Source organism: Mytilus galloprovincialis, chromosome 9 (assembly GCF_965363235.1).
Source record: "Mytilus galloprovincialis chromosome 9, xbMytGall1.hap1.1, whole genome shotgun sequence".
Classification (NCBI taxonomy): domain Eukaryota; kingdom Metazoa; phylum Mollusca; class Bivalvia; order Mytilida; family Mytilidae; genus Mytilus; species Mytilus galloprovincialis.
In genome coordinates, this window is record NC_134846.1 from 62,189,396 (window position 1) to 62,261,484 (window position 72,089).

Below are 72,089 nucleotides of genomic sequence, written 5' to 3' on the forward strand. Positions count from 1 at the left end.
GAAATATTTGTCACTGACAACCAAAAATCGATAATTCAAAATAGGTTCTTTACATACAAATTTCAAAGAAACTCAGGATTCAGCTGGCTCGGGCAAAGTAGCCCTTATAGATGTATTTTGGTATGTTTAATAGATAAAGGAAGATGTGGTATGCGTGCCAATGAGACACTCGACATCCAAATAACAATTTATATAAGTAAACCATTATAGGTTAAGGTAAGGCCTTCAACACGGAGCGTTGGCTCACACCGAACAGCAAGCTATAAAGTGCCCCAAAAATTACTAGTGTTAATCATTCAAACGGGAAAACCAACGGTCTTATCTATATCAAAACGAGAAACACGTATGAACTACATCAACAGAAGACAACCATTGTACATCAGATTAACTTCATTTTAGCGAAACACCTCTTCTTCAATTGATTCGGTTCTTATATATACTTCACTTTCAAATATTCAGTTTTCAGTGTTCTGTAGGTGAATGCTTTACTTGAAATTCAGCATTTTACAATGTACTGGTTTTTCGAGAGCAACATTGGTGTTTGGCCAAAAATGGAAAAATCCATCATGCAGCTGACAGCGTGGCACTCTCTTTACATGTCCCATTCTGATTGGACGTACCTGTGTTATTTTACTTTGATTAAAGTTGATTATCGTTCAAAAACTTAAAAATGCATAAATAACAATTACGGAAAAATGATATCTCTTGATACCAAAAAAAAAAAACCCTTTTCTTTTATGTGCTATTTAAAAACAGAGGTTGATTTAGAGCCCCCAATGGAGCTACGTATATGATAAATGCATAAACTTTTTACAAGCATCAGTCCAAACGTTATCTAAGGGAGTGCCCATTAAACTCCAAAAGTTATTTTATTGAAGTAAAAAAATCGCGCAAAGCTCTTAAAATTTAATTTATGAAGTTTTTTTTATCGCTATTGATCAAACTATTTGGTTCAAAATTTAACACTTTAAGGTATGGGGGGAATCTGGATTCAGATGATATTTGTTTTGTCCTCTGCTTGCACAGATTTTTCCCCTATCAAACTGGGGTTCAAAATATTTTTATGTACCATTATTGAAGCCCCTCGTAAATGTATCCAAGTAAAATAAAATTAAAAAAAAAGTGTCACCTTAGTGACAATATTTATATATCAGATTCCCAAATAAGATTACCATTTATCGCTAAAATAAAATATTCAAAATATTTTTTTAATTTTCAAAATGCCGACGCCTACAAGTGGATAGATGGGGGCATAATGTACAGCGGCAACTTTTACATTAATATGAAGCCTGGAAATAATGTGTATGGTATACGTTTATGATAAATATGATGAATGTGTTCAGCTTTTACAAAACCAGAACGATAAGTTGTATGTTAACGTTTCTTTTTTTTTTAAATTTTTTACCTTTTTAATTTAATTTGGTTTTATTGGCTTTTTTTAAACTTAATTTGATTCGAGTGTCTTTGATTAGTCTTTTGTAGACGAAACGCGCGTCAGGCGCAAATAAAAAAATTACACCCGGGCAACTATCTATGAAGAGTTTATGTAGAAACCTTATAAAAATTTCCTGACTCCAGGCTACCGATAATTGATTTTACTCTTAATTTCGGCGTAATAAGATAGCGAAAACCTCCCACATTCCAGATACCACAACTCTCATTGGGACACCATGAATTCAGATTTCCTACCGTACAAATACTTTAAACTGAAATTATTGATACAAGGCAATATACGATCGTCATGCAAACGATAAAAAAATGAAAACAAAACGTTAAAAGTTACGACCGAAGCGCTTTTCTGGATCAGCTAAATATCTAAGGCCTACAATTTATAGCTGACTATGCGGTATGGGATTTGTTCATTGTTGAAGGCCGTACGGTGACCTATAGTTGTTAATGTCTGTGGCATGTTGGCCTTTTGTGGATAGTTGTCTCATTGGCAATCATACCACATCTTCTTTTTTATAATTAATAAAGAAAGGAAATTGTTGCTGATTAAAACGTTAAAGATGATCATTAAAGATTTATTCATCTACCGACATGATTGCAGAAAGTAAGAAATAGTAGAGAAAAAAAGAAAAAGTTGAAATCAAATAAGATAATACAACGTGTATTGAACCATTTTATTGCTTAAAGTCCAGCAGAAAACACATATATACTCAGCCTAACCATACTATTTGACCTACTGCGAGTTAATCAGTTTTTACTGTTACTCCTAAAATATGGGTGCTGGGTAAATCATCATGTAAAATGGTCAGTATCAGAGCCGTGTGTCTTGGTTCAAAATGAATTCTCTTCTTTTGAGAAATATTTATTTTGTCATCCTATTTTTCACCTCATAGAACTGTCCGTACCTGTGGTTTTATTCTATACATTAACTTTTATGTATCAGCATGTTTTCATTTCATTCTGTTTCGTTTCGTTTCACTTTTATTTCGTTTCCCAGTTTACAGGTACCCCTCTTTTTGCCCCTTTTCTATTTTTGATATTTTAATCAAAAGTTTAAAAAACCAAACATTCAAAAAGTGAAAAAATCAAAATTGCACGTTAGGTTTAGTATTTTAAAAGTTTGATCAAATTTCTAAACTATTAAATTTAAAAACGATATTTAGAATTTTAATATTTTAATAATTTGGTTAAAATTTCAAAATTTCAAAACTTTTACACAATTTGAAATTTTGATATTTTAAAACTTTGATCAAAATTCCAAAAATCTAAAATTTCAAAACTTTTTAAAACTTTGAATTGATAAGTGTTACACGGACCAGTATCATCATTTCTTTACTTTCAGCATTGTCCAAAATACTATTCATATCTATGTATTGAAGAAAACATTTATTGATCGAATATTTTGCTTCATAAAAGGGCCGGTATGTTCCTTTTTGAGTGTATTAACTATTTACTTTTCAACGCCATCACCCATTTTTTTTGGTTTAAATTAGCACTATTTACGGTATTCGGAAAATCAGGAATCATGCAAAACATTAATTTGTCATCTGCTTGACAATAACATTTTTTTTCTCAAAAAAATTTGAGATCAAAATATCTTTTTAGGAGAAAACCATACCCCCCCCCCCCCCTTTTTGAAGTTAAATGTCTAATCCCTTAGTGATGCTAACGTAAATATTTTGTTCAATACAAAGACAGGAAATAAGTCGGTGAGCCAAAAAGTTCAAGTCTATTAATTGAAAGTTAAAGTGCCCATGAACTCACTGATCATGCACGAGTGATTCTATTCATAAAAAGTGTCCGTGAAACAACTAAAAAGAGTCCGTGTATCATTTAAAAAGAGTCTGTGTAACACCCGTTAATGTACTGTTTTTCTATAGCTCTGCGGGGGACAAAGTCGTACAATCCAGATTATAGCTCAATAAGAACAAAGACATTTTGTACTGAGAGAAATCGAGAATGTTTGATTCCAAGCCTTAATACATGTTGTGTAGTCCTCTCAACGAGAGTAATCATGTGGGTAATCACATGTGATGTGTTTCCTTATTACACATTGTTTACGATTAAATTAATCATGTAGTAACCACACTTCACACTAATAAATAATCGAGTAAATAATAATTTCCGGAAAGTAGAAATTTAAGTTATATACAGTTAGACATGGTAGAAACATTGTTTTTGTTTATTTTGACGATAGTGATCACCAGCGCAAGAAACGACAATAAAGGTAGTTATCATATTTGTTAATACATATCTGTGTACCTTCAGTAGTATTTTTTCCAATTTGTCATTTCAATTTGAAAACCGCGAGATTATAATGGTGTATATATGTTTATATATTTACATTGTGTTACGCGGGGCTTGCTATATATATATGTCACTATACGGTATGGGTGTTGCTCGTTGTTGAAAGCTGTATAGATAGGTGTTACATTGGTAAGCATACGACATCTTCTTTTTTGTATTATATTTTAAACGTTGATTGATACTTTTACATACATGCTTAGTATTTTTTGTATTGCCGAATCATTTAATTCAACATATAAATTGTTTCAGTTAAATATTATTATATTGATTAAGCAGTCAACGCACAATTGTAAATGTGCCGATGCGGCGAAAAGCAATCAGATATGAATGAAAAAATGGAGGTGTGGAGTTTACGTCAATGAAACAGCAGCTTACACATTAACCTTAGTTACACGTTGAGGATATGTATGTAAACTATGTACGCGTGTGCATTCAAGGAGTGCGAACTTTGAACACGTCAAGTTTATCAAGTGAATTTTCAACATATAGGGAAGAAAAAGTCGATTGCACTTTGCTATTTCAAAAATATTAATTTTATATTTCACACGATATATATTTTTCGAAGTATCTATATCTATACGTTTAAAAAGTCTACAATTCAACAAATGATATATAGATATGAAAAAAAAATAAAATACAAAATTACACAAATATCTCGGATAACAACCGCCAAGAATGCGTATTTAGAACTATTTGTGCATCTTCAAAATAAAGCATCACATCTAGTACCGCATGATTTCAACTACCACCTTTTGTGCCAACGTTTTCAACTTTTGTATCCAAAATCTTTCTTGAGTGTCTGTCTCCTCTCTGAACCACGAGCTAGTGTTCCGGTCAAATATAATAATAATAGTCCGTCAATGTTGTGTTAGATATAATTTCTCTAAAAAAAATTACAAGAACATTTCACATAATGTATGTTTTGAGCAATTCGTAGGACATGGAAAATAATTGTTTAAGTATTAAGATAAAAGTTGAAATAAGACGATAAGGTAACATTCAGCTTGTAATTCAACTTGGTGGTATAAAAAAAACTAAAAATATGGGATATGGAAAAAATAAGGCAAACAAAGAAATTAAAAGACAGAGTTGAAAAAATATATTCTTACGAAAATACTACATTTAGAAAATGAGGTCGTAAATAGTGATTTAACGTGTCAACTCGAGAGCGGACGTCCCTGCTTCACTTTCATTTCCCTACGAGTCATTATCTATTGTAAGAATTTTAAAATAGTCAATTCTGATAAATGCATGTATATTTTAACGTTACTTCCGGGATTTCATGTTTCCGTTTCCGTACTGTTCTTCCCACTCTCTCCCAGCCATTTACTTTTATTAAACTTGACAATTGAGATTACATCATTCAATTTATAACTATAATATATGTTTTTACTATAAAGTACGAATATATACACAAATATATGTTCATGGTTAAATTAAGAATGGAAATGAGGATTATGTCATAGAGAAAACAACACGACCAAAGTTACTTGTCAGGGGCATTTTCAGAAAGTTTAAGCTACTGGTTACGTGCATTTTCAACAGAGCAATCTAATTTGATATTTTCTGAAAACTATGTACATATAGAAAAAAAAAAACGCACGGTCAGAAACAAGTTGCCGTGATTTGATGTTTAAACCTAGAACTATGTGATGAATTTATCGACATTATTAAATCCATTATTGATAATATTGACATTAACGGTATCAATTTTTCTGCACCATATGCGCATTTCGACAAATAATGTCTCTTCAGTGATGCTTGTGGCCAAAATATGTAAAATCCAAAGCTTATATAAAAGATGTAGAGCTATAATCCAAAAGTTCCAAAAAGTATAGCCAAATCCGAGAAAGAAGTCAGAGCTTTGCATGAGGGAGATACATTCTTTAATTTATAATAATTTTTAACATTTTGTAACAGGAAAAAAAAAATTGACATGCTTTTTACAATACTTATTAATTATAGTTGTACAATGTGGACTTTTAAATCTTGCTTATTATATCTGGATGGTCGAGAAAAAAATGCGTTCCTTTTAATATTCGTCACTTTTAAACAATTTTTTTGTATAAAATATTAAATTAAGCAGAATTCCGATTATCGCTGATAACATAGAAGTGTCTCTGGATTGAAGTCATACAACTCTGTTGTTTTAGCATAAAACTGTTTTCGAAGACAGGAATGCTCTTATATTTTGAATCTTTCTACTTGCAATAAATTCCGTGAAATTTTTGGCAAGAATGTGAATGTCTTTATGCAAAAAAAAATATCACTTTTGAATATAAGTCACTTATGTAATTCAAATTGTACTTATCCGAAATTTTAATGCAAGGAACGTGCCAAATTTTGAGACATCTATTTAAAAGGATTGTTGTTTATGACACCAGTTATCCTCAGAAGGTTATGTCTTTTAGTTCATTTTGTTTTTTTACCTGGTTTCTATCATATATAGGCTTATTATATCTTACAAATGTTATAGTGAGATCTATGAATATAGTTTACATTGGCCCAATTACCGATTTTGTAGTCAGCAAATTAAAACATTACGAAATTTGTATTCTTTTCAAAGTTTTTTTTTTGTATGTATCAATACACATCCACGTTCATTTTCTATAAAGAGATTACTATATCTATGTATTACATAATACTTATTTATTTAAAGGTTAATTCCTACTGCCTGTCGATACTTTTATTTTTGGCATTGCACAAGTCATGTCTTCTTTGACTGTCCGAAGTATGTCCAGTGCACGATGTTTTGTCGATATTGTCAACATCGCAGTGTCAAAGGAGTAGGTCCGGTAAGGGCCGCTTTTGGCCTCGAATTTCAAGTTCATCTAACGAAAGATTTTGAACACTTTTTAAACACTTAAGTGTCTATTTCAATTGATTCAATAGGTTTTTGGGGGAAATTTGAACTAATTTAGTCATTAAAAACGCTCCAACTCGAGCTTAAATATGAAAAATCCATCAAATATGCCAAAAAACGTCACTTTTCAGATGGTTTTTGTCAAAAAGGAAAGTGGCCGCATCCGTGTTCATCCTCAACCTTTATATATGTTATGTATTATCACCAAATAAAACTTACATTTCAATATTATGAATGAACATGAATGCGGCCACTTTCATTTAAGACGGAAACGGTCTAAAAAACTAAAATGCTAAAATTGTGAAGATTTAAGTAATTTAGCATGACTTAATGATGCTAGTAACCGATATATGTACATTGTATTGTCAAGAACAGCCCATATTTATGTAGCAGAAGCATTCTACTTTCCAGTAAATATCTAAAAGATTACATTTAGACAATTTTGTAAAACTGCTATATTTTGGGGCCAAAAAGGGGTCTTACTGAACCTTCTCCTTTATGATGTTATTGTGTTTACATTGTATCCTATCTATATGTTCTATACCTTCGTGTTCGCACCGTTCTACTTCACATCGTATACACCATGATGTTGACAATATCGTGTCAACATCGTAAAAATGTTGTATAATATAGAGCCTATACCTTTCTGTTTACATCGTTCACAACGTATACATTGTGATGTTGACAATATCGTGTCAACATAGTGTTTATATTGTATGCAGAGTCTATACCTTTCTGATTACATTGAATACATCGCAATGTTAACAATATCATGTTACATCGTTCACAACGTATACATTGTGATGTTGACAATATCGTTGAATACATCGCAATGTTAACAATATCATGTTTACATCGTATGTTCTACCTTTCTGTGTACATCGTTAACATCGTATACATCGTGATGTTGACATTATTGTGTTCGCATCGTCAACATCGTATAAATGTTGTGAACACAGCCTTTAACTTTGTGTTTCAGCGTTAACATTGTATGCATCGTGATGTTGAAAATATCGTGTCAACATCGTGTTTATGTTTTATTTAAAGTCTTTACCTTTCTGTTAACATCGTTCACATTATATTCATCGCAATTTTAACACAATCGTGTAAACATCGTGTTTATGTTGTATATCAACCTTCTACCTTTCTGTTTACATCGTTAACATCGTATACATAGTGATGTTGACAATATCGTGTTTACATCGTTAACATCGTCAACATCGTATAAATGTTGTGAACATAGTCTTTACCTTTATGCGTACATCGTTCACATCGTATGCATTGTGCTATGATGTTGACAATATCGTGTCAATAAGCATTATGTTTTATGTTTTATTCAAAGTCTTTACCTTTCTGTTTACGTCGTGCATATTGTATACATCACATTTTAAACAATGTTGTATATCAACTCTGTACCTTTCTGTTAATATCGTTATCATCGTATACATCGTGATATTGACAGTATTGTGTTTTTGTTTTTGTGTAATTATCTTTCGCTATTATTTTAAACAACAACAACAAAATATGATTTTATAACTCTAACTTGACACAAATAAAGGCAACAGTAGTATACCGCTGTTCAAACTCATAAATCCATGGACAAAAACAAAATCGGGGTAACAAACTAAAACTGAGGGAAACGCATAAATATAAGAGAACAACGACACAACACTACAATGTAACACACACAGAAACGGACCAAGCATGAGACAAAATCCCACGAGAATAACAAATATAACATCAAAACCAAATACATGAATTTGGGATAGACAAGTACCGTGACACGTCTTATCGCAAAATAGTGTTTTGAACATTGTTAATATAGCAATGTAACCAATGCAAACAAGATATCATTTCAACATTGTAAACATCGCCATGTTAACCATGTCAACGATGTAAACAATATATAAGAGTTCAAACAATGTAAACAATGTTGACACGACATCGTTTTAATATTGTGTACATCTTGATGTGAACGATGTTAACGCGGTATCTTTTCAACATTGTATACATCGCGCGATGTTAACACTGTCAACGATGTAAACAATATATAAGAGTTCAAACGATGTAAACAACGTTGACACGACATCGTGTTAACATTGAAAACATCACGATGTGAACGAGGTTAACGATGTCAACGATGTTAACAATATATAAGAGTTCAAACAATGTAAATAATGTTGACACGACATCGTTTTAATATTATGAACATCTTGATGTGAAAGATGTTAACACGACATCTTTTCAACATTGTATACATCGCGCGATGTTAACACTGTAAACGATGTAAACAATATATAAGAGTTCAAAAGATGTAAACAATGTTGACACGACATCATGTTAACATTGTAAACATCGCGATGTGAACGAGGTTAACGATGTCAACGATGTAAACAATATATAAGATTTCAAACGATGTAAAAGATGTTGACACGACATCGTGTTAACATTGTAAACATCACGATGTGAACTATGTTAACACTATCTTTTCAACATTGTATACAGCGCGATGTTAATGATGCCAACGATGTAAACAATATATTAGAGTTCAAACAATGTAAAAGATTTTGACACGACATCGTGTTAACATTGTAAACATCGCGATGTGAATGATGTTAACACGATATCTTTTCAACATTGTATAAAGCGCGATGTTAACGATGTAAACACATTTAAAGGTTCAAACAATGTAAATGATATTGACACGATATCGTGTTAACATTGTAGATATCGCGATGTTGACAATATTGAATAAACATTGTTCACTGGACATGAAGATACTAAATACTAAACCCCTGAGATAGGTTTTATTTGAGTTCTGTCTCTGGTGCAGGATTTTTTTTATAAGTTGTTTTTTAGCTTTCAGTAACTGCCGACTACTCTAAAACCGTTCCTTCGTTTGAATTCGACCTGTTGATACAATTTGTAATTCTTTTTGGTAATTTGATGTCGAATTATTAAGCGTTATATCTCGTCTTTCTTTCGTTAATATATACCAGCTTTGATTAGTGTTTGGTATGAATTTTCACTTCTGTTCTCGTACTATGAACACCAAAATCGTTTATTTTATAAAAAATATTCCCGATCTCCATTACTGTATATCTGACAACAAAATTATTTTCATGTACCTGTGTACATTATTTTATTTAAAGGCATTTCGTCAAAGGTTATGATTGTCTTTATGATATTGTAATACATATCACCATTTATTTTATTGATTTTGAATTTGCATTGTGTCATAGTTCAAATTTATTCGTTCAGTGTATGTTCAATTGTTTGTGTTAATATGTCGTTTGATCAAGTTAAGCCATTTCAATGAATATTTTATAGTGTGTCTTTCTTTGTTGTGATTTTACACTATTGTTGAAGGTAAGGGTGAAGGTTGCTACATATTAAAACGTTTAAACACACTACATTTGTTTGCAGCTGTCAGAAACCTGATGTTCAGTGGTTGTCGTTTTTTTATGTGGTTAAAAAGTGTTTCTCGTTTCTCGTTTTTTTTCTAGATTAGACCGTTGGTTTTCCTGTTTGAATAGTTTTTACATTGGTCATTTTTGGGGCCCTTTATAGCTTGCTGTTTGGTGAGTTTAAAGACCTATAAAGGTTTACTTTTTCAAATTGTGACTTCCGATGGAGATTTGTCTCATTGGCACTCATACCACATCTCCTTGATTGATGCAATATACTAACCATTATATTTCTTAACATTACGGCAACCAGTTTAATCTGGTGGATAACATTATTATAATACCAGTACTTACATTTGATACAGTTACATGCACTTACCAATAGATTAAAAGCAACGTGCCATTATTGCAGATTTTAACTCATGTCGTAATGCTAAGTGACTTTAGGTCATTTGAAAGGTAACATTAATCAATCAACCAAAACACTTGAAAAAACCAAGAGGCTTTAAAACAATGTTTCGTTTGCATATTCCTTTGAATATTCATATGTACCAAACAGCGAAGTTGAGGGTCAGGCTATAGCGTGCTTGTCCAGCTCGACATTCCGTCGTCACATTGATCTTGCCAGAATAGCGCCCATGTTTTTATGATCCGCTTCAAAGAGGGTTTACAATCGGCAAAACATCGGATTAGTTTGATAATCGGAAAAACCTGAACCTTTTCGAGTGGAACATTTGTAAAACATATCCATTATTATTTTTTTCCCAGGATATCGCCTTCGATCGTTAGCGGATCCTCTTCAAATTCATTATTTTGGAGGAAGATTTCCATTCAACGAATCCTTGGATGAGTTTGCTATTTGAAAGACAAAAAATCGGGAGGGACACTTTTCAAATTAACCCAAAAGCAACTCATAAAGCCAGGATAACATTTTCTTTAACGCGATTCTCCTCAAATTTGAATAAAGGTTCCCATTCATCAATTGTTTGTATAAGTTTGATAATCAGTATTGTTTTGGAGATCGGGCTTTTAAGACCTTGTTGATAAATATTCAGTATCAACTTCACAAATAATTAATACAAGATGGTCTTGAAGTATATATTCTGGATTCTGACGTTGTTAATCATCTTAATAACGCGTTATAGTATTCTTCTATTTGTCATTATTATATTACGTCCACTGTTTAGTCTGTCTTTTTGGTGATATCCATTTGACGTAGCTGTGTACTTATACATCCCGTCATCGAGTTGTTGTTCTATGATCATTTTTGCATTCTTGTCTTTCATTCTTTTCTAATGTGCTTTGTGTATATGCCTTTTTTTTTATTTTTCTTTGATACATATTACGTGGCTATGTACTTATGCATCCCGTTGACATTGTGTTATTAGAATATTGTAAATTTTAGTATTCTTGTCTTTCATATTTGTTAATGTGCTTTGTCTATATGCCTTTTTGTGCTTCTTTGTTACATATTTGATTGTTTTTATAGTGATTAGGATTATAACACAATTTTGACTGTTGTATCCCTATTTTTGATATTTTTACCTATCATGTTTGTGTTTTGTTCACACATTGTGTCGATTTAAAGGAATTTGATGCGACTATCATACAAGTAAGAGGTTTCGCTAGCTCTAAAACCAGGTTAAATCCAGCATTTTCTAAACAAGAAAATGCCTGTACCAAGTCAAGCATATGACAATTGTTATCCATTCGTTAAATGTGTTTGAGCACTTGAATTTTTCCATTTGAATAGGGACTTTCCGTTTTGAATTTTCCTCGGAGTTTTGTATTTTTGTGATTTTTACATTTTATTGTTATTATTTGGAGAAGTCGTGTTTTTGTCACAACTTTTCTGTTAACGGAAAATCATTGCCAGTAGGTTAATATACGTTTTGTGCAGGGTAAATTATGTAAGATTTCCTACTGAAGGATTCATATGTTGTAAAGAAAATATATTCAAAATGAATTATTACTTTTTCAGTATTTATTGAAGATGATGTGTACATTTCCAATTCTTCTACAACCCATAATAATATCCCAACTAACTGCAACCTGTTTGGAAACGATTTTGTAGCAGATTATCCAGTTCACGAGCTTATCATAAACACCACAGAGACTGGAACCTTTTGGGTTGGTGCCAGTATAGGATTCGAACGAAATATCAATCCTTTAGGTGCGTTTATCTATTATTCAATAATAATATATGGACACCAGCTTCGTTCTAGGTGTATCAACCACTCTGTTTCCTATTCGGTAGTGAAAACTGTAATAAATCGACATTTTACAGACTACAACTCAGTCATACGCGATGACGTTTCACTTTTATGAATGGTGTATACCGTAGAAACGAAGTCGATGACTCTTTTAGTATTTCACATCATTAAAACAGAATTATGTAGTTTATAAGAAGAATCTTTGGATTTGAATTGCAGATTTGATGATTTTAATTTAAGACAAATTTAGATAATGTTTTTCGTCAATTTAATGTGCTGTCTATACAAGAGGGGCGAAAGATACCAGAGGACAGTCGAACTCATAGATCGAAAATAAACTGTCAACGCCTTGGCTAAAAAAGACAAAGACAAACAGAAAAAATATAGTACACAAGACACAAAATAGAAAACTAAAGATTATTAGCAACACGAACCCCACCAAAAAACGTGGGGTGATCTCCGGAGGGTAAGAAGATCCTGCTCCACATGTGGCATCCCTCGTGTTATGAAAGGTCACCTATTTAGAAAGAATTCAATCAGTATTATTTCAGTCAATTAAAAGATACATAATATTTGAAAAAAAAAGTAAAATCACAAAAATACTGAACTCAGAGGAAAATCAATTCGGAAAGTACATAATCACATGGCAAAATCAAATAACAAAACGCATCAAAAACGAATGGACAAGAACTGTCATATTCCTGACTTGGTACAGGCATTTTCAAATGTAGAAAATGGTGGATTGAACCTGGTTTTATAGCTAGCTAAACCTCTCACTTGTATGACAGTCGCATCAAATTCCATTATATAGTCACCGATGCGTGAACAAAACAAACAGACATAATAGGTAAAAATGTCAAAAATAGGGGTACAGCAGTCAACATTGTGTTATCATCTTAATCACTATAAAAACAACAAATGTAACGAAAGACATGTATAAGAACCGAAACAATTGAAGAGCTTTATTACTGAAAAAGACCTAATAAATTAGCCAAATCTATCTAAGGTCCCGAGAGAGTTTAATCCTAAGTTTCTTGATAATTCTTAATTTATAAATATATACAATTTTAGAACGGTTTGTCATAAATCTTATACCGAAGTACCGACTCCTGTTCTGATGATACATTCGGAACAGTAGGACACGTCTTCATGGATTTCACGAGAGCCCATTTCACATTTAAATTTATGTTAGAGTAAGTTAAATATTAAGATTGAATAATTATGTTAAAATGATGTTTAATTTATATTAAGCATTGATTAATTGTTTCTCTGATTTTAAAGGAGTTCGTACTGTGTGCTTGAACGACCACAATGGAAGTTTAGAGGAATGTAATAGTCATTGTAATGGTCAGAAATATTTCAGCTACAATGTGAGTATTTGTACGTTTGTAAAATATTTCATTGGTTAAATTAAAAAAATAGAATTTGTCAATAGCGAATCATTGAAAAGAAATTTAAATTCACATCAAATGTTGACTTCTTCAACCTTAGATTTGGACGTAAAACATAAGTTGTAAATCACTTTAAGTTATTTGTATATTTGCCTTTCAGACATTCGTTTCTACGAGAGGCCCTTTAAAATTTTAAACCTCAAATTACTCTAGGAGAGAAAACTGTACAACTAAAAGAATTGAAATTTAGTCTTATATAACGTCAAAATGAGGTTCAAAAATTGCATTGAAAGACAATTTGGGTTTAAAAAATTCTATAATAGTTTGGTTAATGTACCTAATTATTCTGAATCTTTTGGTATAATTTTAGGTAAAAACTGTTATAAATGGGACTTAGGTTGCTAACACACACAGTTGATGTATTTTGGTTTTGAAATTAGTCACTGTGAATTTTTCGATAAATTGCAGATCCATCAGATCCGTTATAAAAACATAAAATAGTCTGAGTTTGTATAAAAAAAGAAACTGAATATTTTTAAAATATTCTTTGAGAGAATAATATCATCTAGTATTATTATTTTTGACTTATTACTATATTATACAATCGTGTATTTGAAATTGATAAACAATGTAAATACCCTCCATAGAATTGAAAACGTACAAAAATCATTAGTATATATCTATAACAAGTTATATGTATTTGTGTAAGTTGTTCAAGATAACGAATAGTATGTTTTAAATCTAGCCTGTATATATACTGCAAATTGACTTACAGGAACACTATTGTAGCTGTTTGAACGAAAATCATGTAGACATTGGGCTTTCAAAGACAAAAACATGCAAACACCCCAAGAATGGTCTATGTTATGAAGACAACTGCGTGGTGTATGAAAGAGGTGAGTTCAACTATATGTCCGATATACACTTGTGATAATAACATGTGTGATTATTAACTAATAAGTAACCTCAATTTGAATTACAACTTTTACGTGTAGAATTTGGTTATATATATACTGTCTATTACATATAATTGGATTACCGTTGTAGTTTCTAAATTATGTTCCATAACACGACATTTTCCCTTCCAACACACATATGTTGCTACGTTTTTATTATGCTCCAAACTCTAGTTGCGTAAAACATTACGTTTAATTGACTGCGTAGCATTCACATTGTCATTGTACATCTTCACTACATCTTTTTTGACAAATTATGAAAAAAAAGCTATTGTAGCATATCCCAAGTGTTCTAAGCCTTTCAACAAATAATACTTCTGAAGAAAAATACTGATTTACATGTATAAACAAGGTATTTTAAAGAAATTTTTCAACCAATGGTATCTCCAAACCAGTAGTCAATACTTCTCTTAAACTTTCAATACCATTGAAATATTCATTTTTCTGTCAATCTACTTTTAATAAAAAGTTAAATTTTTCGAAACGCTAAGTGTTTTTCTTCAACGACATAGACATAGTCGCACAACCTTTCGGAATTTTAAGTATTTCATATTTAATTTGGCCTGCCAAACGTTTTGATTCGAGCGACACCAAGTTTTTAATTTTACTGCTTTACCACCGTCACTGGTAAGGGGGTTGTTGAGGTGAAACAAACATGATTATTCTCACCGTATTCTTCATGTACCGTTCTTACCCAGGAACATGCAATGCAATGGATGTCGTTTGTTGCTGTCTGTCATATTTATTTTTCGTTTATTGTTTTATATTTTGTCATAAATCAGACCGTTGGTTTCTTGATTCATTTTATCAGGACCTTTTATGAAAAATAAAGATGACTGATAATTTTAGCTTCTTTTTTTTTACCTATTTATTAAATCAATAAAAATGACAGCAATACACCAAACCACCAAACACCCTGGCATTTTGTAGGATCAATATATAAATGAGATAGCTGTAGAGCGTTATGAACATCAAAGTTGATTTAAAATAGTTATAAACATTTTTAAATGTGAGACCATGTGCCTTATGTTTTGTGGGTCAGCAAAAGAAATTTCCTTCAAACCGATAAGATTGATAGTAAAATTTTTCCTATAAAATAAGTGCTGGCCCATCCACTATACATGATTAAAAAAAGTTCTCGCCCATCCAAATATTTCCACAAAAAATGTGATTGCCCCGTCCCATTTTGCACCATATTATAAATATTGAACGGTCCCTCAATGACTCGTTTTTTTTCTTCTTACTTTACAATTTGGTCAAATTCGTTTAATCTTGAGCATTTGCTTTATAAATGAATGTTTTTCATTGGATAATAAAACATTTTTTTCTATTTTTTTTATTTTGTGAAAATTTTAATTCAAACTTGTGTGTCGTTTCTTTTGTTGACTACTATATATCACAAGTTTATGTAGAGCCATTTGTTTTACTTATATTGTCAAAATCTTTAGAAAAAAAGTATTACAAAAGTACCAAACTCCAAGGTAAATTCAAAAAGGGATAACTTACATGTAGGATACGATGCCGACTATAAATGTTTGCAAAGAACCTTATTTCGACAGAATTTCAGTGTGTAAAATTGAGAAGGTTCGTTCCAAAAAAAGATGTATCTATAATGAGATTTCCTCACGAGCCTAAAATAGATCTAAAGTTTCAGAAAGGAAAAATATATTACGTGAAATGTTGCTACGCTCGCCTTCCTAAAATAAATTGCGCATATGATTGATCGTGTTATATTCTCTACGAGTAATGGATCTGAAATGACAAAAACATAATTATCCAATTTGTATGATGTTTTTCATCATTTATAAATTATTCCAGTATGTACTAGCATGTAATTATTCACTGCATATATGAAGTATTAAGGTTTGTTCATTTCCTATTAAGACTTTGGGGACTATGTGTTGTCGAACTTACCTATCATGCCAATTTTAGTACCATTGCTTTGCAACCTGTCGTAGATAGTATGTTTTTTTTAGACGAAAAGACTGTAAGTTACGCTTTTCATCTTTCAATAAAGTTAAAGACTTTAGATGTTTAATAACATAGAAATGCTAGATATATCGTTTAACAAAATAACAAAAAGTCTTGTATCCAAAGATGATTAATTATTTCATACGAAATAAATTGGAAATAACATTTTATTTTCGACAATTTTCGAAATTTGTACCATATCGTAGATTTATTTGCAAAAAAGTAAAGTAACAAAAGTACTGAACTCCGAGGAAAATTAAAAACAGAAAGTCCCTAATAAAATGGCAAAATCAAATGCTCAAACACATAAAAAATGATAACAATTGTCTTATTCCTGACTTGGTACAGGCGTTTTCTTATGTAGAAAACGGTGGATTAATCCTAGTTTTAAAGCTACTTAAACCTCTTACTTTTTTTTAACTTTATTACAGATGTTGTAAACGAAGATTATTTGTGTGATGTATACTATTTTGAATCAACCATCAAAGAATGGATATTCACAACTAGAAATTGTTCTGTGAAGTTAAACTTTATTTGCGATGGAGGTAAGACTATCTATAATATGTGTAACATGATCTGCTTACCCTTCCGGAGCACCTAAGAGAACCCCAGTTTTTGATGGGTTTCGTGTTGCTTAGTCTGTATTTGTTCTATGCTGTGTTTTGTGTACTATTATTTTTCTTTTCTTTTCTTTTTAGCCATGTCATTGTCAATTTATTTTCGATTTTTGAGTTTGAATGTTCCTCTGGTATCTTTTGAGCCTCTTTTTGAAGCTATGCTCATAAAACAACACGATAAGAAAAAATATAAGAAATCAATGTATCATATTTTTTTTATTGATATCAGTCTTAGAAATAAAACAGAAATGTCGATTTGAATGCGCTACAGTCAATGTGCCAGTATAAAATGTACGCCCAAGCAATCTTGTGAAATACCAAACTATCTCGATATGTGTATTTTAATATATGATGTGCTTTTACAATTTGGTGTGAATTTTACTCTATTTGGTAATATGTCAAGGAACAGAATCATATGATGTGCCTTTTATATTATGCAATCACATTTTTATGGTGTTCATTTAACATTGCATGACTTCCATTTGATATAACATGATTTAAATTTGACATTAAATGATGTTCATTTGACATTTCATGATCTCCACTAAATATATATGTATAATTTGTTTTCAGTTGTCAGGATTTTATAATACCACTACAATCACCACCTGACTATGTGTTTTTTGTGTACACATTGAATAGTATGGTCTATCTATTTTATTCATATTTCCATATATACAAATGAATCAAACAAAATAAATGGAAAAATCTCCCTACACTTTTACTGACAACTTTCACACTGTCATTGAACCATTACCATTAGTATAAAACCATGGCTATACATAAGGAAAATACAAATATCAAATGCTCGCTAAATTTCAACAAAATGAATCAATAAAATATGATTTAACTATGACAATATAGCCTTCTTTGATACATTTGTAAAGCATTACAAAAACATATCAAATTGACTCAACCTTAACGAAGAGAAGAACTACAGGCTCTAATAAGTCTGTGTCGCTTACCTACATCTTCGACAACAGACCCTTTTTGAATTAAACATCTTCGTAAAATGATAATATTTATTTTTCAGTTATGTTGACGTATTTGTAGATTTTGTTCTAATGATTATTTTTGCTTTTTAAAATTTATATCTATCTATTATATATAAGTTTCGAGAAAATAAACGAAAAAGTACAAATCACAATTTAAAGCAATTTCTTTTATAACGAATTGATTGACAATGGTTTTGGGCATGTTGACTAATATATTTATATTATATATAGAAGTCAATAAAAAGGGCTAACCAGCACACGATGAATACGCCTTGAAAAGTGCTTCGGATTACAATTTCCTAATGACAGCAGTGCTCATGGTCAACTATAAGAATTTAATTTGCTGCATAATTCTTGCGATGACCTTCATATTTTCCCAACACGCGCAATATGGGAACGGAAGTGACGATGCCCTTAAACGCACGAATGATGTTCACTTAAACCACAAAAGTTTTTGACGGATATGCATCGAACTCTAAAGTTATTGATTGATCTTGTTAAACACTGCTCGTCAACAACTCGAATTTAGGTTTCATTTATACAAGTCCACAGCTGGTTTTACCTTTCGGTAAATTGGAGAATATAAGTGTTTTCCTAGCATGTCAGTCATCCATTGTTTATTATTCAAACTAAGCATATAACATAAAAATTGAATGCAATTGTACACAGCAAGTATACATTACTTTGACAAGAATTTACCAGAGGTAATCTCAGAAAGTCTAAAATAGTTTAAAAAGCAGTCACCTTAATAATTTGGAAACACTATTGGATTTGTAGGATTTCAGCAGGTTTTGTTTTACCTTTTATCTCTACTGTCAAATTTGTAAAAATAAGCTGATTACTTTTTTGTATGTGTTTATGAATAACAAATATGTGATCATAATATAAATGAATAATTGGATACCTAATAAAACCATTGCTTATTATTTCAGGTAAATCAAACACTTCATTGTGTCAATATATATAATAGGTTGATATTTTTTTCTAATTTTCAGATAACCCTTCATCCAATGCAATGAACACTTCGTGGCTTGTAGCAGAGCAAACATGTTCAAAAAAGAACAAACACTTGTTAAAGAAAACAAAAATACTTGGAAATGAATTCAAAGATGGAACCAAGTATTGGGTATCTTTTTTTCGTCGAAAAAAGATTTCTTGGGGAATAGGTAACTGTAGATTATCATAAGAACAAAAATAAAATATATGAAGCATTTATACATTACTACTTTAAATATAAAAGAAGAACTATACATTTTTAACTATCAGCTTGATGATACAATATGTAAATCAATGATAAGTTCGGTCCTGCCAATGAAAAATTAAATGTTCTATTGTGCTGACGATAACATTTATATTTCTAGTTTATCGTTCGATCATAAGTGAATCTGTGAATCTATTTTTTTTTTATTTGAAGAAAACTTTAATCTTTTAAAAGTTAGATAGATTGTCAATTGCAGATTGAACGTAAAAGATATTTCCGATCGCATACACTTACTTGTGTAAAATTATTTGATACTTTTTAGAGTGGTACTATGTGATAACAGATTGCATTTTATTGAGTCTGCTAAATGAAAGAGTAACAAAATCAACAATTGCAAATATGAGATATGACTTATTTTAGAACAATCAAAGGATATTTTCTGACGCAAACCAAATGCATTTAACAAAATAGCAAAATTGTTTTCAATTACCTTGAAATTTATAAGAAAAACAATATATGGAAAAGTCGAGAATATACATTTTGACAGACCAAAAGAAAATCTTTTAAAATCGAGTATGATCTGAAAACCCTTCGTTGCAACTTTATAAAAAAAAAAACTACTTTGAAACAACTGGGTTAGTTGTTACTGAAAATGACCTTTGTAATCTTATGAAGCAGCAGTCTACCTAAGGTGTTCATGGATCCTCTGCTCCTTAAATCGTTAATAAGTAAAAATGATTAGATTGAATGACAACATTTATCTTTTACCAAAAATTTGAAACTGCGTTGCTCTTAACTGACAAATCTATTAAAGCAATATTTGAGTTTTGGCTGCTGTAATAAAGATTTAAATAAATAAAATTACAGCACCAAAGTAGTTCGACAAAACAAGTGCTACTTTTATCAAAGGAGATTCGTATACCGAATTGCACACTACAATGACAGGTGTAAATACCATATGACATAAGACATTTAAAAGATAAGACATTTAAAAAATATGACACTTATATATTATATATAAAATGAACAGGATGTGGGTAAACGTTTTTAAAACCTGAACCGTAAACCTTTTAATTTAGATAAGTGGGATAATAAAACGTAAATAGAATTCAAACAACACAATTCCGTACAAGAAATATCTAGAAAGTTAAACGTTGTCAACATAACCTTGTTAAAACATTTCTTACACAAAACCACTAAATGTTTTTTTTCAAATATTGTGTGCATGTAAGTCTGGTTTATAATGCATTCAAAATTTTGATCTGTCATCAAATATTACTGACATTATGTAGGATAACATATTTTTTAGATAAGGGATTGCAGTGTTTCGGTATTATCTCTAAAACTAAATCAGTTAGAGAACAACTGATACGAGCAATATAATAATCACCGACATCCTTTGCACGTTAACATGAATTTTTTAAAAAATAATGTCAAATAAATTTCTTTATTGCAGGTGGCGACAAAGATGTTTGTGCTGCCATTACCATTTTTCCGAACGGATCAGTATCACTCGTATCCCGGTTTTGTACAGACCAATTGGCTACATTGTGTCACATACATAAACTCCACAGAGATCATCAGAATACAACAGCGAATGACGGTAATCTTTTAAATTCAATTTAATGTTAAACAAGGTTAAAGGACGTTTCGTCTCCGATGCTATCACCAGCCTAGTAGTCAATAATGTGGTTATTTTTATAAATTTCCTGTTAGTAAAACTTTGAATTTTTCGAAAAACTAAGGATTTTCTTATCCAAGGCATATATTACCTTAGCCGTATTTGGCAAAACTTTTTGGAATATTGGATCCTCAATGCTCTTTAACTTTGTACTTGTTTGGCCTTATAAATATTTTGATATGAGCGTCACTAATGAGTCTTATATAGACGAAACGCGCGTCTGGCGTACTAAATTATAATCCTGGTACCTTTGATAACAATTAATGCATATCTTAGCTCGGAGGAAGTTAGAAAGGAACACAATAGTTCAATGGAAAGGTAAAATCGATCAAAGTGCAAACTCATCACTGGTACATTTAAAAACAAATGTGTCATTAATAATGCAGTAAGACACGAACAAATGGGACTTTCCAAAGTAAACATGTGAAATCCTGTAAAAAATAGTGCAAGGACTGAAACGACAACTAAACAGATAGCTATTTATGGAATTTACCAAGTGAAAGCATAAATCAAATCAATATATGTATGCAACAATTATGAAAAAAACCGACTGCTACCTTTAACTTTTCGAATGAAGATAAAGGCTCAAACTAGTCATACAGTTTAATATATTGTATAGGCCGGTGTACTGTGGTCTTAAAAAGATGGTAATGCATTATTTGCTATTTATTGCAGATTCTTCGCCATTAGGCTTAATAGTTGGCTGTTGTGTTGGTGTTTTAGCTGTAATTGCCATGGTTATATTTTTTATCATTTTTAAACGCAGAAAGTAAGTAAGATACAGAAAACCAGAATATTTGCTAATATAACCCCCAACTTTTTACATACCTTTGATTGACATTTAACGATATCGAAAGGACATTTTGTGTGAATGATTTATTTATTTGAACAATTTGTTTATAAGTGCCATATATAATTCAACAAAAATATATATAAAAAACATTTAAAAATGAGTCACTTAAAATGTCAGCAATCATGGGTTGATGTCTTTTTCACTGCCTCAGACATGTATCTCTTGCTCTATTCATACAATCATCATTATGCTTATTTTTATAACGTTTAAATAGATGTTTATCAATTTAAGCTTATAACCATGTAACTACTTAACAATATTTGTCTTTGATAGATAGTAATTCTGTAAGTAAATTTAACAATATAAGTAGAAGGGTTGAAATCTAATATAATTTGAATGCTCTAACTAAAAACGCTTTATCTGGTTGTGCTAATTTTTTAATAGTTTTCATGAGATAAAATTCTTTGATGTTATCATGCTCATGTCTAAATTGTGCTATAACATCTTCTATTGAATGTGCTCTTAGCTTGTTATATCGACACACCATTGATTTACTCTGTAACTAAATACTGTTTGTGTCTTTATCAAGTCAGTAGTTTTAGTCAAGTAGTTGTCGTTAGTTACTGTATGTCATATTTGGTTTTCGTTTATTGTTTATAAAACACGTCTTTGGTTTTCTCATTTAAATGATTTTGTCATGTAGGGCTTTTTATATCTTACTGTACGATTAAGGATTTGCGAATTGTTGAAAGCAGTTCCGTAATCGAATGATGCATACATTTAATTATTTTTTTCTGTGGTGGATAGTTTTTCAGTGGATATTACAACATTTTTCTTTCCCCCTCTGTCTTTTGACTATTTGGCGTAATAAAACAGAAATGTGAATCTTGAAAATTCTACTATTTGCAATATAATTGGGGTTAACTTTATGCTTATTGAGTTGTAGTATTACTCAATCAGCAATACAAGCGCTATTATATATCTTTAAGTGTATTTTCTTTCAGGTGCACATAGGGAATTTATCAGATAAATTAACATACCAAAACATTTCATTTCCAACAACTGTCATATTTCTGACTTGGTACAGGTATTTTCTAATGTAGAAAATGGGGTTTTAAACCTGGTTTTATAGCTAACTTAACTTCTCACTTGTATGAAAGTCGCATTCCATTCCATTATATTGACAACGATGTGTGTACAAAACAAACAAACATAATAGGTATATTAACAGAGAATTTCCTCACGCTGTTTGGAAGCTACCAAAATGTATCCATGTTTGATGTGTATGCGCCCAAGTATTTTTTAGTTCACTTGTATGTGCTACTTTATTCATTTTAGTGTATTTCTTTGGAATTGTTATTCAAATAGTTAGTCATATGTTACTCAAATACTTTACTGCAAAGTCACAAAATGTAGTTATAATATGTCCAATTTTTTTCCTGAATGGTTGCTATTTGAGATGTCTAGCAAATTTTGAGATTTTTGTGAGATTGTTTGGTAGATTTATAAATGATTTGGTCAAATTACCCCGCAGCTATATTCGTGAGTTCACAGCGGAAGCATGATCGACACATATCGGTCTGTTACTTGGGGTAGGCGAGAATGTTTTACTTCTTTTTGTAGGTCTATTTGGGACTTTGCAATAGCAATAAAAAGCGTAGTTATTTTACTTTTGTTTTGTTTTTTTCGTTTCGTTCGTAGTGACTTTGGTTTTATCAATTTACACACAAAACCTTTTAATTTCTATCACATTCTTTGGTTTGTTCGTAACGGATGAAAAACGAAATCCGATTATGATCTTAAGTTGCATGGCGTTTAAATTTTCTGGTTTTAGTTTTGAAAACTATTTGCTACATGAAAACTCTCAAATGACTTTTAGCACAGTCAATCAATGAATCTTTGTATCAACATTACGGTAGTGATAACAAATGTATCATATTTGCACTAATTTGGATACTTCTAATTTTTGATACATGTAAATATCTGCAAATTATTGTACTTACGAATAGAAATCCTCATCAAAGATACCAGGCTTATCATTTTGTACGCCGAACGCGGGAATTATCAGTGACTTCAATGTCCAAAAAGTGTTAAAATGAAGGAAGATATAAAAGTAGCTATATAGTGTATACTGAAGTGTCTTGAGATCCATCGATTACATGATATGTGAATAAAAACAATTTGAAAATAGTTAGACGAGGTTTGTCGACAGGGTAAGAGAAAAGGGATAATGGGATGAATTGAACACACTAAGAAGAAATTATCATTAAACATAAATAGTGCGTTTAAAACAATTAAGAACAGAAAGGGAGTTTTGCTAAGAGTAATCTCTATTTCTTCAAGTTTCAGTGAATGACTCAGGAAATGAACATAATTTATATCAATATACATTAGTTATATCTTGATTTATTGTGTGTATAATCAGCTATTTGTAAGTCGTTTTTTTACTCTTTACTATTATTTTTTCAGTGTGAAAAAAAGAAAATTGAGGTACCTTGAATCAGTTATTAAAGACCACGACACTGAATACACTGAATATGATAATCCTATGGAGGATAATTCAGACCATATGTATAAAAGTACTGATGTCACAAAACCTAGCTACTCTGACTATTCGTTAGCTGTAACATACAGCGATCCTATCAACAGTGTATTACCTAAAAATATCAAATCTATACCAGAAACAGAATATGAAAGTATAGCAATGACCCCACCAAAGACAAAACAAATTTATCCTGTAGAAAATCCATATCAAAGCCCTTATTCATAATCAGATTTTCAATTTGATGGATTTGATGTTACCTACATTTTCTTGGCATTTGTTTATATTTTGAAATTTACATTGTGTATGCTTTTTATTGGTCTCGACAAAGCTATTATAGTCTATAGCACTTTGTTTAATTGTTAATAATAATGTTCAATTAAATTATGCAGTGTGTTTAATAACTACTGCCTCATTTTCAATAGGTACTATGTCATCTTTTATGCCGCTTCCGAAACATCACAATCATTCTATTAAAAAGCAAACACATTTTCCCAGCAAACATGAACTGTCCAATCCTTTTATTATAAATTCCCTAAAGAATCTAAAATTCTGTTTTAGAAAGATGAAACGTTATAACAAAAGTCTAGTTTAAATTAAAAAAAACCCGTCTGTTTTTTTAGCATACCTGTTTTGTTTAGTTGAAGTCAAATGATAATCTTAAACTGCAGCCTAAACAAGAAAGGACACATTACTCAAGCTGGATACAGTTCTGAATTTGGATTGTGATTAAATAGTTGCCACAGCAAAGGTTTCTGACACAGAACAAATATGGTTTAATGAACTTAAATTTTTGCTTTTGAGCAATTCACTATATATATATATATGCTTTTGAATATTATGACCCTAAAAAAAATATTTGAAGAAGTTTCTTTTATAATTTCTAAAATCTGAAAAGAGAAAAATTGTACCCCCCCCCCCCCCATTTTTCCCCTTCCACTTTACCGTATTCCAAAATAAATCTCAATTCAATTTGCCTTTTAACCCTTTAAATAAATCCCAATCTTCTACTTTTGGTATTAAACATTATGGTACAATTTCAGAGCAATTAAAATACTTATACACAATTTATTGTCCTCAAACTAGATAAATTCTTGCTTTGTGCCCCTTTTTCCTAAACCTTTGGTACCAGAACCCCAAAAATCAATCACAACCTTCCTTTTATGGTTATAAACATTTTGTTTAAATTTAATTGATTTCTATTAACGTATACCTAAGTTATGTACCGGAAACCATCCGTCTTCGGATGACGTTGACGACGACGACGACAACGTGATACCAATATACGACCAATATTTATTTTTATTTTTGCGGTCGTTTAAAACCTATCTTAAAGAAAATTGTTTATTGACAAATTTGATAAAAATAAACCATTGCAAAACTTCTCCTGGAAACCCTGGCTCCAACTAATAGAATGACTATACAAGTAAACTTTTATGTAGTTAAAGTGCATACCCAATACATGCTGCCCGTTGTGATTTTCTTTTTTTAACATTATCATTATTTACTTTCAAGCTTGTCAAATGATTCAAAATATCAATAATATGTACTTGTCTCGATTTTGCTGATGTACTATGGACTTACCTATTATGATTATTTATATATGTAGTTTTTGCCAATAAACACATTACAAAAAAAACCCTAAAATAATAACAGCTTAAACTGTCAATGCTCATGATGAACGCCACTACAAAAAAAAAAACATATTATTGTTGCCATGGTCACTCGCTAGTCACTCCCCTTTACCCCTATCCTTTTAAATGGCAATTATTATTTTAAACTGTTTTTATGTTTCTACCAAGATTTTGGCGAGATTTAATCAAAATACGTTTGTTAAAGTTAAAATTTGACAAAAAGTGTGATTTTGCAAAGGCGGGTGGGCTTGTAAAAGTTTAAATAAAAGCTGTGTAATTTAATCAAATCAAGTTTACAGCGATACAACTTTAATTATTTGAAATTGATGAACCTATATCCCTTGCTAATGGCTATGATTCCTTGTCCGGTTTGGGTTTGACTCTGGTTGAGTTCGATTATATCTGCTCTTAAAAGTTTTTGTGTTTGGCATCGAACATCACTGAATATGCGTTATTTATGAAAATCTTCTGCAGTGAAAGTCTTACTTGTTTTTTCCACTAAATGAATCAGAGTCAATAGGAGTATCAAAACCTTTCAATGTTATGGTCTATACAATTGTAAAGAGCGCCGGATGTGGAAGATCGAAATTGAAAACTGATGAAAAAGTATATACCAAACTTTAATTATTTAATGCTCATATAAATAAACTCATCATAGATATCAGCATCAAAATTTCATATTTGCACCAGACGCGCATTTCGTCTACAAAAGACTCACAAGTGACGTTCGAATAAAAAAATGTTAAAAAGGCCAAATAAAGTACGAGGTTATAGAGAATTGAGAACAGCTTAGGTAATCTATGCATGAGTAAGAAAAGCCTTAGTATTTAAAAAAATCTAAGTTTCAACAGTTAATTTATATTCATGTCAACATATACGTGCTGACTACTGGGCTGATTTTACCCTCGGGGGATGAAAACTCCATCAGCAGTGGCATCGTCCCAGTGGTTGTAGATACACTCATCGTATATACCGGAATTGAAATGTTATATTCGCCCGATGCGCGTTTCGTCTACAATACCAAAAGACTAACATTTATTTCTATACCTCATAAAAACATGAACATTTCCTTTTAGACCGGACCTGACGCCTAAAATGAGTTGCAATTAATAAATATCATTATTACGAACATGTATAAATTCACTTTTCGACTAACACCATGACATTTGATCGCTTTTAAATTCCCTAAAGTACTTGACGGACACTTATCAATAGTAAATAATGAAATAAATTTTGCCTTATTTTAGATATTTGACTTATTATTGACATCTTCATAAGATATTTCTCTTTATTTATTGCATACTTGACAACTAGTAGTCAATAGTGGTTCACCTTCAATCAAATTTAAAGTACATCTTTTACAGAGCCTCTAAACTTTTTATTTATAAGAAATGTTACATCTGTTTCAATCTAATTTTAAATTTTGGAAAAATATCAGAATGGTTGGATCGAGATAATTTTCATATTTTTTTTATATGAATAATTGAAGAAAGGATATTTTACGGATAACTTTGAATTTTATATTGAATAAACAAAGAAAAAAGGTATTTTGCAATACTATTGCATACATCAGTTTCTCCATTACTAAACAACCACGTAAACTTGGAATTATGTGCAGTGATAGTAATGTTTTATCTAAGCAATTGTAGACTAACCCCTTCCTTCAATGATAAAATTTTGGACAGTTTAATAAAAAAATGTACCTCATCTTCTACCAAATTTATAATGCAGTTCTTACATATCCTGTTATATTCGGTATTTTTTGGCATAAAGGTTTTGAGATATTTATTTCACGTTGTGCTATTAAATATGTACATAAGTATTTTAATGCCCCTGCCAATAGTTGAAGGGGCATTAAGTGTTTCCGTAGACCGTCCGACTAACTGTCCAATTAACAAAGCTTTTTTTGTGGTTGTGCTGAACTTTAATAGTTTTCATGAGATAAAATTCTTTGTTGTTGTCATGATAATGTCTAAAATGTGCTGAAACATCTTCTGTTGAATGTGCTCTTAGGTAATTATAAAGACACACTTTTGATTTATTCAGTGACTATTAGCTGTTTGTGTCTGTTTAAAGTTAGTAGCTTTTAGTCCAGTAGTTGTCGTTAGTTGCTGTCTGTATATTTGGTTTCCGTTTATTGTTTATTGTGCAGGCCTTTTGTTTTTTCGTTCAAATGACTTTAGTTTTGTCATTTTTTTTTTATATATTACATGCTTGATCGTTTATATAAATATACATTGTAAATTTCCATTGTTTAACGCAAGCGTTCATTTTAGATGAATAAATACGGTTCCTTATTTGTGCATTGTGATTAAAAATTCGTATGTTTTGTTTACAACTCTGTCTTGTATTGTTCTGGTCGTGCTATTACAATTATTCAATTTCATGACTGTATCATTTGTTTCCATCAGTTAACCATAGTACTGTCACATGGTTAGGTTAGAAATCAGCTGTTTATTCCTATATGAAAAGTCTTAATATTAAAAGTAATCAGCTTATCAAGCCTTATGGGCCAATTATACCAACTACTATTTCTATTTTTATGAAATCTACAAAAGGATCAAAAGACATGTACAATGTTTTAAATGAAAAAATAACAAATATCACATCACAGGAAAAGTGGTCCTTAATCTTAAATAGACATAATATTATTTGGAATAAAATATACAGACTTCCGTTTTACATTACTAAAAACTCAAAATTACAGTGGCTCCAATACAGGATTAATCACAGAATTTTGGGAACTAATAAACTACTCTACAAAATTAAAGTCTCACAAAACAATAAATGCACTTTCTGTTCGGACTCAATAGAAACTATTGAACACATATTCTGGACATGTCCAAAAGTTTTTGATGTTTGGGAAGAACTTAATAAATGGATATATTCAAAAGTCCTAATTGAACTACCACTTAATTTAGATATTGTCTTATTTGGGATATTAGAAAAAACAGAAAAAAACTACATAAGAAATCTCATAATACTATTAACTAAATACTATATATACAAAACAAAAATGCAATGTGGACAATTAAATAGTATAGCCTTAAAAAATTATCTTAAAGAAAATTTGTTTATTGAAAAAATGATATTCTATAAAAATAAACCACTGCAAAGAGCGTACACCTGCTGGAACCCCTGGCTCCAACTAATAGAATGATTTTATAAGTAAACTTTCACGTATAAAAATATCTACCCAATCCATGCTACCTCAAAGTACAACTTCTATATTTTGTTTGAATAAGGAACTCTTGACCAGACTATAACTTTTTGACTATTGACCTATGCATGTTGGTTGTGTCTCTTGGTATGATTACCTTGACGTCAAGTTAGGAGTCTCTGGTTTTGTTAGTCTTGTATGTTTTTAATTGTAAGTTAATTTTTATGTCCTGAACTAGTAAACGTTTTGTTCATCGGCTATCCGAAGCCCACCTTCGGGCGAGGGATTTTCTCGCTTTGTTGAACACCCATTGGTGGCATTCGACTACTTTCTGCTTTTTTTATGTTACTGTCTCTTTTACACATTCCACATTTCCATTTTCAATTTTGAAAAATGTTTGGTTCAAATGAAAACTAAATCCTTTAATTTCCGTGAAAAATTAGAGAGAACATTTACTACTTCAGTAGCACCATGTGCTGCCAGTTGTGATAGATAATACAAAATGTTCAATCATTTTACCTTACCTTTGATTTTATTTTATGGACATGTAGGTATGGATAGTCTGTTTATACATCTTAAACATGCACACAGAAGGTATACGTATATCAATAAACTGAACTCAGTGCAAAGCACCTTTGAAGTACACTTAGACAGAGAGCTCAATCTAGTGAAACACTTTGTTATGCTGGTTATATGTACTTGAAACATCACTGTATGTTACCTAACTGCACCGATATTCTGAAACAAGTATGCAAGTTATTTCTATTAGAAGTAGAATTCAATGGACAAAAATAAGCTGTTCACTGAAATAAATGTAGAATATGTCTATTTGCCACAGATGCCCCTGCTTGTGAAAAGAAACATGAGTAAACTTCCACATATAGTTGCAGGATTCACGTAATTTTGACCGTCTTGTAACCTTAAGCATTTTGTATAAGTTTCAAAACATTTGGTGAGGCAAACTAATTAAAAGTTAGAGAACTGAAATAACAGATTAAGCATTTTTCCTATCTTAAGGCCCCGAGTTGACATTTGTATCATTGGTACTCGTACCACATCTTCTTACATCTAATAACCCATGAACAGTTACGCCAACCATTATCGAACTTGATAGAGCTGTGTTATGGGATAATAAGCATTGCATATCAGGTTTATAACATTTGATTGAGTCAAACTTATTTAAGAGAACGGAAACGAAAAATTAAGCATTTTCTATGTTTTAACGGGACATGATTGCTCATTTAATTCTCGTTTGAATTGTTGTACATAGTATTTTCGGTGCCATTTACATCTGACTATGCGGTATGGATTTTGCTCATTGTTGAAGGCTGTATGGTGACCTATAGTTGTTAATTTCTGTGTCATCTGGTCTCTTGTGGAGACTTCTCATTGGCACTCATGCCACATAAGGTGGAGGGTGGGGATTCCGGAAACAAGTTTAACCCCGCATTTTTCTGTATGTATGTGCCTGTCCCAAGTCAGGAGCCAGTAATTCAGTGATTGTCGTTTGCTTGTGTTAAATATTTGTTGTTCGTGCATTTTTTTGTACATACATAAGGCCGTTAGATTTCTCGTTTGAATTGTTTTACATTGTCATTTCGATGCCTTTTATAGCTGACTATGCGGTATGGACTTTGCTCATTATTGAAGGCCGTATGATGACCTACAGTTGTTAATTTCTGTGTCATTTTGGTCTCTTGTACGGAGTGTACTCATTGGCACTCATGCCACATCTTCTTTTTTATATTGTATATAAGTTTTGTAGTATTTGGTTGAGGCAAACTAAAGTTTGGAGAACGGAACCCATTTTTTGTGACGTTCAGGACGGACGAACTAGGGTAACACTTCATCCCCTACACTATGGCGCCAACACAGAAGTTCTGACTATTGTGTTGGGGATACTCATCCCACTAGCACTGTCATGAACACACACACAATTTTATTATAAAAATATTTAATCTTAATTTTGATTTCTTTCTTTTTGGCCGAATGGTTATATGCATGCCCTTTATACGGAGTATCAAATTTGACAAATTTATTGTACATGTACATTTTTTAATATTCTATAGCTTATTTTTCAACTAATTGAAGCTTACAAACTTAAATTAATCATCACTTTCTTTTGCATTTGTATTTTAATATTCTGTTTTGAACAAAACGATTTGTTACATAAACCTTCGCATTTATTTCTATCAAATCTGCCATTAATAGAAAGCCAATTAAATAAAATTAAGTCGAAAATAAATGTGCAATCAAATATCTATATGCAAGTCGTCAACTGGTCAAGTGGCTAGATGCACATATCGTTGGCCAATTGAAACACATATCCTAGTTGGGTGGTTTTAAAACTTCTAGAAATATTAACGAAAATAAGGGATAAGTAAAGGAAAATAAATGAAAACAGAACGACTGTATTAAATAAAAGGATGTTCGATATACTGTATATTTCGGTTTATTCTTAAAAACCTTTAAGATGCTTTATTTTTATCTAGTTTCCTTACCAAAACAATTAAAATGAGAAAATAAATACCTTGCAGCTTCCTTTACCGTCGATGCTGAAACGTTTAATGTTATAAAAGAATTTTAGCATCTTTGACCAACTTTATCTTTTTATTCGGATACTTGCGATTATCTTCTCCAAGTTCAACGGGAACATTATAATGATCTAGAATAGAACCCAGATGTAACCAAGAAGTTGGGTTGCAATAACCAAACAACCCGGATGTTGAACCAGTTACCATGGTTTCGAACCAAAGAACCCGGATAGAACCAAGGTTCAGAACCAAAAAACCCAGATGGAACCAAGGTTTAGAACCAGAGTGCCCGGATAGAACCTAATTCCACTCGGACTTCTTATGACTTTTTATACCTTCAACGTATTTTCCAAATCATTTATTTATTTAGTATATTTATATATAACTGTACGATTAAGGATTTGCGAATTGTTAAAAGCCCTACCGTAACTTTAGATTTTTTGAATTGTAGTATGACTCAGTCAGCAATAAAAGCGCTATTCCATATCTTTTAGTGTATTTTTTTTTCAACTTTCAATTGCCATAGCGAATTTATCAGATAAATTAACATATAAAATCATTTCTTTTCCAACAACTGTTATATTCTTGACTTGGTATAGGCATTTTCTCATGTAAACAAAGGTGGTTTATACCTGGTGTTATAGCTAACTTAATTTCTCACTTGTATGACAGTCGCATAACATTCCATTATATTGACAACGATGTGTGAACAAAACAAACAACAACATAATAAATATATTAACATTAGATTTTCCTCACGCTGTGTTGATGCAACCAAAATGTACTCATGTTTGATGTGTATGCACTCAAGTATTTTTAGTTCACTTGGATGTGCTACTTTATTCACTTTTAGTGTTTGTCACTTGAAATTGTTATCCGAATATTTAGCCATATGTTCCTCAAATACTCTCCCTCAAAGTTACAAAAAATAGTAATAACATGTCCAGTTCAAGGGACCGGTCTGGTACTTGGTATAGGCGAGAATGTTTTGCTCCTTTTGTAGGTCTATGTGGGACTTCGATATGAAAAATAGCAATAAAAAGCGCAGTTATTTTGTTTTTGGATATTTTTTTTTTGGCGCGTAGTGATTTTATTTTAAATTAATTTACACACCATACCTTTTATTTTCTATTACATTCTTTGGTATGTTTGTAATGGTTGAAAAATGAAACCATATTGTTCTTAAGTTGCATGGTGTTTAAATTTTCTGGTTTATGCTTTGAACTCTTAAATGACCTTTGGGACAGTCAATCACTGAATTAATACAATGATTGCACTAATTTGGATACTCCCAATTTTTGATACATTTAAATATCTGCATATTGTTCTACTTACGAATAAAAATGCTCAAAGATACCAAGCTGATAATTTTGTACGCAGAACGCGCGAACTATCAGTGACTACTCTCTCTTCAAAAATATTTAAAAGAAGGAAAGATATAAAAGTAGCTATACATTGTATACTGAAATGTCTTGAGATCCACCGAGAACATGATATGTGAATAAAAACAATTTGAAAATAGTTAGACGAGGTTTGTCGACAGGGTCTGATAAAGGGATAATGGAATGAATTGAACACACTAAGAAGAAAAAAATCATTAAACATAAATAGTGTGTTTAAAACAATTAAGAATAGAAAGGGAGTTTTTCTAAGAGTAACATCAAATCTCCATTTCTTCAAGTTTCAGTGAATGACTCAGGAAATGAACAAAATTTATATCAATATACATAAGTTATATCTTGTTTTATTGTGTGTATGATCAGCTATTTGTAAGTCATTTTTTTTACTCTTTTCTATTATTTTTTCAGTGTGAAAAAAAGAAAATTGAGGTACCTTGAATCAGTCATAAGAGACCACGACACTGAATACACTGAAAATGACAATCCTATGGAGGACAATTGAGACCATATGTATAAAAGCACTGATGCCACTAAACCTAGTTACTCTGACTATTCATTAATTGTAACATACAGCGACCCTATCAACAGTGTATTACCTAAAAATATCAAATCTATACCAGAAACAGAATATGAAAGTATAGCAATGACGCCACCAAAGACAAAACAAATTTCCCCTTTAGAAAATCCATATCAAAGTCCCTATTCATAAACAGACTTTAAATTTTATGGATTTGCTTTATTTTCTTGACATTGGTTTATATCTTGAAATTTACATTGTGTATTCTGTTTTGCGATCTCGACAATATGATTGGCGTATAAAGAACGTTTATCGATTGTAAATCATAATAATCAATCAATTTACTCAGTTTATTTGACCGATCTTGCCTCACGTATTATATCATATTCCATGCTTATTACTCATACGATCAAAAAATATTGTATATATTTTACAACCAACACACACACAAAAGACAGTCAAACCCTTTGACCACAAAGGCCCACATGATTAACAACTACAAAAATGTAAGTGGAACTTAAAAAGTGCCTATTTAAAAACAAAAAAAATGCTTTCTTGATGTTTTGGATCATTTGTGTTTTGATGTAAAAGAATTGCAATGATGTCAATATACAAACTAAGTCTTCTACTTTTTACCTAAACAAGTTATTCATAAACTAAAACGTCAATAATTTTGCTTTTCTCTTGTTTCGGTCTATTACTCATCTCAAATGATGCTATTTATTTCTTTTAAACTATAAGTTTTTATAATTTAAAATAGTTTACATACGTTACAAAATTATAAAGGGGGAAATTTGTCAAAAATTAACAATTTGCAAAAAGGTAATACTCTTAAGTTACATAAGGCACACGGTTCAACTCCATGCATGAGCTGCATTGAACATACAGATACCCAAACAAACCACACTTCATTTCCCCTTTCACAAAGTCATCGGTCAGAAGAAGTGGACCCATGTTGCACTGTTTGCAGAACTTCAAATTGTCTAAAAGAACTGCCCATTCTACCAATCTTCTCTCAGAGGACCAAGAACGTGATGTATTTACTTTCCTACTTCCTACCAATTTGCCTATGCCGGGACAACACATGTCACAGCCAGTTGCACCCAAGTCACACACATGGTTTCCACACTCATAATTTTGTTCTATCTCGAAGAGACGAAGAGACGTCAATCTGTTTATTTTGTTTGCTAAAACGACCCCGTATGTCTCGGCAGCCGATCGAGTCAGCCTTATTTGTTTACCTTAACTTCTGTTTCCTGATTGACACAATATAAAGATTTTTTACAAAGAATGAGCGTTTACTTTATTGTTTATGAAAATATACTTTAAGTAAGCCTTTCTGACATTTTAGGAATCATCTAAAAAATAATAGTTATACTTTCACTTCCTAGGCGTAAAATACCGAGGTGGTGAGAAAATTGAGACCTCGGTAAACTCCGGAAAATTTTCCGGAAATCGTTATTGTGGGTCGGATACCTTAACATAATGAAAAATATGAATTCATATGAAAAAAACATCCTGATGGTGGAGGTTTTATTCTCCAAAGGGTATTACCAGCCCAGTATACGGTACTTCTGTGTTGTCATGAACTATCATTTTTATGGTCATAATTATAAAATAGCCGTTTAAAAACTTTGAATGTTTTAGATACTAAGACTTTTCTACCTCAGGAATAAATTACCATAGATGTATTCGGCAAAACTTTGAGGAATTTTTAGTCCTCAATGCTCCTCAATTTCGTACTTTATTTGGCCATTTTGGCCATTTTTTTTTATTCGAGCGTCACTGATGAGTCTTTTGTAGACGAAAAGCTGTTCTGGCGTACAAATACAATTTCAATCCTGTTATCTTTGGTGAGTTTAATAAGCATGGAAAGACAAACACAAATACAACTCAATGTCTAAGAGAGAAGTGATCTTTGATTTGAGACTTAAATGCTTAGATGTTATTAAAATGTATTATGAAGAGGGTTGCGTGCCAAGACAGGTTTCCGCTTAATAAGGTGGCCAATATAGGTTGTTTACCAATTTACAGTGACAAGACTTTAAAGACTAGAAAGTATGAAGAAATACATTTCTCATTTTTCCGGTGCACTTCAAAATATTTTAAGGTTTTCTATCTTATTTTGCTATGAAGCTCAACTCACAATAGATATTTTGTTGAAATGCACATCAGGCACATTAAACTTTGTATGATAACCGTTTAACGTTTTTTTATTTTAGAAAGCCGGTACTTCAATTTTTGTCTAAAATGGTTTCTTTGAACATATCTTAGAGTTACAAGCAGTTAAAGTGCAGTGAACCTAATTGGTAAATCCGGCACTGATGACTCAGTGTAAGGAGGAATAACAACAATATTTCAGAGTCGAGAGGAATAACAAACTTAATATTTTACCCCTCCATAGAGTCCAAGCAATTGTACGAACACTACGTTTTTATGTTTTTTGGTAGAAATTTCTAAATTTTGCATTTATTGCATTATAAAGTAAGGAGATATAAGAAACTAAACCTACAAAAAAATTAATATGATTGGTATCCTTGCAATAATGGAGTAGCGGTTTATTTCCATTTGGAGTGCGTTTTTAATTAAAGAAATTATTACTTCCGATTTATAGCAAAAAATGTAAATACCAACTACATCTGTACTTTATTTGTATATATACATTCATTTGGTATAGAAGAAAATAATATGATGTTAAAAAAATGTTTAATATTTCACGCTTTAATTAATAATCGAGGGAAATGAATAAATAATTATTATACCATTACCCAGAACCGCAATCGTGCTATCTTCCATTAACAGTTTCACAGGACAAACAATAGTATCAATGTCCATATTTACTTTTTGTACCATAATTCGATTAATGAATATGACTATGACAAACTATTTATATTAATGTTTTCAGATAAAATTTATCATACGATTGCAGTGTTGCTATTTGTACAAAATTCATGTATTATTATTACAGCTTGGACCATAATACGTGGTGATATTTTTGACACCATCTGTCCAAGGTTCGTGAGTTTACAGATCAATGGTCTTGACAACAATCTGATCTAACTATATTGATCTGATAAGATAAACCTTGTTAACTGATAGAGGTCGAACGCTCACAAACATGTTAAGCCCCACCACAATTTTGACGTGCCCGTCTTAAGTCAAGCATAGGCGAAGCGACTAAATGTGCAGCGTCATTAAAATGATAGTGTTAAATCATGAATCAGGAAACAAAATGATGTTTACGTTTATGAAAAATACACGTATCATTGTAAGATAACTGTTATATTAACTTTAAAAAATGAGGTGCTATGTTTTTCTCTTATTTCATGACATTTTTTTACCACAGAAACGCAGATTTCTATACTTGACAATCTTAAAACAATCATAAAGAATAATTGTTTTCTATCTTTTGTTTGTGGCAATTATATATTTTTTTTGAAATTATAAATCTACCACTTGCAATTAAATTTAAATAATAAAATTTGACAGTGTTAAGAAAAAGGTATACATAATTGTAAAATACAATGAGTTAACACTTAGATAGCACAACATTTGTACATTTTTAAGGTACAGCTATGTAACACGAAAGGCATAAATTTATAGGTCAAAGAACTATTGACCTGTAATGGAATTTGATGCGACTGTGATACAAGTGAGAGATAAAGCGCTGTAAAACCAGATTTAATCCACCATTTTCTACATTACATATGCGTATACCAAGTCAGGAATATGACAGGTGTTATCCATTCGTTTGATGTGTTTAGGCTTTTGATTTTGTCATTTGGAGTTCAGTATTCTTGTGAATTTCCTTTTTCCAATAGTATATGAATCAACTGGATTGTATAAAGTAAAGCTTTTTATAACCTTACAAATAAACGTGATACAATCTGACTTGTTTGAGAGTGTTTTGTAAAGTTTATGCGTTAAATGTTTAATCCCGTTGAAGTCTCATTATTTTAGTGACGAATTACCAGAGAAAAACTCCATATAATTTCCGTTTTTTTTAGTTGTTTTTTTTGGGGGGCACGTGTATTTCAGTTTAAATAACGGGGGATGAGATTGTTTCTTCATGGAACCTTTTACAGGTGGCATATTGTGCAGTAAAACCGTAGTTGACAAAAACGCACGATAACTATAAAATGAATTTAATGTTTTAACAAACTGTAGTTTGCATTTAACCCTGGGAAAACCACTTTATACAGGTTATTAGTTCATGCCTTGATCAATATTTCATTAAAACTTGGTATCATCGTTGTAATAGGAAATAACACCAACAATTACTTAAAATAGATATATAAACTATATTCTTGAATAAATAAACATTTTGTGTAAGCGTCAATTTAAACAAGAATACATGTATATGTCAACATAAGATCGTTGGCAAAGACGAGATTTTATGCCATTTCTCATAGCTCGAAGTGAATTCTCATTTCTTTGTGTATTGGTAAGCTATCATAAGTTTTTCGAAGGCACTTGTCTAAATCAAGTGGGGTTTTTGAATTTGTTTTAGAGATTGATAAGTATGCGATTTCATTTTATCCTTTGTTTGGAATTATCCAAGTCTCGGTTATTGTATAGAAAGGTATATACTATGAAAATTAGCGCGAGGGGCTTTGCCCCAAGCTCTTATTTTTATAGTATATACCTTTCTATACAATATCCAATTTAGCACATATTTACAACTTGAGTAATCCTGTAATTAGTCTATTGATATGTTTTGGCTGACTGGATGTAGCTCATTTACGTAGTTTTGTAAATCTACTCACTATAATATCATTGTAAAAATGGGATTTCAAAAGGCCCTTGACTTTAGAATGTAAAGAAGGTAGCTGCTGGTGTAAGTATGTTTATTGATATGAACGAAGCGTTGTTTTACTATACATGTACTTATTTACATGGTAAGATGACAAAATGAATTGACCAAGAGCAGACAATTCTTAAATTGCAGTGAAAGCTTTACATTCTTGAAAACATTTTTTTAATTTCACTTAAAACCTAAAACTATCTTAATACAAACAGTTGGATCCCCCTCCCACATCTTTGATTGAAACACCTTTTAAAAATGGCTGGATCTGTCCCTGGTATGTACCCATAGGTAGTCTAGTTGATAGTTTATATGCATGAAATATTTGTCACTGGACATTAGGCAACCAATTATCGACCAATTTATGACTAAATATATCAAATTGCTTTATTAATAATTTCCCTTCAAAAGATTCATGGTTGACTCTTTTTGTGTACAAAGTAATTGCATGGAAGATAAAGGATTACAAATTTTAGATTGAGTTGTACTTTAATCAAGGTATAAAGCACCATTATTATTACTCTTTATTTAAATGAAAGAAACTTTTTTAATAGTCAAAACAAAATTTAGATCAAAAGATTGATTAGTAGGATGTTAAAAATCTGTTTGAAAACTAATTACAAACTATTTAGGTAAATTTGGAACACATCATTTATTTCAAAATAGCCAGTTGCAATTTTTGTTCTAATATCTTGATTACAATACAATGAAATCATATCCTTGTGGTCATTCATGCGAAGTTACTTAGTACACGGAAAAAGTATGTACTATGAAAATTAGAAGGCAAATTCAAGCAATTTGATTGGACGAGAAGTTGTAAGTATGTGCTAAATATAAGTACTAAACATACACTCAACATAGAACACGGAAATATACAAAAGGCAATAAAACCTTCCGGTAACACAGGAAACAGTTCTATTCAATAACTTTAAAAACATTTATTAATTTGAAAAAATGGGGCTGATGTTTTTCTGTCTGCTTGTATCAGGTTTTGGAATACAATCTTACAATACAAAAGGTACGAATTACAATAACATATTTTATCTCAACATTTAAAGAGTTTCAGTTATAATGGATTATAAGTAAACCAGGAGAATTTTAAAAACGAACTACGAAAGTAACAAAACTGGACGAGTCAACAAGTTGGCATTTCCCTGCTGTGCATTTAATCCATTCAATGCAAATGTAAACCAAAATCGGGAATAAGCCACAATCAGCAATTAATTGAAGATTTGATGTTATGTTGGCATATAACACGCAGCAGCATGTCTCTAGACAGTTTAGTCACATACATATGGTATCACTCAACCAATTGACCGTAAACCTTTTGAAGTGTCGATTTTTTTTTATCGTTGTCCTCATAATCTTGTTGGGCACTTTTGCACCAGAAGTACGTGACAAAACACCATTAACATCATTAATATATATATATATATATATATATAAAAGAAAAAATAGACCTTTGCAAATTGTTTTTCTTCGTAAAGGTTTATTACGAATCATGCTTCTTATGAATACAAAATAGTCGACAAAAAGGGCTGCAAAATTAAACCCATTGGAAAACCGACTGCCTGTTGCAATAATCAATAAATATGTTCGATAAAAAAGCATGGATAATTGTTTTTAGAATCACTTTGTTCTGCAAAAAGCATTTTATCATGACCATTAACATGTACCTTCGATTTTTTTGGTAGAAAAAAATCAAAAGTTTTGATATTACTGCCAAATTATAAAGATTACAATTGTAGGTTTTATGCTAGATCTTTATAATTAAAAAAGCATCTACTTATTGACAACACTGGCTGAATATAACGCATCTCAATATTTTATGAATTGCAACTTTTGTTTATACTGAAGAAGAGAAGAACGGATTTGTGATTTTCTGAAAGAAATCTTCTCTTTCGTGACAGATGATTGGGTATATATTGGAATGAGAGTATTTTAATGCAACTGGTTGCTTAAGTGGACCTTTAAAAACAAAGATATTGGTATATAAAACCAATATTGGTAGAGGCTTTTATGCTGGAACAACAAGATATTTGTTTTGGAATAGGCAGACATTTGTTTGGTAAAGCGAATAAGGCATTGACAACTTCTTGTTTCTTGTTATGGCCGTATTCTTTTTGTTCAATGTAGATTTATACTATTATATTTATGTATCAAGTATTAAGACGGGGATTGTAAACGTTTCTCTATTAAAGTGAATAGACGGTAATCGTTATTAACCTTCTAGGTCTCAGTTTATTGTTTGCTAGTTATTGTTCGATGGCTCCGCTCCAGTCTGGTATCCTAGTTTCGTTATTGTAATGTCAGCTTGAAAATCGTGAAATAACGAAAGAAAGTACTTTGGAAAATTTGAGGTTGACATATTGGTCTAAGTTGGAACATATATACTGTTCCCAGGTCTGAGGTGAAGTATACATTGTCCTCATGATAGGAAGGAAATGTACTTTTTAAGCTGAAATATGTAAAAAAAAAGAAGAGAGTATTTTTACACTTGCAGAATATTCTGACAATGACGTGTATATATCTAACTATATCACTACCTACGATAATATAACGACAAACTGCAGCTTATTTGGTAGCAAGTTTGACGAGAATTATCCAGTAGACAAGCTAATGATTAACATCACAAAGACTGGAACTTACTGGATTGATGCCAAAATAGGTTTCAAACGAAATATAAATCCTACAGGTGTGTTTTTCTATTATTTATTGTTTACATTTATTTGTTTTTGTGAACAAACGTGATATTGATTGTTTTATTTGAGTGTTGGATTTCATTGGACATGCTTTACATGACATCCGAATAACCTTGAGCCAAAACCAGTTTTCAATAGCAGATGATAAATGAGAGTGCAGGCAGGATAACTTTTTAACGGTTATTTACAATGATCTATATTCTATAGTTTAAATTACAATCATTGTATAGTTGTCGATTATGAAAGACTGTCGGTCCGCATCAGCATCACCACTTTAAAATTTCTTATTTCTAATACTATTAAAAATGTTCAGTAAGAAAGGGTAAGTATACTTAAACTTATGATGTATCGCTGTTTAACAACTGTGAAGGCACACGATTTGTTCTGTTCCAGTGTTTAACGTTCAAATTCCCCTAAGTGTTTTATCCAAATTGGCTTTTTTCCTAATCGTACGATAGTGTAAGATTCAGAAAAAATGTCTTGTTGTAGGCATATTCAACATATGTGTTATAATAATCCGGAAATAGCTGTATTAGCTGGTGTGTTTAATAGAGAAGAACAAATAGTGCCAGACTAAGCATGTCTTTATATCTAACACAGAAGTGCCTACGTCTCTAGGCATAATTATGAGTTTTAAATATGATTTTAAATGAACTATGACTCGGTTTTCAACTGGAACAGAATTCAACAGAATAATAATAAAGATGAGTTGTAATCATTGAAATGTAATACTTCTATTATTTAAGGAGTTAAATCGGGGTGCAATGTAAACTACAATGGAAGTTTAGATGAATGTAATAAACATTGCAAAGGTCGGAAATATTTTAGCTACAATGTAAGTATGTGTTTATGTGTAAAATGTTCACTGTGATATTTTCTCTTTGGTTGGGTTGTCGGCTCTTTGACACTTTCCACAATTCTATTGTCAATTTTACGGTATAAATATCCGAAGACTAAACAGACAGACACATCATCATTGTTTGCAAAATTTCCCTGTCACAATTTGTATTTTACTTTTAACATTTGTGATTTCTAAATAAATATAATACGCCTTTTTTTTAGATTTTTATACACATGTAAAAACATACTAGGTAGGATATACCAAATGTATGCTTAAGTTGACTCTGCGGGCGTTAGGTGAATGACTTAACCGTCTACAATCAAACCATGTGTCTTCAGCTTTTAAGCAGGTTAACAGTGTGTTCTTTAAAGGTGTTTAAATATTAATAGATACATCGGTAATTTGAAAACTTAATATTTTTAAGGACAAATTATGCCAAAAACATGATTTTGTTATATTTGAGTGTGTGTAAATGAATATTAATGCGTCCAGTATATATATAAATATAAATTGACAAATTTCCATGCCCATAGATATAGGAAGATGTGGTGTGAGTGCCAATGAGACAACTCTCCATACAAATAACAATTTAAAAAGTAAACCATTATAGGTTAAAGTACGGCCTTCAACACGGAGCCTTGGCTCACACCGAACAACAAGCTATAAAGGGCCCCAAAATTACTAGTGTAAAACCATTCAAACGGGAAAACCAACGGTCTAATCTATATAAACAAAACGAGAAACGAGAAACGCGTATATATTACATAAACAAACGACAACTACTGTACATCAGATTCCTGACTTAGGACAGGTGCAAACATTTGCAGCGGGATTAAACGTTTTAATGGATCCAAACCTTCTCCCTTTTTCTGAAACAAGCATAACATCACAACAAAGAAAAACATACGATAAAATATCAATTGGCAGACTTTATAACTCAATCAAAAAATGTATGCCTAACTTTATGACAAAAAGTTATGAAGTCCAAACTATACGGAATTAAAGAGCGTTAATATAAAAATAAAGACAAACAAAACGGCCAACTTTAGATGAAACGTTTAGCTATTTATCGGAAAGAAGAATACTTCTTCTTCATACATATGGGCGGTTTTTGACAATACAATGCACATTTAGCGGGTACTGCATGATTAAGTAATGCTAAATCACAAAGATCTTCACAATTTTAGCATTTGAGTTAAATTTTAGACGGTTTCCGTTTTCCATCTGAAAATTAAAATATAAGTTGTATTTGATGACAATACATAACATATATAAAGGTTGAGAGTGAACATGGATGCTGCCACTTTCATTTTGGACAAAAACATCTGAAAAGTGACATATTATTGATTTAGATTTTTTATAGTTGAACTTGAATTATAGTTGAACTTGAATTTGAGCGTCTTTGATGATTAAATCAGTTCAAATCTTTAATAAAACTAATTGAATTGACTGAAGTAGACACGTTAGTGTTTAAAAGGTGTCCAAAATCTTTTATTAGATGAATATGAAATTTGAGGCCAAAATCGGCCCATACCGAATTATTCCAGTACTAGAAATAACATACACTTGCGAAATTATTGGTTTTAAAAAGTCAAACTTAAGACTCTTTAGGTTGGAACTTTATATTTCAAGGTCCAAGCTATCCAAAAAAATCTGTATTTAACAATTTGAAAAATCAAATATATATAATTTATAACAACTAAATAATATTCTGTTGAATTGGCAACGTTATAACATCACAATTGTTAATATTAACAACAATTTATATGTATCGCTACAAGAAAGGTTTTTTTACAACAAGCTTTGAAAATTAAATTACAGGAACATTCTTGTACCTGTTCAAATGAAAATATGGCAATCGTGGGACTGTCAAGGACAAAAAACTGTAAAGACCAAAAGCATGGGCTCTGTTTTGATAACAATTGTGTTGTTTATGAAAGGGGTGAGTTCTTTTTATATTCTTCTACACGTAATATATTTGGTACACACAGGTAATTGACAACTACGATTGGAAAGGACGTAGGGAAATGACTTTACACTTTACATTTTTTAGCGCAACGGAAACTTGCAATTGTTTTAAATGCCTAAAAATGTATAGTACCATCCCCTCCTAAATACGTTAGTGTTCTACATTGAAAAATCCAGTCCTCTTTGACTCCATAATGACATTACCGAATTTTTTTTAAATGGATATTAACTTTTGGGGCAACAGTACGGGAGTCACATGTGGAGACGGATCTGCTGACCATTTCGGGGCATCCCGGTTTTAACAGGATCCGTGTGATTCAGTCTGGTTTTTTATATAAATTTCTGTTTGTCCTTTTCACGATATTGTTCTTGGCCATTGCGTTTTCTGATGATTTGAACTTACTAATCTCACTAAGTATGCACTATATTTTTCATATTGCGCACCAGAACATATTTTGGTGATATTTTGGTTTCACAATCTTAAGTTTAAGCAAATTTTTTTTTTTCAAAAGTAAAATGTTTTAACTATGTGATCCTATTTTATTCTGTCAGAAGACCGGGTATTTATGTTTTGGGCTTATATAAAATCAGGTAAATTGTTTGAGTATTATCCATAAAAGATCAATGTTTTGCTCTTTAAATTTGTACTTACGTAGGATTTTAGGTAGTCTAGTCAGAGAAATATTCAACATGCTTTAAAATTTTGAACACTGTTAGTTGAAGTATAGTTTTTTTCTCAAAAAGTTCATGCTATCCGGAAAATCCAAAATGATGTTTGATATGTCATTACTAATAACGGCATATCGTCTATCTTAAATAAATATTTAGAACATACTAAACGCAACCCTTGTTTAAGATATCATTTTCTTTGGAACTTGTTCCGTTAAATGATAGCGTTTGATTTGATAATTTTTGATTGACTTTCACTTTTTGAATTTACCTTGATTTTATTATACTTTTTTATACTGATCGAAACAACTGGTTTCTCTACGTTTGGAGTTCATGCAATTCCTTCATGTTTATTGTCACATTGATTTATATTCTCAATTAATTTTTGAGATTTGAACATTAGTAAATTTAAACGGAGATAGTGTTCACATGATAAAAAGTAGGATAAAAATAGTCCAAATTCCGAGACAATTTCAAATAGGAGAAGTCCATGAAAAATTCGACACAATTAACCAATGGAACAGATGGAATAAAGAGTTTCTTTGATTATAATGCTTCTTTTTGCCATGTAAATTTAAACTGGAAAAGTGCGTTTTAACCTGAAATAGGACAAACAAAAATTATTAACGCATTATCAACCTACAATTTCCACATTCTTGACTGTGCCTCAACTAATAACAACATAATTTAATCTAAGATATTTGATATTATATAAGTCCTTTGCAATTAACTTGAACATTTTCCGATCAGGTTCGATTATATATTGTGACATTTTGATATAGTGTGGATGAACATTGTAATAGTGCTTACGTATCAGAAGACTCTTTGTCTTGTCGTTGCATCACGTCTCAGTATGTTAGAAATGCTTGTTATTTCCTGATATTCAGTTTTTTTTTATCTTTATAAGTTTATTTCCTAAATTTTAACATATGTTTTTGCACAGTAATTTCTTACAATTCCTCAATAAAAAAAATAACAATGTGAAAATCTAAATCGTAATTCTGAAAAGGATGGTCAATACTGGTACTTCGACTCTAAGAAAAGACAGACAAAAAGTAGAAAAAAACATTCGTCTAGTACAAAATCAGCTTTGCGTTTATTCACATGATCACAACAAAGTGAGAAATATTTTCTAAAATAAAAGCATGAAAGATATATCAAAAACTTCTTATACGTCATCCATATAGAAATTATATTTTTCATTTTGTAAAGCAAAGCGGAAACCTACAGGTCGGCTTCGTTGATATTCAATCACTTCTTAATGAGTCTTATTCAGGAATCTGATGTACAGTAGTTGTAGTTTGCTTATGTAATATATACGTGTTTCTCGTTTCTCGTTTTGTTTATATAGATTAGACCGTTGGTTTTCCCGTTTGAATGGTTTTACACTAGTAATTTTGGGGCCCTTTATAGCTTGTTGTTCGGTGTGAGCCAAGGCTCCGTGTTGAAGGCCGTACTTTAACCTATAATGGTTTACTTTTTAAATTGTTATTTGTATGGAGAGTTGTCTCATTGGCACTCACACCACATCTTCCTATATCTACTTAGATTTAAAAAGTTTCAAAACGCTTTTTTGTTACATTGTAGAAAATTAAACTCTTTAGTTTCGTAGTATAACTAATTTTATGTATATCGTGAACTTCCTAAAACACTAAATATTACATAACTTTTATTTTAACATTAACAAACAAGACGCATAGCATGCTTTAAATAAAATTAGTAAAATTCCAATCAGTAATTCAAAGTTTGATGACTATGTTGAACGCATCTATTCTTACAAACTTGAAATAAAGGATGTTTTGTTGATCAATATATAATGTCTGTTTCTCAGATGACGACGATTATGTTCCAATCGTCGTAACAACAATCCGGACCTTCTTTCCCTCCGTATTAGACTTATCATCAAGCAACACCACGGGTCCCACATGTAGAGCAGGATAAGCTGATTTCTTTGGAAAACCTACACTCACCCCTGGATTTAGATGGGGTTCATGCTGCAAGTTTTTAGTGTACTATGTTGTGTTTTGTATGCTGTAGTTTGTGTTTTGGTCTGTTTTCGGTTTTTCCAATGCCGTTGTCTTAGGTTTTACTTTTACATTAAAGACTGGCAGAAATGCTTACCGACTAGAAAGAAATAATTACTTTTACTATAAGGTCTTATATTAAAAAAAATCACTTCCTAGAGTGGTTGATCAAGATCAAATAAACTGATTTTTTTTGGAACGCCGTGAAACACACATCATTGATGTAGGTTGAACATTCACAAATTCTGCTTTACTTTTAATATAAGGTCTTATATTAAAAATAATCACTTCCTAGAGTGGTTGATCAAGATCAAATAAACTGATTTTTTTAGGAACGCCGTGAAACACACATCATTCATGTAGGTTGAACATTCACAAATTCTGCTTTACTAATCCATCAAAAACTGTTTCAAATTATCCAAATAATTCTTTTAATTAGATTGTTTCATTTTCTAGCAAGTAATAAGGTTTTCATTTGGCAATTTAAAAATATTTGAAGAATATGAACTAACAGTAACATCAATAGAGTTATCTTTTGTCATAAAATAAAAACAACTACCAATTTTACAAGATATCATTGCAACACAACATGACATTTTAGTATATTTTGGTTTGAAAAAGCTGTTCTAAGACATTCAAACATACGGTGCTCTTATGACAGTCGTAAGTGACATAGTTTCGTGTAATTTATTTCGCAAAACAATTTGATAATAATAAAAAAAGTAATGTAAATAATATGGATGGAAAAAAAAAGAAATTACCATTCTCATAATTTACGAGCATTTCTTTTTAGTCATATTTTTAATTACCCAGATGCGTTATGTTTAATTATATCCGTTAAATAATAGATAATGTAATCCTTTATCATGATATTTTTTATTTACTGTATAATAATATTACGGTTATTACAGATGTTTTAAACAACAATTATTTATGTGAAGTATACCAGCTTCAAACATATTCCAACGACTGGATAGTCACAACTCAAAACTGTTCTGCAAAGTTGAGTTTTATTTGTGTTGGAGGTAAGCTTGATTTGGTTATACAGCTAACCATAAGATCTATAGTAATATTATGAAACACACATATGAGATTAAAAAAATGTAATCAATTAAAGAGTGCTGCTTTCCTTATATTTCAATTAAAATAATAAATAAAACCACAATTTCAACTTAGTCATCCTAGTCAGATATATATTATATATATGATGTAAGAACACAAATGTTTTCTGTTATTTAGCTTAAGAAGCAATTATTTTATAATTATTCAGGGTTGACAAACAATGAACAAATGCTAACACGCAACAAGTTGGGCTCTTTTTGCGACATAAGGTTCTATGTTTATTTCCAATCTTATTCTTGATCAATGCTGTGACATTCATCTTCAAATTTGACAAACATTTATGATACGTCATTCAAATTTGTACATGTTCTTTATATTTTATCCGTCAGATAAACTTCAACCGTATACCATTGATAGTTCATGGCTTGAGGCAAACCATATGTGCTCCAAGAAAGGCCAACACTTGATACAAACTGCACTAATACTTGGCAAGGATTTAAAAAATAGAACAAAATATTGGATATCTTTATTTCGTCAACAAAAAATGTCCTGGGGAAATGGTAAGTGTAGAATTTTATAAGAGGATACATACAATAAATACAATTATTCACATTAAGTCAAGGTAGCAATAGTTTTTCTATAAGTACGAACTGGCTTTGAACTAGCTTTCAGACAGTAAATGCGAGTGCTTTTAGAAAGATACCTTTGTGTTTTATGCATTTTCAACTAATTTGTATAGTTTGTTTACTTATATTATACTGCAATTGTAATTTTCCCATGTTAGCGGAAAAGTAGGGCGCTTATACACGTGGTGGATCCTTCCACATTGTCTTTGTGCACACAAGATCAAAAGCCTGTACTTTTAATAAAAGAGGTGGTATATTTTCTAGAACAACACATTTCCCATATGATGGAGATATTCAAAAGTAAAATCATGAAAATATCGGTCGCAGAGGAAAATTCAAAACGGAAAGTCACAAATAAAAAATCAAAATCAAAAGCTCAAACACATTCCACGAATGCAAAACAACTGTCATATTCCTGACTTTGTGCAAGCATTTTCATATTGAGAAAATGATGGATTAAAACTGGTTTTATAGCTAGCTAAACCTCTTTAAATACCACAAAAGAAAACCTAGAAAGTGTGTTCTGGATCTTGTTTCATATAATTGGATGACTTTCAAGATTATATCTACGTCTCAAACATACGTCACTGTTTATGGTGTGATGTGCTGATGTTAAAGGAAGATGTCTGTTTTTATTCAGCGGTTCACATGTTGAAATGTACTTTGATAATATTCATTTATTTATAAATTGCCCTATAAGCGGGAGTTTTGGCTACCAAACAAATTAGGTTCAACTCACTATTTTTTTCTTGAAATGTCCTGTACCAAGTCAGGAATATGGCAGTTGTAACAACTAGTCCGTTTCTATGTATGTTGACGTTTGTTTGTGTTTCATTTCAGTGTCTCTGTTGTTCTATTGTTTTCTTCTTGTAGCTAATGTGTTTCCCTTGGTTTTAGTTTATAACCCGGAGTTTTTTTTTCTCTCAATCGATTTATGACTTTTAAATAGCGGCCTTTGTTTCTTACTTGTGACAGGCCTATGTACATGTGGTAGGATACATCTATGTAAAAAAAGATTCCAATAAACCAATCATCCTGGTTTGCGCGCATTGAATTGCAGGTTAATAAAAACATATAGTGTTTTGTTGTTTAACGATATTTTAACTATAGTCATATATTTACCTGCATTGTACCAGATCAATTTAGAAAGGATACTGAATTTACTATTATTAAAAAAATGTTTTCAATCTTTTGGTAATATCTTATTATTTTACAAGAAAAATGCCATAAATAAAATAAGTAACGTGTAAGATTTCTTTTTATTTATTCACCTTCTTTATTGTTTTTGAGAATATCGTCTAACCTGTTTTAAGCAATATTATTGGTAGTGTCAGAAGTGACCGCTCAAGAGATGTGACGTTTTAAAAGATGTTCTGAATTGCTCCGATTCCGACATCGCAAATGCCCGAGATTGAGGCAAAGTGATTTTGTTTTTTAGTCGGTAAAGTTATTTTTCTTGCTGTAATGAAAAAAGACGGATTCAGGCACTGTGAATTTGAAGATAACAAATGAAACATGTTTTTTATTCGTGGAGAAATAGGTCGCTTATACAGTTTTCAGTAGAAAAAGAATATGTGTAACACAAGGCATTCACTTATTCGTTTTCAATTGCGTGATCTCGAGTGCAAACTGGTTTCTGTTTTTATTTGACTTCATTACTGAAAACATATATTTTGGACATGATTATATAGGTATCTAAAACAAGAAAATTATCAATGTTAAACTTGGAAATATCGATTTCCTGCTACAATAAAATGATCGCTGTCCGCGTTTGCAGATGACTGCTGAAATAAGTTGAATCATGTAGAGAAAACGTTTGTGAGGTTTTAAAAGTAACATTTAGAGGCAATTGACCACTTATACGTCCATGCGACGGTTTAGCAGACAGAGAAGGTCGTTAAAATAATTCAGTTCAGTGGGCGAACTGGTGACAAAATATTACCTCCCCTGTAAACAGTGTGCTATACTGACTAGAGGTAATCGGTAAAAAAAACCCGGATGATGCTGTAATTGTTTAGCTTGTTTAAAATGAGCTAGCATAAACGAACTAAGACGTGTCAACATAATGTGTATATGATAACGAATCAGGTAAATTATTTCTTGTTAAGTTTGTCACCTCATCGTATCATCATATGATAGGTAAATGCGTGAATTTTCGATTTTCAGTGTCGTCAGGGATCAAACTTGTAATCATGCCATCCTTTCATTATTTTTTTTTAAATATTATCCAATGGTCGGAACACCTTGATTTTCTCCCAATTTGTAAAGTTGATTATGTTGCATGATATACATTTTTATCGGGGAAAAATATTGATATGCAGAAAAGATTGGCAGTTTTCAATTTGTGTTGCTATGTGAAATAATGGGAGGTAAATTAAAGTATAAGAAGGCGCGCTTTTTCAAATAGTAATGTGTCATTAGTGTTGCATTATTTATCAGTAGAGATATTTAGATTCCAGTCAGATTGCCCAACTGAAGGTTTTTGTTGGAAATGTTTTGTAAATCTTGGCTGTTTTGCAAGACAAGCTTGGCTGTGCAGGTTGCTCGGCCGCCCCTTTCAGTATGAGACAATATTTTGTTTATTACTTAGTATATACTAAATCACTGCCACAAGACTGGAGCGGGCCCCCTTTTAGGCAGTTAGTGCGAATCACCTTAGGTTTCAACCATTACATGCCAAACCGGGGGAGGGGGAAGGTTTTTTTTCATTATAATAATACATTGAGATTTAACATATACTTTCCTATATGTAGTGTTTGTTTTAAAGTATTTGCCAACAAAATTCCTCAAATTTGGGATCATAATATTGTTTAAGAAATCACCTTACCCCCTGTACTACATAAAAGTGCAAAGTCTTCTTCAACACACGTGCATTGTTAATTCGGATGTATTTTCTATTCCGATATTATAAGAATTCGAAGGTTCATATCATTTACAATATCATTCAACATTTTTCTGGGATTTTTTTTTACTACCAACGTTTAACCTCGAGGTTACATTGTAATTAAAAAAAATCCAATAAAAACGTTGAATGTAAATGATATGAACTTTTAAAGTCTTATATTATAGGACTCATGTTTTTCAAATATAATGTGTTGATCAATTATGTTATGATGATTTGAATAAACTTCACATTAGGTTATTTGTCACGTATATTAATTACATTATATCGAGTTGTCCCAACGATACACTTGTCGGTGTGCTCGATCATACGAATTTACCGACATTCATATAGACAAAATGACCCAACTTTGAAAAATTCTTGTGACGAAACTACATTTCGGACCACGTTAAAAATTGGATTTTTTTTTTACTAACAACGTTTAACCTCGAGGTTACATTGTAGTAAAAAAAATCCAATAAAAATGTTGAATGTAAATGATATGAACCTTTAAAGTCTTATATTATAGGACTCATGTTTTTCAAATATAATGTGTTGATCAATTATGTTATGATGATTTGAATAAACTTCACATTCGGTTATTTGTCACGTATATTAATTACATTATATCGAGTTGTCCCAACGATACACTTGTCGGTGTGCTCGATCATACGAATTTACCGACATTCATATAGATAAAATGACCCAACTTTGAAAAATTCTTGTGACGAAACTACATTTCGGACCACGTTAAAAATTGGATTTTTTTTTACTAACAACGTTTAATCTCGGGGTTACATTGTAGTAAAAAAAATCCAATAAAAACGTTGAATGTAAATGATATGAACCTTTAAAGTCTTATATTATAGGACTCATGTTTTTCAAATATAATGTGTTGATCAATTATGTTATGATGATTTGAATAAACTTCACATTCGGTTATTTGTCACGTGTATTAATTACATTATATCGAGTTGTCCCAACGATACACTTGTCGGTGTGCTCGATCATACGAATTTACCGACATTCATATAGACAAAATGACCCAACTTTGAAAAATTCTTGTGACGAAACTACATTTCGGACCACGTTAAAAATTGGATTCTCAGAAAGCTGCATTATAAAGGTTTGATATATATTTTTTTCAAAAAAAAAGAAAAATATGCAGTCAAATCTGGCAGTTTTTTTACACACCCCTATGTTGAACAATAGATTATTCAATTAACAGCATGTTTGGCAATTACAAATTCATATATTGAAAAATTTAGCTTTAACATAAACTTTACTTATAGTGGTTGTATAAAAGTTATATAATGGTTATGTGTTTTAAGAGATATTCATCCCTATGCATATCGGTTTTTATGCGTAAATTGTCTCTCCTTTTTTTCTACCTTTTCTATCTCTTTCATAAGAAGAGTGATTTTTCTATTATTCTAGTGTCACTGGAAATCCCACTAAGTTATATCGCTTCAACGATATGACTATTAGACCTTTTCAATATCTCTCGACACCTACCATGCCTACAGTTGAGAACGACTACGACAGGTAAAATGTGAAGGGTCGTCTCAAAAATAAAAAAAATTGAGATCATTATTGATTTTATTGCTTTCAATCATTGACAATGATAAAACTTTCCTACAGAGTCCATGTTTTTTTTTAAATTTATTATAAAGAAAAGGATATACTTTAAGTCACATTTCATCTTTTAGACGTTTAGCTTCTAGCTGTCCTGGTTGAATTTTGAAAACGAAAAAAACAAATTATGTTTTATTGTAGTTGATATTTAATTAAACAATGATTATGTCGGTTAACAAGGGCGGCACATGTCTGTTAGTTTTGGTCTTGGATGCCTCCATAACTTACTCAATACTTTATATCATTTCAATTCACCAATTTGGTGTTCCACTCGAATGTTATATTCAACAATCACTGCTTAAATGTTGTAACATTGAAACGAGGGGTCAATTATATTTTTTTTTTCAGAATTCATCCAGGAAAAACTTTACCTCGAACAAGATATCTTGAAGCGTTGATAAAAAAAAAACAATAACAAAAAAACAAAAAAACGTGATATTTTCCTTTGACCTAAACAATCAATATGTAATTATGTAAAAATTGAATATATGTACATCAACTAAGGTAAAGATCGGTGGAAAAACACAAAGTTGGTCGTGTTCTCAAGTGTGATGAAAAAAATCATAAAAGCTTTTACACCAACAAATAAAATCGTTATTGGCATGCGGCAAATATTTAGCGAAAGACTCACATAATCACAAAAGTGAAGAGAAAATGTGTTAGGATTCTGAATGATTGGAATATTTGTTTAATCAATTCAACATGAAATGTCGTGCAAATTCATACGAAATAAGAATATTATATGACAGAGACATATGTATGGTGGACGGATGCGGACGTTTCCCCTTTTCGTGTTTTCGGGGAAATCTAGAAATCGAGAACTGAAGAAATTGGGAAATAGAGAAAGCAAAAACGCAAAATCGAGAATTCATTTCGCGTTTTCTCGTTTTCGCGTTTTCGTGTTTTCTCTTGCGTGTTTTGGCGTTTCTGCTTTCTTGATTTCTCGATTTCCCGATCTTTCCCGATCTTATCTGTTTCCCAATTTTTCAATTTCCCTATTTCTCGATTTCCCGATTTCTCAATTTTTCGATTTTGCTTTCTCGATTTCTCGAATTCCCAATTTCGCGTTTGCAAAATGAAAGGAGAAGTCACGAAAACGCGAAAAGACGAAATAAATGACCACCATACATATATTTATTTATTTATTTGGTTGTTATGTATTCTTACACTATATAGTCAAAACAGTATAAAACCGCCAATCCAATATGATACGGAATGATAATCACGATGGTTTTTGTCTTTGAGACGACCTATCCATTTACCTGTAAACTGTAGGTGTCATTAGTCGGTGTCGAGAGATGTTGAAAAGGTCTACTAAGGCGTGTTTGACTAAAAATAATACAATAAATTCTAACAATTAAATATACTTTCTTTTTTCAATCAATAATCACAAGAGCTAAGTTTTCAAAGCAATTTTTATCATTTTATACAAATTGTCAATAATTCATCACACTTTTGTGAGTTTTATGCTTAAAACTATGAGGGACATATACGAAGCTGAATCGTTGCCCTCTATTACAACAAATACTGAATACATGGAGCAGGTTTGGGTTGTATGATATCGCATTTTATTTAACCACTATTTATCGGAGGACCACTTACCATTTGGAAATATGGTACAACACTATTGAGAATATGCCATTCCATCATATACAAGAGTATCGAGCAATTCAACAAGGCTCAAGCATTAACAGAATGTAGAATTATTCAGTTTGTTCTAGGACTAGGAGGAGCCTGTCCGCCAAAAGACACTAATACAGATTATTACAATCCAAACATTATCTTCTGAAATACAGATACCAACAAGGATTCCTCAAAGTGATAGACAACTCTAATGCAGAATCACGTCTACTTCATTTGACTGTGTGACTTTGTTAAATAATGTGATTTGTGACTTTATATATATTTATTTATTTGTGACTATCGAAACATATAAGTAATATCAAAATTTACTAAGTTTTTACACTAAATGCATCATTTTACCTGTTTCTACCTGTTTTTAAAAAGTGTTTTATTAATTTCCTTATTGTGAAGAATGCAAACATTTGCTTCATAGGTTTTATAAAAGATGTTTTTAAAAAAGACAACTTTATCATTCATTGTAATATTATCAGTTTCATAAATGAATCTTATGTTGTAGATTTCTTATTTGTATATTCAATGAATCCATTTACTTGACATAGAATCATTAAAAATACTTGAATATATAGAAATCATAGATGAACGATACCTTTATATTTAGAACAGATATGTTGCGCTTTGTTTACTTTGCTAATAATTAATTGTAGTCAAACCAAGAGTAAACCCAACAACATTCGTTACATAAATGAACGTAAAAATAAAACTTAATATAGGAAAGCATGATAATACAATAGTATAGATCAAAACAAAATATAAAAAAGAAATATTATTATATACTCATTCATGCTATGAAATACTTTCATGGATATGTCGATAATATCTTTTTTCTAATAGAAAGCAACACTGCATCAGGGAATACCCTCAGACATCAGGAAACATATTGACAAAAATGCAGTATGTTTTGTTTTTTTATGCTTTGCAAACGCGTTACACGTTACACAAGATGAAGAAAAAATATGGTTACTAGGTACTTCTCTACAGTTTTTTACAACACGACATTTTCTAAGTGAAAAAATTGTTATAATTTGAACAGTTGTTTTGCAACAATTTTCAATTCTCCTGATTTCTCAGATATCACATAGCAACAACGGTCGATGGATGCTTTTGCTAAGTTATCGGGAATTGTGAAGTTTTAAAATTTGACCAGTTATTCATTATAAACTGTATTCAATTGTTATGAAGCCTTCACTTCATCTGTATACTACCTTAGGTTTAAACTTGTTGACACATGTAATGTTTACAAATATTAGAAAACACGTACCGCATGTTTATTCTCAAACGAACTACTTTAGTAATAGAGGTATGATTGTAACAAATATGATATGATATCTTGTTTTCTACATGAACATATGTACAGACAATTAATTTATGGATAAAAATATGAATGTATGCATCGAAACAAAACAATACTCAAAAACCGTATTTCAGTGTCTTAACAACGTTTTACGATGCGTTAAATTTTAAGTGCTAAACCATCATCGCTGTAACAAATATGATATATCTTGTTTTCTACATGAACATTTGTGCAGACAAATTTCCAAACTAAAAATGTGTACCTTCAAAAGGATTGAGTGAAAGTCTTAAGTATATACGTGACACATGTATCAATCATTGGAATCTATAACGTCACTACAGACACGGCAATACTCAAAACTGCTAACCGATCAAATGATGTAAATTATTTTGGATTTCCAAAGAATTTCTCACACTCAAAATATTGTTTATTTACCCTATTTTTATATACCTTGTACTGACATGATTTAACAAACTTTTTAAAAACTATCCGTTTATAAATTTTAAAATTATTTAGAAACTAAGGTTTCAATTCCCTCAGGCAAAGTTGACTTTATGTGTGACGGTTGTCTCATTGGCAATCATACCACATCTTCTTTTATATATTTTAGATGAATTTGGCTATTTATTTTAGGTATTTTTTGTCATATTGCTCTTCAACGGGTTCGGTACTTATACATCTTCGGATTTCAAATTTTTTGCTTTTAGCGTTCATGATGAAGGTAAATTCAGAAAAGCGCTTCGAACGCATGCAATTATTAAACGTGTTGTTTTTCATTTTTTAAAGTGAAAATCTTTTATTATCTTTAATTATCTTTAATGATATTTTCTTATTTATTCATGGATAGTAGAATATTTTATACAATTGGAAGAATATTTATGCAGAACAGCATATTCAAATACTTTGCCTTACAATTTTTTTTAGATTTAACAAAAACATTATGTGTCGCTGCCAGAATTCTGGAAAGTGGAAGTTACCATCTCGAGACACATTTTTGCAATGAAAGTTTTGAGGCCTTGTGCCACAAAACTGATATTATTAATGGTATGCTAGTATTTTAATTATTCTTAACGGCAGTGTTTCGTATTTCATAATACAATTTTCTTTTTGTCGATAACGTTCTTGAGGAGTTTGATGAAGTGCAGAGTTCAAAAGTTAGAATACAACCTTGACCTTTGACTTCACTCTCATTTTTTATATTGGCCCAGGATCTCCTATCAAAATTATCTTGTTCTCTATGACTTATAGTTTATGAATTACTCTAACATACCTAACATGTCAAACATAAAAGGGAATAACTTTTATGACATGTAACCAAACCTCTTTGTTCAAAATTCGATAAATCATCCTGAGGAAGTAATACATGTTTTAGATAAAAATAAAATTTTCTAATATCATTGCAATTTCTGAGAAGAATCGAAATCAAGGAGACAAAACAGTAAACTAGGAGATAAACTAGTGTCGGAGTTTCGGAGTTTAGTATGACATCCATTATCACTGTACTAGTATACATATTTTTTAGGGGCCAGCTGAAGGACACCTACGGGTGCGGGAATTCTCGCTACATTAAAGACCCATTGGTGGCCTTCGGCTGTTGTCTGCTCTATGGTCGGGTTGTTGTCGCTTTGACACATTCCCCATTTCCTTTCTCAATTTTATTTTTTATAGTATATTGAAAATAAAGGCAACAGTAGTTTACCGCTGTTCAAAAGTCATAAATCGCTTAAGAGAAAACAAATCCGGGCTACAAACTAAAACCGAAGGAACACATCAACTAAATGGGGAAAAGAATGGAACAACAAAAACACTAAAGTGCAACAAAAAACAAACGCCAATGCAAAATACATGGAAACAAACTTTTTGATAACAACTGCCATATTCCTGACCTTGATAGAGGACATTTAAAAAAAAATGATTTGTTGAACCTGGTTTTATGGTTAGCGTTATCACTGTTAAATATTATATACCAAATACATTATCCACATATTGCAAATAATACAAATTTATGTTTTACATAAATAATGTAGAACAAAAGGCGAACGTCTTGAAAATATAAACTAATTAAAGACATAGTGCGTTTTATTTTGTGATTTTTTTGTGATGTGTTTTGTCCTAAAATGAAAAGGTTAACTATCCTGTTAGTAGGAGCCATAATTTCTATTCAACCAATTAATTAGATAAAAATAAAAAATATGTTTATATCATCATTCTGTTATAATATACCTCTGATATTACATGAGATCATTACTATTTATCTAGATACGGAGAGAAGATTTCCAATTTTTATAACACTTCCTTTATCTGGTAAGTATCAATACCAACTCCATTTAAATATTTTTTAATTATAAAGAAAATGGGGTTTCAACCGTCTCAAACAAAATTGACCTAACATGGAATTTGCTGTATAATATGTTATTTTTGGACATTTAGTTCGAACTGTTTCGGATCTTATAATCGTTGGATTTCTAATAGTCGGCTTTGAGCGTTCATTGTGGTGTAGTGTTTTCCTTTTATTTCCTTCAAATTAATGTGTATCAATATATATAGTAATAAGACAGATTTTTTCAAAATTAAAATAATACAAAATCGCCATAAATAAACTCATCACAGATACCAGAACTAAATTCTGTATTTACGTCAGACGCGCGTTTCGTCTACAAAAGACTCATCAGTGACGCTCGAATCCAAAAAAGTTATAAAGAAAGACTGATGGGAAACAGCACATTAGGTGCTGTCTTACTGTTAACGGCAAGCAACGTATTTTTTTTTTAAATAAAATGAACATCTTAATAGGCTCAAAACATATTTCGTGTCTCATATTCTTACTTTATCACACAAAGTCGCATCTAATAGAATAGTGAACATAGCATAGAAATTGGAAATGGGGAAAATGTCAAAGAGACCAACAACTCGACCAAAGAACATTCAACAGTCCAAGACCACTAATCGGTCTTCAAAGCAGCTAGACTAACTAAACAATAATGTATACTAAATAAGAAAAATAGACTCAACTCTTAACTCCGAAACATATAACTGAATCAAAGTTTATGAAAAAATAAACACAAGACTAACAAAAGCTTAAGGTTCCTTGTGAGATGCGCTAAAATGCAGCGCGTTAACACTTTGTCAATTGTTTTAAGTTCTAGGCTTCGTTGTAATATTTAACCTGAAACAATTTGCACAAGCTAACGCATAGAGGTTATAACTGTAATTAATGTCCGATATGGTAGCTTCAAAATTGAACTGTTGGTTAAAAATTAGGCAGCATGTAGCTTATGTTTAGGAAAATTCATTCGACAAGTGTTAAAAAGTTATTGGCTTTCATATGTATTCTTATTCCTCACAAACCGAAACGAAATAACTAAAAGTAAGTACATTATTCTTACACAATCTACATGTAATATATAAGGCTAAGAAATACATGTCTATTGTTGTTTAAAAAAACCACATTCAAAGCAGGGTTATAAGCCTCTCTGTTTTCGTTGATTTTGTTGTTATTTATTATTCCGTTTAATTTATTAAGGTTACAAGATACATACATGAGATTTCTTTGTATTTTTTATTTTATTATTTGTCTTGTGTGTTTGAGCTGTTTTATATGTATATAATATATAGTTATAAAAGGTACCAGGATTATAATTTAATACGCCAGACGAGCGTTTCGTCTACATAAGACTCATCAGTGACGCTCAGATCTACCCAAAATTCCAAAAAGTTGTGCCAAACACGACTAAGGTAATATATTCCTTAGATTTTTGAAAAAAATTAAGTTTTGACAACAGGAAATTTATTAAAATGACCATTTAATTGATATTCATGTCAACATTGAAGTGCTGACTACTGACCCAAAATTCAAAAAATCTTTATAGGCTGGGTGCTGGTCTTTGTTTTTATGTGCTTGTACTTGTAAATATTTACTTTTGTGTAAGATCAATACGTGACACTTTAGTAAAATAAAGTAATCTATCTATATATATTCCCTTAAAAATAGTTACTTTCAGACTAATAAATCTACATGTTTGAGGTTACTTTCATATGCTTAGGTAAGACATATGACAATAAATGATTAGTTGAAGTGTTCAAGTGTAATGAACTATCCATATAACGGAGTTTTCAATAAGTCCTGACGTAAAATTTTATTCTTTAAGCCAATGAACCTCATTCTAGAGCGGACATCAAATAGTTCCCTTTCAGTAAATTATTTCTTGTCACTGCTAATAAAAGTTTTTTTTTTTACCGTATATTTCTTGCAAATTTACCTGGAAACAGTTTTCCTGTATAGCCCAAGATAGGAAACAAGAAGAAAAGGTCAGAGAAAGCTCCAAAAACATGCGAGTATAACTCATTCATCCTACTGATATCATTGGTATGACTTATTGGTAATATGAGCGTCACTGATGAGTCTTGTGAAGACGAAACGCGCGTCTGGCGTACTAAATTATAATCCTGGTACCTTTGATAACTAATTACGCCCCATTTCAAGGCAATTTCCCCTAAAATGTGTTTTTGAGACTCATACCACTCAGAATATTTTTTAGTTTTCTAAATGTCAGTGAAGTAACATGAAGTTACCAAAAAATGAAAGTACATACAAGGTCAATGTTGCATATGCAGCTGTCCATTTAGGAGCAATACCACCATTGAGTATCCACTATTAATCTTTGTTATGTTGGCACTTTTAAAAAAGTTACGCAGAATTTATCTTTGTTTCATATAAAGAAATACTTGATATGAATAAAGTTATATCCTGTCCAGTAATAGTGAAAATTTCACATATCATTTCATTGCGTGTAAGATAATAACCATCACTGGAAGTAAATTTATCAAATTTTATTCCTCTTTTACCTGTTAACAAGCTTAGTAATCATGTCACCTGAAGTTTCTGAAATTATTTCGTAGAAAGAAATCATAGAAAGAAAAATGTGTGTTTTAAACTTCAGAGAAGACTCAGATTTTTTTGTCATGCAACTGTCAAATTCAAGGAAATATCTTTTTGTTCGGCCCTTTTTTCCTATGATAATGTCTGTGACGAACTATGATTTGGTAGTACATTTGTATTAAATCTTACATGTAAAGGATTTCATTAAAGTAATCTGTGATATTTTTTTTGTTATAATTAAGTCAATATTTGATTTATTTCAGTCATTGTAGCAGGTGTTTTGATCATAATTATACTGATATTTCTGATTGCTATAATCAGTATTAGATCATTTAGACGGTACGTATACCAAGTTTATCCGGTTGCGTGATTTCTTAGTTCCTTATTTGTTACTTTATTTATCCCTCCGACAAAGGAAAATTCCAGAGCTAGCATTTCCAGTCAAGATTTCCTTGACTGAGGATAACTGCTCACAAGGAACCGGTCACAAGGAAGCTAGAAAAACAAAGAGTTCCTATTGGTGAAGTTTAAATCATCCCTTCGAAAATTATACAGACACAATCACGAGTTGGGTTTACCGTTAGGAAATATCTGTTTCACAAATGACGGCGGATATTATGTTCCAATCGTGGTAACCATAATTTCATAAGTCAGGAATATGACAGTTGTTATCCATTCGTTTGGTGTGTTTGAGCGTTTTGATTTTGCCATTTGATTTCCTTTTTGAATTATCCTCGGAACTCACTATTTTGGTGATTTTACTTTTCGCCGTTATTTTCTCCAAATAAAACCGACCCGATTAGACTTATTTTCTAATTCCTTCGTCAAACGAACATAAACTATCTATGAATTAGTGTATGGTTACAGTATAGAAACAATATAAACCAAAGAGACTTATCCATCTTATTATTGCATAGAATAAACTAGAGACTCTCAATAGCCTGTGTCGCTCACCTGTATATACTGTGGTTTTGGAAATCATATGAAATAAAATTTAAATCATAGGTACCCTTATAATGATTGAGGCCAAGTTTGGTTTATTTAGCCCAGTGTCTAAATTTAAAGCAAAATACTTTTGAAAATAATTACACAAAATTATCAATAAATTGTAGAAATTAACTTTAAAGGACAATAACTCCTGACCAATAAGATGTCAATTCCCAATTGATCATGTTAATTTATTTGTAGATCTTTTTTTTATATATTTTTGCTGTTTACAGAATATCTAAATCTATAATGATATTCAAGATAATTGACAAAAAAAGAAAAAAATCCTTTTCTTCGCTCTAAAATTTATTTCATCCTGTATGTATAATGCTTAGAAGGCCATTTACAAGTTTTTCTAAAACACCGTTCGAAAAAATTTGGGCAGAGGTTCCCCTGACCCCGACTTACCCGCTGTGTCTGGAGGCATTAACCCAATATAAGAAGTCTGAAAGAAAAGATATAATAATTGTTTAAGATAAAGTAACACTGAATTATTCTGAAAATGGAACATATCAAGGAGAACTTATTAGCACAAACCCCATCTTAAAAAAATGCACACCCTAAAAAAGAGGATGATTAAGGGCCAAGTATGGTTTAACTAGGCCCAGTCATTTCAAGAAATTACAAAAAATTACCAAAAAATGTGAATTATTGACCCTAAAGGGCAATCCCTCCTTGAGGGGTCAATGACAATTTTTGTGATGTTGAATTATTTGTAGATCTATTTTTCTGAACAAATTTATGGTGTACAGTTGTGTACAGTTTAATGATAAATTTGAAGATAAAAACCAAAAACTGCAAAACTTCCTTACAATTACCAATTCAGGGGCAGCAACCCAAAAACAGGTTGACTGATGCGTCAGAAAACTTCAGTGCAGATAGATCATGGCATGATGACATTTGTATTTCCCAGACAAATGCTTTAGTTTCAGAGATATATACTAAAAGCTGCATTTAACCCTCGTGTTCTATTTTTGGCAATGGCAGCCATTTTTGGTGTATAGGCGTCTCATCGAATACATTTTCTAAAATAAGATTTTTTTTACAAATGTCAGTGATAAACACTATTTATATTGTCTTGTTAGTCAAGAAAACTTGCTATTTCTTTATCTTTTTAAATCTAAAAAGTTTGATTCTTTAAAATTCTTTTGAACTGTCAACGTAATCAATCTCATTCCTTTTTCAATATCTAATTACAGAATAAGCATTTACAAAGACATGCTCAAGAAAGTAAATGAAAGGTTACCTGGTACAGAGTTTTCAACTTATACTGGAATCGAAGAAAATAACGAAGATCTAAATAATCTCGGCTATAACGAATTGGCTGTTACTCCGTCACATGGTTTAGCAGAATTCCATGAGATAGAAATAGACACAAGAGACGATGCAATGGATTACCAGGGTTATATTGTTCCTGAACAGCATTACCATACAATACCAGAAACGGATGTTCATTACACCGAGGCTAGTGTTGCAGAAAATGATGCAGTCAATTGATATTAAGAATCTGTAACAAAATATTGGCTATCATAGACGAGCGACATTAACCATACAATTTCATTTTTAATACATCCAACTAACATACGGCTAAATCATATACCATTCGAAAGCACAACTACTGTACTATTTTTTTGCCCGGTCCTCAAATATTCATTTGGTGCAGTTTTCGTAAAATCATAATGAAAGGTCGAGGACAGACAACTACTAGTATTACAAGATGTCAGCATTTTGCATATTCTGTCTTCTGAATGATAATATTGTGTATAGACATATGGAAATCTGTTAGAACAGATGTTAATAGTAACTTATCAAAAGCTCTTTGAAATATTAATGTCGGATCTTTAATAAATAGCGCCGTTTTCCAGAACTTACATTGAAAATGTCACAAATGAATGACAAACAAAAATGTTGTCTGTGATTCAACTGTTTACATTAAACCAGATAACATACTTTTTTAGTGCTAAGGATATTTTTGACATAAATAGTGTACTGCAATTTCGCTACTTGTTAATTAAACAACTAATTATAACAACTATGCAGTTGCCCAAAATATTGTCATCTGCAAAACGATAGATTTTTTAGCTGTTCTCTGTTAAAACATTTTGTATGGAGTCGATATTAGGTTGAAAAGCACAAATCTCAAGAGCAAAATTGTTAAAGGACAGATTACACAGGTCATTCATGCTTTAGAGGAAAGTTTTTGAGCGAAACTTTGACATTTCAATATTTATATGTTTTCTTGGTTACTTATACTGCATCTTGCACTCACTGAGGAAATGAAAATTATTATAAACTAGCCACTGAAATGTTCTTTAATCCTATCAAACTACGTAATTCTTGTAAATAAATTGAGACTTTCGCAGTTATATTTACTTACATTAATTTTTTAGATGAAAATTAAAGCAATTCGCAAAAACAAAACATACACTTACTGAATAGTTTACATAGAGAGAAAAACAACGAGGTTTATAACAACTGTTTTCCAATCGTTTGATGTGTTTTAGCTTTTCAGCGAGTATATATGTTTTCTGTTTGGTAATAAATTAATAGTTCAGATCCTTTTTGTTACATCTGGTGATCAGTTTATTTGGCAATCGCCAATGACAGTCAGCAGGGTTTAAGAACATCAGGTATTCGACCTGCAGGTGAACTGCGTTTCGTTAAAATATACTTTTCACTTTTTTTTGTCTTTTGGGAAATGTTGTTTGTGCTGTATCAAGCCCCTTTACCAAGAAATTTGTTTTGCATGCACACGTATAAGAATTGCGGTTTTATCCAACGCAATCATAGGTTTGAACGTTGTTTTAAATTTAGACCCAGCAGAAGTTTGATTTTTAATTATACGCCAATTTCATCAGAAGTCAATATAGAAAATAATGATCCTTTCACTTGAGACTGTGAACCATCTAGTTTAAGATATGTTCCTTATGGTCATGCCATTACAGGAGACCTCAACATCGTCGAAGACCGTCAGGTCATAACTTTTCTTAAGAAAGGACCGAAATATCGTCCTCCATCTATGAAAGACTGGAAACAGTGTCGTCAGGTCATTAAGTCTGCCTACTGGAAAATTGTTGTAAACGTGAAAAATCTGATAAATACTCACTAGACAGTTATTTGATTAAAATTATGAATACTAATAATATTCTTATATCTCATTTGAAAACAGTTCTAAAATTAACAATAGGGCCAATAATATTCCCATTTTTAGAATAAAATATAAACTCCAAGTACACGCAAAGCGGTTTGTGTTCGTACCGACAACCAAAGCAGCCAATAATGTTGTGATGGTTTGAGGCATTTACTACACGGAAGTTCTCCAATTTTGGTCAATTCTTCTACATTCAGGTCCGCTCGCTCCACAGAGAGTCAAAGTCAACTGTTTCGTATCTTATACATCCTCGGATTTCAAATGTTTGGCTCCGAGCGTTCCTGATGAAGGTAAATGAATAAAAACGTATAATGAAATTATTAAACGTGTTGTTTTCAAATTTTTGTAAACATGCATATCACTGCTACTACCCAGCTTAAAGCCTCTTCTGAACATTTGAAAGTCCCTATTATGTACTGGTTACCTAAATTGCACACAAAATATTTAAATTCCGTTTCATCTCTGCATCTAGTAAGTGTTCTACTACTTATCTATCAGTGCTTCTAACTACACCCCCTTACTAATAAATTGTTATAAACTTTTGTATTAAGGCTTTTGAAATAAATGGTATATTATTTTTTTTGGAGTGTTAAAAATTCTTTTGAGTTTTGTTTATATAAAATACATGCTTTTGGTGGACTTTTGATAAATATCATTGCAAATTTATTTGCTGTAAAAAAAGATGAAAGTAAGCTAGATACACTTACTGACACAGAAGGGCGAAAGATACCATAGAAACAGTCAAACTCATAGATCGAAAATAAACCGACGACGCCATGGCTAAATAAAGAAAAGACAGACATAGAAAACTAAAGACTAAGCAACATGAACCCAAACAAAAACTTGTGGTGATCGCAGGTCCTCTGGAAGGGTAAGCAGATCCTGCTCCACATGTGGCACCCATCGTATTGTTCATCTTAATACAAACCAAGTAAATAGTTTAATTCGGTAGGTCACATTCCTGAAAAGGGAACGGGATTGTAGTAACGAGATAAAGAACATATCCGATATTATATGTGATACGGATATTCCATAACGGTCAACCAACTCTTGATTGCGTTCGTAAAATTTACGAAGGGATGATTTCAACTGCACCATTTGAAACTTTTGGTTTAATAGCTTTCTTGTGAGCACTGCAACCCTCCATAAAGGGAATCATGATCGGTAATATCCAGGAATATCGTATCAATTGGGAGAGGTATACTACTCCGTGTGCAGACGCTGCTGGTATGTTGCTACATAGAAATGGAAAATTCACAATTTGGAAGCTGAAATCATCTCTTTTGTCGTAAAGTTTTGTTTTCAACCGACCCTCATAGTCAATTTCTAGATGTAAGTCAAGATATGAGACAGACTTAGTTGTATCTGTTATTTCCTTATCTCCAATTTGTTGGGATAGATGCGTTCAACATAGTGACAAAATATTGAAAATATTTAGTGAGAGAACATCATCTTTATAGCGGAAAGTAAAATCTAAGGATATTGCTAACTGAAGTCAGCATCATAATAATAAAAGAACAAGTCGGCAAGAAGAGGGGCACAATTGGTTCCCATGAGAATGCCGATAGTTTGTTGAAAAACACGGCGATAAAATGTATTTACAAGTAGTAGGTGTTATTATGGGCACTAACTGCGCCCCTTTAAAAGCAATTTTTTTCCTGTATTGCTATGAATCTCAGTGTATGACCAAACTCAGTAGTTGTCCTTTTTGAGATTCAGAAATTTCTATTTCTAAAGGGAAACTCCATACTAAAATTTACGAGAAAATAGACGATTTTGCATCCTCTATGTTAATTTTCCTTTTTTAAACGGTGATGTTCCTTTAGCTCAATCATACGGTGTTTATATATCACGACTCGTTCGTTATGTCCGTGTGTGTAGTGAAGTCATAGATTTTAACGAACATAATCAATGCATCACTGGTAAATAATTAAGTCAGGGATTTCGTAACAATAAATTACTTAAAACTTTAACTGAATTCTCTCATAGATACAAAGATTTAATTAGTTAATTTGGCTGAACCTGTATAAAACTTATTAAAACGGCATTTCACATCCGAAATTTTACGGTAATACTGTACTCAAAGCGCGGACATCACTATGTGTAAACTCATGGAACCTTTAATTTAATTTATTCGCAAAGGTTATCTTACCAATGTTTAAATTAGATCTTGCAATATAGTTTACATTGGCACTGATATCGATTTTGTCAGCAGCAACTTAGAAAACAACAAATTTGTATTCTTTTCAAACGGGATGTATAAAGACACATCCACGTTCATTTTCATCTATAAAGATGTTAACTCTTAACTTTACTACTGCCTGTTGATACATTTAGTTTTCTTTGACTGTCCATATTAACGTTAAAATTATAAATCCCTGGGCAGTATTTTAGTTGATTTGAGTGTTTGATTCATGATTATTTATTATTAATTGTTTTTGGCTTTTAACTAGTATCAGTAACTGCGAGTACTCTCAAATCGTATTTTCTTGTTAGTTTGACCGGTTGATACTATTTGTAATGCTTTATTGTTATTTAATGTTTACTTATTCAGGGTTATATCTAGTCTATATACCAGCTTTGCTAAGTGTTTGGTATTACTATAAATTTGCACTTCTTCGAACTATGAACATGAAAATTATTTATTTTGTAACAATATTTCCTTTCTCCATTTAAAATGTATACCTAACAACTATTTTTTTTCATTTACCTGTGTATAGTATTATTGTAAATGGCGGATTTTTGTTCAATGTTATTGTTGTTTTCCTGAAATTGTGTAACATTTCACAGCGGTATAATACTGACAAATTAATGTAGGATGCAGTCATAAAAATGTTTATACTATAAGTACGCCTGAACCAGTGCCATCCTTCACACTGCACGAAGAGCATTCCATACAGCCAAGCTCTCAGAATAAGGCGAATCTGCTCCTCTGAAGACACTGCAAAACAACGTCTGGGGCAGCTCAAAGGACATTTGAAAAGAAGGAGATATAAACACAAAAACATCAAAAATAGTTTTCGAAAAGCGGAATCCATCCCCAGAAGCAGTCTGCTAACTTACAAAGATAAACAGAAAAGTAAAAGAATCCCATGTGTGCTCACCTACCATCCATGCCTGAGAAATAGTTTCAAGACCATTCGTGATCATTGGACAGCAATCGAGAAACATTCGAAGTTATCCAAAATCTTTACTGAGCCTCCCATGATTGCCTTCAAACAACCTAACAGCCTGAGAAATATACTTGTCCGTGCTGACCTTTCCAAACCTAACCATACTGTAGGTAATTGCCAGCCTTGTGGGGATAAGCGCTGCAAATGTTGCAACCAATTGCAGCATTCATCAACATTTCACAGTAAGACCACAGAAAAGACATACAAGATCTTCTGCAATGTCAACTGCAAAAGCTCAAACGTGATTTACGTTCTTGAGTGTCCTAGAAGTGGTCTCCAATATGTTGGTGAATCTATGCAGCCATTTCACAAACGCCTCAATGGCCACAGGAGTGACCTCACAAAAAAAACGTATATTCATGTCAGCCAACACTTCAGGTTACCAGATCACAATCTGAAAGATTTTGATCACATGAAGATCCTTGTGATCGAACAGGATTGTACATGGCAAAATAGGCAAAGAGAAAACCGGGAGAAGTTTTGGATAAAAACACTGGGTGTCCTCCATCCAGATGGAATCAATAGAAAGAAATAATTAAATTTACAGTCTAGTGTTTATATTATTATATTCAGGATTTTGGATTAAAATCAATCGACCAAAACTTACCTGTATTATTACTGATCTATGTTTACACCTTATACATTATATATCATTATTGTTAAAACTTTTGTTACCGAAGAAGGCTATTTGTTGAGCCAAAATATTTGCAATTATTGTATAATTTATATCATCTGTTCAGTTTTTCAATCTTTGTGCAATGATATTCAACACTTTTTAGTGTTTTGTTTTCCATCTATTTATCGGTATTGTTACACAATCTTTCAGACTCATATAATTTTTCCTGTTTGTGTAGTATTGTCAATTTTGATGATCCAATACCTATTAAGTTTACTGGTTGGTAGATTCTTATAGACTTTCGCTCTCTCTTTCTATATATATATATATATATATATATATAGTCATATAGTCAAAAATTGCATATGATTGATAGTATTCCACACTTAAGGTTTATGTACCCTTCTGTAGCCATTTTTGTACGAATTTTTCAAACCTCAATTGTATCAAAACTAAAGATATAATAAATAATAGAGATAGGCCATTTAGTACATGTTCCAAGGGGAAACTTGATGCAAAGCATTATTTTTTACTGTTTCATTGCATTTGATAGAAAAAGAGGACTTTGTGGCAAATAAATCAAGATTTTTTATAGAAAATCCACAGCCTTTAATACAGAGATTTTTGTTATAAAATTTGAAACATAAATTACTCACTTGATTTTCTATGATGTGCTAGTGTTTATTTTTTACAAAAAGTTCTAAGTAACCTGTAAATTCCAAAACACCTCGTGCTGAGTCACTAAAGTCGAGCGCACACTAAAAGGTGTACTTGACTTTGGCCATATTTATACTTGTCTTAACCAATAACTACATTTATAAACTTGTTTTATGGAAATCAATGCTAGCACTGCATGCAATAATCCTATATCTATCAGTCATCAAATTGCCAAATATGAGAGTACAAGGATAAAGGCTGTGGATTTTCTATAAAAATCTTGATTTATTTGCCACAAAGTCCTCTTTTTCTATTAAATGCAATGGAACAGTAAAAAATAATGCTTTGCATCAAGTTTCCCCTTGGAATATGTACAAAATGGCCTATCTCTATTATTCATAATATCTGTAGTTATGATACAATTGAAGTTTGAAAAGTCCGTACAAAAATGGCTACAGAAGGGTACATAAACCTTAAATGACTGGTCGAAAGGTCACATGTATCGTCTCGTATTGTGTTTTCGACCGTCTGACGTTTTCGACCTAATTCTACTTTCTCTTCCCGTATGCTGCACATGCCCGCATGACGTCATATTCGGCTGCTATACTTAGTGACAATAGCAAATGATACCACGTGGGGTGAAGATTTTTCAAATAAAGTTATAATATTAAGTATTTACGTTTTTTTATTTGATATCACATTTTTGTACCCTTTTCACTAATACTAGTTTTACCTTCCAAAAGAATCGGTCTAAAATAAACGAATTTTCTAAACTTATGGCAGAGGTCTTTTTACATGCAAAGTTAACTTCAAGGTCATTAAGTCACATGACTGTCAGGTGGTTAGTTGTAATACTTAAAGTTAATTTGAATACGGAAATACGCATGCTCCTTACAACTTTTTACCGAAAAAAATAAATATCAGTTAAATTTTATTTACAGAAAAAACAGTGTCAGTGGAAATTACAGACAATACTCACCAACCTCTCTTCACAATGGACTAACCAAAGTATTTAACAAAAACATGAATGTATAGGCAAGACCATACAAGGCTTCCAAAGTGCCTCATTCTGAAGTGTGTACAACTTGTCCAAAAAAGACATCAAAATAATATTTTATATCTTATAGTTGTATATTTAACCATTTAATTCTTTAAGTCATAAATTTGATCGCCTCTAACACTTTGATATAAACTTTGGTATCAAATTTATAACCAATTCCGGATATGTACGACATGTCGTTTCCGACTTTTGACCCGTTTTTTTAGATAGGTCGAAAACACAAGACGCTTGTTTTTGTCAACAAAGGTGCCATCGATCTAATAAACTCAAATGAAAAAATAAATTAAAGATCGAAATATATTTCCGATACAATTATTTTATGCACAAGTATGCTATAGCGACTCTCAAAATATTAGGTATGTCTATGTTCAAACATACAACAGGGAAATTCGGAAAAATATGTTAGTAGGTCGAAAATACAATACACGAGGATACTAATATTTTTCATTACAGATAATAGAAACTGTTAAAATCTATACAAAATTCATTATAAGAAGCCTATTTCTAATGTATCTTTATGCACAGGCCCATTTCTAAAAGTAATCATGTCTCAAATCATACGACATAAAAGTTGAGCTTATACAAAAAACAAAAAGGATTTGATTTAAATGCTGGCATAACAAAGATTTATTCAGAATTCATTGTAGAAAAAAATAATTCAAAATACAATCGTACATGCAGCCCTAACATGCTTTGTGTAGTACTTTTCTGATAAACTGAGCATAAAAAATACATCTGCAAAATTTTGGAAATGGTAACATTACATGGACAAGGTGAAAAAAACAACTTGCATGAAATAATGCATCCATTGACTTCACTGAAATGCAAATATCCGAAATAAATGTCAAGTTATTTATTAATTTGCTATAAAAGGAAATGATGATAATAATTGAGTAATAATAGTATAGCATTGTCTCCTACAACTGTCAAGGTTTAAATTCAAAGGAGAAAAAGAGAGATGTTTTCGATGATCTTAAAGGAAAAAATTGCCAAATACATTGTTTACAAGATACACATTTTTTCAGAAAAAGAAGAAATATCAATAGTCGATAAAATGGAGGCAGGAATGATTGCGTTCTTCAGCGCCCGGTTGTTCAAAAGGCTGGATAAAGTTATCCCCTGGATAAATTCTGTATCCATTGGATAACTTTAGTCCAATGGACAAATTTGGTTGTTCAAAAATTGTCCGGTGGATAAATAGCTTAACCACGGACAAAATTTGTCCAGTGTCTGGGGTTTCGGATAAGTTCTTATCCAGAGGCTTAATATGGTTGTCTATTTGTTGTATGATGTGTAGCAGACATATAAACCACGCATAAATATTGAATGTCACGGTGAACCATCTATAGAGTCTGAATTTCAGGCTAGGTAATGTTTTCTGAAGCTAGCATAGAAGTTTTAAAAAGTTTGCTGTATGATGATTTGAAAGACCTATCCACAGAAGCTATGCCATTCCAGTTGCCACACCGACTAAAATTTGCCTTAGATGTTTTTTTTCAGTTGCATAGTTTGTCATTGTGTAATATTGAAGTGAAAAAAATCAGTTCGGACAAATTTTAAGAACACCTTTACTTTACAATTTTACATGACGTCACAAAAGGTATGACGTCGGAGATTTTAGGCCAACGCACTGGATAAAGTTGTTTTTCATATCGTATAAATTTTCCAACTGCTATTTGGAAAGCACAATAGAAATAATCAGAAATACTGGTCAGTTCTCTTTCTAATCAAAATTGTTTAGAAATGCTTAAATAAAAGAGTAAAAAACAGTAATGAGGGGGGGGGGGG

General features: G+C 31.4%; 1 protein-coding gene across 2 annotated transcripts; it reads left to right on the forward strand.

Moving 5' to 3' along the window:
• The first annotated feature begins 3,518 nt into the window (after window positions 1–3,518).
• LOC143045545 (uncharacterized) lies at window positions 3,519–33,631 on the forward strand. 2 transcript variants are annotated; one of them, XM_076218126.1, is made up of 9 exons: window positions 3,519–3,676; window positions 12,008–12,199; window positions 13,521–13,609; window positions 14,406–14,526; window positions 16,989–17,102; window positions 19,165–19,335; window positions 20,827–20,973; window positions 21,727–21,820; window positions 33,523–33,631. In XM_076218126.1, exons 1-9 carry the CDS (start codon window positions 3,610–3,612, stop codon window positions 33,614–33,616), a joined length of 1,089 nt encoding a protein of 362 aa, XP_076074241.1. In that variant the 5' UTR covers window positions 3,519–3,609; the 3' UTR covers window positions 33,617–33,631. The 2 variants fall into 2 exon arrangements, with proteins under 2 accessions (XP_076074241.1, XP_076074240.1); XM_076218125.1 differs by lacking the exon at window positions 33,523–33,631 and adding an exon at window positions 24,314–24,808 and having other exon boundaries at window positions 3,520–3,676.
• Window positions 33,632–72,089: the final 38,458 nt, after the last annotated feature.

Coding starts and splice junctions, on each gene's coding strand:
- LOC143045545 (XM_076218125.1), top strand. CDS start 3,610: ATGGTAGAAACATTGTTTTTGTTTATTTTGACGATAGTGATCACCAGC. Junction 3,677..12,007: donor CGCAAGAAACGACAATAAAG/GTAGTTATCATA, acceptor TTACTTTTTCAG/TATTTATTGAAGATGATGTG. Junction 19,336..20,826: donor AAAGATTTCTTGGGGAATAG/GTAACTGTAGAT, acceptor TCTTTATTGCAG/GTGGCGACAAAGATGTTTGT.